This window comes from Gordionus sp. m RMFG-2023, chromosome 3 (genome assembly GCF_954871325.1).
Source record: "Gordionus sp. m RMFG-2023 chromosome 3, tfGorSpeb1-WG-v2, whole genome shotgun sequence".
Classification (NCBI taxonomy): domain Eukaryota; kingdom Metazoa; phylum Nematomorpha; class Gordioida; order Chordodea; family Parachordodidae; genus Gordionus; species Gordionus sp. m RMFG-2023.
The window spans coordinates 7496640-7557587 of record NC_088777.1 but is presented as its reverse complement, the minus strand read 5'-3'; the positions used below and the strand labels follow the sequence as shown (position 1 = coordinate 7557587).

At 26.7% G+C, this 60948-nt stretch overlaps 5 protein-coding genes across 7 annotated transcripts in view; 3 read left to right on the top strand and 2 right to left on the bottom strand.

Moving 5' to 3' along the window:
* Positions 1-2037: 2037 nt before the first annotated feature.
* Positions 2038-6911, top strand: LOC135925752 (dicarboxylate carrier SLC25A8-like). The gene is made up of 8 exons (XM_065461217.1): positions 2038-2098; positions 2178-2271; positions 2312-2450; positions 2497-2863; positions 2907-3149; positions 5780-5941; positions 6060-6180; positions 6515-6911. Exons 3-8 carry the CDS (start codon positions 2325-2327, stop codon positions 6618-6620), a joined length of 1125 nt encoding a protein of 374 aa, XP_065317289.1. The 5' UTR covers positions 2038-2098; positions 2178-2271; positions 2312-2324; the 3' UTR covers positions 6621-6911.
* Positions 6912-7156: 245 nt separating this feature from the next.
* LOC135925753 (protein NipSnap homolog 3B-like) lies at positions 7157-12037 on the bottom strand. The gene is made up of 6 exons (XM_065461218.1): positions 11960-12037; positions 11570-11912; positions 11142-11306; positions 10049-10216; positions 8888-8971; positions 7157-7523 (listed from the first exon to the last, which is right to left on the bottom strand). The coding sequence occupies exons 1-6, from the start codon at positions 11978-11980 to the stop codon at positions 7447-7449; spliced, it is 858 nt and encodes a 285-aa protein (XP_065317290.1). The 5' UTR covers positions 11981-12037; the 3' UTR covers positions 7157-7446.
* Positions 12038-23509: 11472 nt separating this feature from the next.
* Positions 23510-40787, top strand: LOC135927468 (DNA topoisomerase 3-beta-1-like). Of its 2 annotated transcripts, none has more exons than XM_065463460.1 (13): positions 23510-23752; positions 23944-24311; positions 24508-24596; positions 31533-31639; positions 32010-32164; positions 32652-32758; positions 33557-33888; positions 35129-35332; positions 36308-36458; positions 36578-36677; positions 37012-37063; positions 39639-39849; positions 40295-40787. In XM_065463460.1, exons 1-13 carry the CDS (start codon positions 23531-23533, stop codon positions 40582-40584), a joined length of 2388 nt encoding a protein of 795 aa, XP_065319532.1. In that variant the 5' UTR covers positions 23510-23530; the 3' UTR covers positions 40585-40787. The 2 variants fall into 2 exon arrangements, with proteins under 2 accessions (XP_065319532.1, XP_065319533.1); XM_065463461.1 differs by lacking the exon at positions 23510-23752 and having other exon boundaries at positions 23991-24180; positions 24228-24311; positions 40295-40782.
* A 7061-nt stretch (positions 40788-47848) lies between these two features.
* Positions 47849-48783, top strand: LOC135927645 (small ribosomal subunit protein uS15-like). Its single transcript, XM_065463771.1, has 6 exons — positions 47849-47936; positions 48063-48111; positions 48155-48233; positions 48275-48444; positions 48491-48591; positions 48634-48783. Exons 1-6 carry the CDS (start codon positions 47914-47916, stop codon positions 48665-48667), a joined length of 456 nt encoding a protein of 151 aa, XP_065319843.1. The 5' UTR covers positions 47849-47913; the 3' UTR covers positions 48668-48783.
* A 3098-nt stretch (positions 48784-51881) lies between these two features.
* Positions 51882-60948, bottom strand: part of LOC135927223 (bestrophin homolog 24-like) — a 21864-nt gene continuing 12797 nt past the window's right edge. Inside the window, exons 4-11 of one of the 2 annotated variants that reach the window (XM_065463177.1) lie at positions 60357-60523; positions 59385-59539; positions 59182-59259; positions 58599-58748; positions 58195-58275; positions 57409-57560; positions 56999-57124; positions 51882-53691 (exon numbers count right to left, since the gene is read on the bottom strand). In XM_065463177.1, the coding sequence (XP_065319249.1) occupies positions 51981-53691; positions 56999-57124; positions 57409-57560; positions 58195-58275; positions 58599-58748; positions 59182-59259; positions 59385-59539; positions 60357-60523 (2620 nt within the window). In that variant the 3' untranslated portion in view covers positions 51882-51980. The remainder of the gene's footprint in view (positions 53692-56998; positions 57125-57408; positions 57561-58194; positions 58276-58598; positions 58749-59181; positions 59260-59384; positions 59540-60356; positions 60524-60948) is intronic. The other variant, XM_065463178.1, reaches the window with a different exon arrangement.

Here is a 60948-nt window from a genome sequence, read left to right as displayed (position 1 = left end):
ATTTATGGGAATTTTTTTTTGTGACAAATATCTAAACAACATACATAAGAATTTTAAAAAAAAATTAAAGTAACTTGCCAATTTATTATGTTGACATCCTAATCATTATAAATTTATGTTTTAAAAAAAATCAAAATGTTCTGTTTTATAATAAAAATAAATTATAAAATTTGTTAACATTATTATCTCTAATGTCAATTTAGGATATGGTTTTATTTTAGTAATAGGGAAAATAATAGCAGATAGCTAAAATCAAAATGACTACAGTTGAGGTAATTACTATATTTTTAGCCGTTTAAGCTAATTTTTAGATGGCTAAACAAGAGTTTTTAGTCGAAATCTATATCTATTGCTTTGGAGGTTTTTCTTAAAAATGTTACAGCTCAAATTTGGAAAAATAAACTAAAATATAAATGAAAACGCTTTAATGTTAAAAATTTTTTCTCTGGTACGCTCCTGTGCCGAATTAGCCGACATTTAGCCATTACCCAACTATACTAAATGACCTTAAAATTAGAGAATTTTAAAGATATTATGTCGAAATATTATTTAATTATTTTTATTATTTGCTCTTTGTTCGAATGATATAAAGTTATTTTTATACACGGAAGGTTAATTCTTGGAAAGCGCCCTTCTTATAAATATGTAAATTTATAAAAATTAGCATTACTTTTCTACTAAAGACGTTGTTTAAATAATTTCTGACAGACCTGAGCGCATATACGAAGCCAGGATTTCGCTAAATGGGGGGAGGCATTATTAGGGAGGTGTTTTCCTCTATAAGTATATTTGTATGTATTTAGTCCACCTTCATATGTTGGATTTATATAAAAATAATTTTAAGTTTATTTTCTAAAAAATTTGAATTATAAATGGTTATTCAAATTCTTGTTTGTAGTGATAAATATATATTGGTTTTTTTTGAGGGGGGGGGGAGCGGTGTGTTAAGGAAATTTTTTATTAGCTTAAAATGATATATACGTAACGACAGGAAAAGTTCTATGACCGAGTGATTTATTGGGCTTCAAAATACGTTTAATCATATGAAATTTTGAATTTTAAATTATTATAATTTTTGTATGAAATTCAATTAAAACATTTTTTTTTGTATTAAAATTAAATCGAATTACGAATTTTTTCGAAATAATTTAATAATAGTTATAAAATCGTTAGTAATCGATTAAAATTTACCCAAACTATTTGTATTATGGTAACCTTGAAACATTTTTTTTATTTAAACAAAAAAAAATTAGAAGATATAAATTAATTAAGGTTAATTTAATTCCGTTAATTGATTCTGTTTCGGAATGCATTGTTTACCTTCAATTTTAACAAAAGGGGATCTAAAAAAAAAATGGAGAGCGAAAGTTTATATAGAACCATCCATTTTGAATTTAATTTTTTGTTTTACATATAAGATTATAAATTATATTTTAGCTAATCATATACAAATGCATGCACTTCCAAGTAAATCCGAATGAGGGAGGCCCACTCCCTTTAAAAAAATTGTGTAAAATAACGGGGCGAAAAATCTCTTGCGTTAAAACATAAACCCTATCACAAAATAGTGAATAAATAAAAGATACATTAAAAATCCGGTCGAAACCGAAATCCGGTCCATAACTGATATAATTTTAGAAATCCCGACCAGGCTTAAAAATAAGATAAGATCCAGTTACAGTAAAATTTTGATCAAATTTTATTTTTAAATTGAATATTATAAATTAAATTTAAATAATTCCTTATCAAATTTTTAAGAAAACCACCTTTTTTTCTTTGTATTATATAAGCAATTAAGAATATAATAGTTATTTTATTTATTTTTTTTTGGCCAAGCCTCCAAACGATAATACGAACTTAAATGTGATTGGATAGATAGACTTATATTTACATTTCAAAAATAAATAAAATTTTATTTTTAAGGAGAGGAAAGATCATCCTATTCTGATATAACGTAAATAAAATATAATGGTTATATACTGGGGAAAAATTAGTACATTATAATTTTATATTTATATTATATTCTATAATTTATAGATAAAGAGAATTTTTTTTATAAAGCATTAATGAAATGACAAAATAAAACTAGTTTATACAAGTATGTATTGTTATATAAATTACTTTTTTGTTGATCATATTTTTTTGTGAAATTGCTAATTATTTTCCTCGGATTTAAGGTGGTGTGGAAAAATTATAGACAAAAGATAAAGAAAAATCGAACCTAATTTGAATGATAATTCTAAAACATCTCTAAACAAGCAGCGACTTCAAGTAAATTTTTATTTTAATATAATATCTGAAATACATATAGTTAAACTATTCAAATGACTGTAAATTCAATATCAAGTGATAAAGAGACTATAGGTGTAAGATTTATAAGTGCAGGTATATCAGCCTGTGTTGCTGACTTTATCACCTTCCCTTTAGACACAGCCAAAGTTAGACTCCAGGTATGATGATTTTTTCATAACATAGCTTATTTATGATAAATGCAAGATACAAGGGGAAAATTCAAATATTCTATCAAACAAATTAACTAAACCAAATGTGATAAATTTAGATCAAATGCCAAAAAATGTTTCTGCTTGTATTACAAAATCAACATACCCTAATAAAACTAATTTAATAATAACCCGTGCCCTTTACAAAGACATTAATATTTCCATTCCTAACAATAATATCAATGTATCAACCAAAGTATATAATGGGCTTTATGGAACTATCAAAACTATTGTAAAGCAGGAAGGTTTTAAGGCTTTATATAATGGGCTTGTAGCTGGCCTACAAAGGCAAATGAGCTTTGCTTCTATTAGAATTGGAATGTATGAAACTGTTAGAACAAAATATGAATCCATCTTAACAAGTAATACTTATTTTTTTTAAAATTATACACTTATATTATTTAGATGTCACTAAATCAAAAACACTGCAAAAAGATCATAACATTAAGTTGCGTATAATGGCTGGAATAACTACGGGGGGCTTGGCAGTATTAATAGCTCAGCCAGCAGATGTTGTAAAAGTTAGATTACAAGCTCAAATACCACAACTCAATAAGGATCTCAAAAGTGGAGGAGTTAGATATAATGGAGCAATGCATGCTTACAAAACAATATACAGAACAGATGGTCTCAAAGGATTGTGGAAAGGTTATTTTTGGCATGAATTACTTAAATTTTTTTATAATTCTGATTAATTAAATATGACAATTTTAAAAGCTTAAAATTTTTTCAACACTTTATGACATCATCTCATGCCATATGGATTCATTTATATATCCCATGACCAGATTTTTTTTAAACTTTCTTTAATCAATTGTAAGTAAATGGAAGCCAAATTTTTTATAAAATATATATGGAAAATATTTTTTATTAGATAATTAGGGACTTTACTTAATTATTTAAGATATTTAGAATTTTTTTTTATTTTAGATGTACTGGCAAATCCAATTTTTGGAATTTCATTGTTTACTATTACTTTTTAGAAAACTGCAAGGTATAGATTTAGTCATTTGACTATCGTGTTTGAGGATTAGTAGTAAAATTAGTCAAAAATTTTATATCCAAATAGGTGATGGGTAGAATAAAAGGGGGTGGTATAATCCAATGCTAAACTGGTAAGGAAATATTTAAAGGAAAGAGTAATAGGTTTGGGAGATTAAGGTGAGGGTGGTAAAGTATGTGTGAGGTATGCAACTTGTCTGGGGTATAATGGCCTATAGAATAAAATAAAATATCGATAAGGATATAAATGTTAGGCAAAGAGGGGAATGGAAACGTTTAAAGTGAAGTGAATGAAGGTGAAATGAAAATAAGTTTGGCAGAGTTGTTTTGGATGGGGAGGGGGATAAGGAGATGGACCTAAGATATTATTATTTATAATGAAAAAGTTCAGGTAAAAGGGGAAAATACGAAGTTAGAATGGGTAAAACTTAAAGATCTGACTAAGTAGGGTTACAAAAACCAGAGAATTGATATAACGAAACAATTAATTTTTGAATATTTCAAAACCAAAAAATATTTTATAAAATATGAAAACAAAACATGTGTTCTTTGCTTTATCAGCCCTATATCTGAATATTGATTAAATTTGATATTTAAAACAGTAATTAATTTGTATTTAAAAAAAAAGCTAGTAAAGGCCTTTCCTTTTTTAAAATTTATCTTCTTTACTCATTAAGAATTTAGTTCTCTTAATCTTAGTTGATCATAACTGGCAAAACTCTCAAAACTCACTTTTTTCCTAGTCTTCATTACGTTGAATTTATAACAAAAGCGTTATGTTCGAGCATTGCATTTATTTAACGCTATCTAAATAATCAAAGCTGATTCTTCATAACGATAATGTTTAATAAAAATATATCTTCTGCTTTATAACAAATATTTGATAAAAATGGATTTTCTGCTTTTTTTTAAAAATTGTATATAAAAACTTGTAATATAATTTAGCTATTATTTTTATAATCTCATCGCAACATATTTTTTTTCTCTAATACACTCCATATTTATAAAATATACCTGTCTATTAGCTTTGATTTTGTAAATAACTCACTGCTTGAAGATAATGCGCTTACTATAAATTCGCCCTTAATATTTTGGATTTCTTTTTATATTTTTTTTAAAGTTAATATTTTTTATTATCATGTGATAAAAATTATAATTACTATTGGTAAGCAAATATTACCCCATAATAAACGTTGGACCAAAGGGGGATAGAACTTTATTTTATTACATAAGAAATAGTAGGGGTTAAGAATAATATGGTAGCCATAACTTAATTTCGATCAGTAGTAGATAGAGAAATTGTTAGGTTGAATCGATGTCAAAATGATATCATCTTTTTTTATATAGTAAAACAGACGATTTTTTAAAAAATATAATTAGATTTCATACCCTAACTCCATTTATATGGGTTGATATTTTTATTTTCGGCCATTTTTAAGTTTACCCCCCCCCCATCTCCAGATAATATAATTCAAGTTACATTGTATAATAACAAGCTTTTAAGATTGCGGAAATTTCTTTGGGGAATGATAGATTTACTATTAGACCTACTATATATAGTGATTTTATTTTGCTGGATTTTCAGTGATGATTTTAAAAAAAGGGGGATTTAAGTATGACAAAGAATCACATGTTATATAATTATTAGTGAATTTTTTTGGCCAAATTATGAATTCATTAATCTTTATTTTGTTATAATGTGAATATTTGCAAAGTTAAAATATAAAAAAAAATGATATACAACTCTACATATTTATCGGAAGAACCTTATTTTATTTAATTTTCTTATTTGGAAATAAATTTTGCGAACTCTCCGCGATACATGTCAAAATTTTGCTTTACCATCAATTCGGCTGCTTATAAATCGAATGAGAGCGAAGAACGATTTTTTCGCCAACACGTATTTATTAAACCAAAAATTTCCTTTTAAGGCCGCATTTGAATGGACAATTGAAAATTCATAATAAAAACCTGTGATTAGAATTTTAAAATTTCATCCATTTTTATTTTGATAATAAATTCTCCGTTTTTACGAATTTGAAGACATAATATATCATAGATATTTACATTTCTAAGTTTAAAGCTATTTATAAATCGTTCAAGAGGGGCGTATGGTAGGTCTACGAATCTACCTACATGTCATGCCCTAATATGCATTTACCTAAAACTCTTTAAAATTCTCATAATTAACATGGATATGTTATGCCAATCATCCGCTATTGTTTTTTCTTAATGAAAACCATACACACTATAACTTAACACAATAATTATAAAAGGAATACTGCCTAACATGACTAGAAATGCCGTTATAAACGCCTGCGAGTTGGTAGGGTACGACATATTCAAACAATACATCTTAAGAAATACTCGTCTAAGCGATAATTTTCCTTGTCATTTTTTGTCTGCTTTCGGGGCCGGCTTTATAACCACGCTCATAGGTAATAAATAGTACGTTTATTTTATTTTAATCATTATAAATATTATCGTAAAACTTTTTATTAAACCCATATATTTTTTATGAAATCGAATAAACTGACAAGATTTTTTTTTTAACAGCTTCCCCCATCGATGTGGTGAAAACCAGATTCATGAATTCTGCTTCTAACAACTACAAAGGTTCCCTACACTGCGCCTATCGTATGCTAACCAAAGAGGGCCCCGTATCCTTTTACAAAGGGTATAGTCAATAATAATGCTTTTTTTAAATTATTTATTAGTATCAAAGCTCGTTATTCTTATGAGATCCTAGATTTTGGGCAAATTGTCTGGATCTTCGATCCTTTTAAAAAAAGTGAGCACAAGAAATCCTTTTTACTATTGGTCGTTCCTTCGATCCTTTTAAGGGAACGGAATAATAAAATGATACTTTTTTAGAATTTAATATTTAAATTTCGTTCTTTTCGTTATTAATATAAAAAAGAACATTTTTTAAAAAAAAATCTTCCTCATCCTTTTTTTAACAAATATTTGACTTAAATTTTTATTTTTTAAACACCAAATTTATTTAAAAGATTTACCCCATCATTCATGAGACTTGCTTCTTGGAACATAGTCATGTTTGTTTGCTACGAGCAATTAAAACGCCAAATACTGTATTTGAAGCAATCAGTTCATTAAATGTTAATTAACACAAAATGTCGGATGAAAATTTAAAAAGATTTTTGGATCTTTTAATATAGAAATGGTTTTAAACCTCCAATTAGCATTTAGAAAAATATTATATTATAATGATATTTTAAATTTTATAAACTGGGTAGTCAATTACTTATTTATATATAATTTTTTTTAAAATTAGACAATGTTAATGTATTTATTATATTTAAAAAAAATTCAAACATACAATCAAGGCAAAGGAAGCCATCATTATAATTTTTATTTATATTATCTAATATATAATCTTGAAAGTTATATATTATAATTAAGATTAACCTAACAACATAACTTCAAAGAAAGATATTTTATCATAAAATTTAACAACAATAAATGATATCTATTTTTAGACTAATTTTATCCTCCTAAAGTTAGATAAGTTCAAATGGATATCTACTAGCAGATGTTTATTAAAACATATTTTATTTAAAATTTAATAAATGTTTTTATTAAATTTTGGTTTAAAACAAAACATAAATTACATTTTTTTTGTGGTATAATTATTTCCGAAAATTTTTCTAAATAAAAGTATAAATTTTTGCTATATTTATTTGGGCAGCAAAAAAATATTTTTTTGCCTAGATTAATGGAAATATGTATTAATATAATTTTGCCTAAATTCTTTTCCTAAATTCCCTAAAAAAAATAATAAAATATAATTTTGTCTAAATTTAAATAAAGTAATATAATTTTTTATTTTTTGAGTCCCAAAAAAGGGTCATAGTAATTAATGAGAAAATATTTGCTGTCCGATATATAATTTCTAGTAAAGAGGAGACGAAAGATTTTGCCACTATTTCAAGGGAGAAAATGGAGCAGGCTTCAATATTTGGCTGTTTCCCAACACCGCTATTTTCTCTATTTCGCTTCCTAAAAAAAAATATATTAAGATTTTAATAATTTTTGGGTCTAATTTTTTTAAAAAAAATAAAGTCATAGAGCCTTTTCAATAATCTGTTAAATTATTGGCACAGCTAAAAGAAAAGGTTTGAGTCCAAAATAGTGTTGTTAAACGACCCGCCCGATTTTTAAAAACGTCCCGATTCGAAAATTAGCCAAAATAATATTATGTAAGCCTGAAGATTTTACTCATAGGTGGCAGAAAGGTTTGGACCTCTATTTTCCAAATCCTGAGGCTTACATAATAAAGTCTAAAAGCTTAAATAATTAAAGGTGGGCTTACATGTTTTAAAAATTAATCGCTTAGATTTTCAGAAATCTCTTTATATGATTTATAACCATTTTATGTTTAAATAATTTAGCATATAGTTATGAGTATCAATAGTTACTTTACAAAAAGATGACCTTTTTATATTCTTTTCAGAACTTTTTTTAAAAAAATAGGACCTAAAAACATGATTTTATTTCACTGAATAAATTCTATTTTTCTAACCATTATTTTAATAAATATCTTATTTTTTACGTAGCCTAATGATGATATCGTCTAGTGTTGTTAAAATCTCGTTTTGAGCCGATTTTTAAAAACGGCTAACTAAATATTTTAGCAAAGAAAAATATAACCTAAACCTAGAGATTTCGCTAATAGATGTCTAAATCTTCGTGCCATTTATGGGCAAAATCTTTAGACTTGCGTAATATTTTTCTAGATAAGATATTGAGTTTACCGTTTTTAAAAATAGGTTCAAATCGAGCCGTTTAACAACACTAGGTTTGACTAAAAAAATGTTTAGCTAAACATGAAAAAAGATTTATGTATAAAAATACAAAAGATTTGAAATTATGGGTAAAAAAATATTTAAATATTTTATGCACGCTGAATACGTTTTCGTTTGGCAACAAAATCATAAATACTGCTTGGATATTATTTATAAAATGCTGATCAAATAATTTAAAAAAAATTTTATAGATGATAAATTTATCGAATATATGCTAAGTAATTTTTTTCAATATTTTTTTTTCATCCAGGTGTTTTCAAATATTTTTTTATCAATCTGAAGGAATTTTTTAATTGGAGATATATTTAAAATTAAGCAATTAGAATTGAATATGATTAAGGTTAGAGTTAGGGGTTGATATATTAAAAAATGGCTTTTAATAAAATTATATCATGTCTTTTTATTAATAATCTGTCAAATCAGACAAGTCATAAGATTATAAATAGACGAATAATATAAATCAGCTGCTATAACGATAATTTCCTTGAGTTGGACCATAGGTCAATTTATATAGGCTGGCTCATTTTATATTTTTAAAAAAAATATATTATAACTCACTTAAATTTTGCAATTCTTTATTCTCGCAAAATTTCTTATGCAAGGCTGCATCATCCAGATTTGAGCATCTCACGTATTGTATAACTAAATATATTATTTTTGTTACAAAAAAGAAATATTAATTATATTATTTTTTTCCTCCATAGTTTGAATCTAGAACATGGCAAAGTCTATGAAATTAGGACATAGAACTTCCTATTAAATATTTTTTTATAGGGACCCTTTTGTGCAAGTACTTTAAAATATCGTTGCCTGAGTATTAGAGTGTTCTAAATGCATATTTTTTAAATACTTTGCTATATTCTTATATATCTACAATAAAAATATTTAAATACGATTGAGAACAATCACCAATTTGCAATTATTACATTGTCATCTCCTTTTTAAAATATAGAAATACTTTTTTAAAAAAAATCCTCTCCTGAACAATTTTTAAAATATGAATATATAACACTGTAATAGTCAACCTACGACATGCCGTAGGAGTTTACTAGTAATTCTAGCGCGTTAATTTTTAAAATAGGACCTGCATTATGAGGGATTCGTAATCCGCCATGTATAAGAGTACCTAACCCTTGAATTTCAGACAATGCTGAATTTATTATTTATAAATTAAAGAAACAAAACAACAATTAAATAAATAAGAAATGCGCGATTTAAATTTTTTAAAATAGGGCTAAAAAAATCCCGGGGCTTTAAAAAGTAGTCCTAAAATTGATAAAAACTTATGATTTATATTGCACAAAATTTTTTGTGATACATTTTTTTTAGAGGATTTGCTTAAATTTTTCTTTTTATTACTTTAACTGAGCTTAACCAGAATTTAAAACTCGCCGTTTTAAAATTATCGGAAATAAGCTAGCTACTTTTTTAAAAAAAAATATTCGAAGTTAGAACTTTATTTAGTTCGGTCTGTTTTCTGACCAAATTAAGTTTGGGTCAAAATTCTCAACCTTAGGGGGGTTCTATATATATATATATAAAACGATTTTAAAATGTGTTTTATTTTTCAAAATAGCTCTTTTGTTAAAATTAATATAAGTAGAGTTAGAATATTATAATAATGAGATGATAGAATATTAATAACTATAGGGATGATACAAATTATAAATTAAAGTTGGAACTTCTATTTTCAATAATAATAAAAAGGTAAAATTTAACTTTGGTTCATTTTTCCGCTGTCGGCGATAAAGGTCCCTATGTGTTGAAAACTATCTATCTTGTCATCGGCTAATTCCTTGAAAATTCTATCTGCCAACTCTTTGAATTTACAGGCATTAGCTTCGTGAGGTTCTTTCAATACAAAGACATTTAACCTATAATGGACGTCTAAAAATTTTTTTAGTTTTTTTTTATACATTACATTTGTAAATTGAATAATAAATTGTAAAATTCACAATTTATTTCTAATATATTGATTTTGTGATCCGAGTTTTAAATAAAGAATCGAAATCTTACCTGTTTCATCCAGTGATACACTGAATTACCAATACCGTGAGTATTAGCCTCTAGGGTTAATCCTATTTTATTAAAATAAACAAGGTTCATACAGAAAATGAAACCGAAGAAATAAATTTTTTTGAAAAAGATCATATAATATTTCCTACCTGTCATTTAATCATGTTATGCGGAAAGTTTATTTTCCAAAATCAATAATAGACTATGTAAAGAATTATTTTAAATTGTTTCATATGTTTGCTCTATCTATTATGTTAAAATCCTGTGCCTGTGATATAATTATACTATAAATATAGCTGCAAATTTTTCTATAGTAAAAAAATCTATTTCTAATAAGAATTTGTCTAAGTATTTTTATTTAAATTTATTTTTTTCAAAATTTTTTGTGGCCATTTAGTAATTATATTTAAAATACACTTTATAATTATTTATAGTCTAATATATTTTTGTGAAAATTTGCCCAACCTAGATGAAGACACTATTTTCATTTAAATAAAATTAAAAGGTGGTGAGAGTGTAGTTTTGATTTCCTTTTTTTGCTGTTAATTTTGAATTGGTAGGAAGGGGTAGGGGATACAATTTTGGGGTGAGTAATGCCAGGCTTAGGAAGGGTGTAGGTACCTGGGCCCACTTAACCATTATACCTAGTTTCATTTTGAATATAAAAAAATAATAATGGTGGCAAGTTTTTATTTTTATAATTTTATTCTATATAAAGGGATAAAAATTAAAAAAACAACTATTTAAAAGAAAATGCATAATAAAAATATTAAAATAAAATGAAAAGTATTTAAACTTCCAGGCTGATTTGGAGGTGTATCATAGCATATTAGATCACTTAATTTTCTGAGAGAAATGTTCTTTTCCTTTTTCAATAAAGGTTTCATGACATTTAAAAACTTGAGCCATTGTTCATCCTTGGATAAAGAATCCCTCACCTGACTCCTTTGTTGGTAAGAATCTGTTTTTAAACAAATAATAAATTTATTACATTCATTTTATTTTATTTTTTTATCACATTTTCTTTCTCTAAAATAATTAAAATTTAAAATGAAAATGTGGACCCAGTTTAGAAAAATTAAATTTCAAAAATATTGTTTCTCAGATTTAAAAATTCAAATAAAACTATCATTGATTAATCATTATAAAGATAATGTGTAAACCATTATTGATATGTACAGTTTGTTTTCCCTCAAAATAAGATTATATATTAAATATTTTTACCATATTCCCAAAGGTGAATAACTCTATTTAATGTTCCAAATTCAGTAAACCAATAGCCAAGGAGTTTTGAGTATTTAACTCTGATAGGCATATTATCAGTTGTTATTTGAATAAACTTTTTCATATGTTGAGGCTCTACTTTATACATACGCATTTCATATAATTTTTCTAAGCTGGTATCTAAAGGCGATTTCACATTTGAACCTCCAAATGGCATTTTATAAAATAAAGCAGATGAAAATAACTTTAAATTATAATTATTGTGTTTAATAAATTGTTTTGATGTCTCAAAGTAGATTTTGTTTATTTGATTAGTGTTTAATTGGCATATTTTAGGCAAAATCTAATTATAAAATTATAAATTTTAAATAATAATTTATAATATATTACCTTAATAAGATGAAGAGTCATATAGGTCTATTTACAAGTGGCCTTGATACAGATGATTTGCACTTTAAACTAAATGAGTTTAATACATTATTTCGAAATAATGGAGTGATCAGCTGATTGTAAATTAATCATAGACATTACTTAACAAAAACTATTTCTGGGTAACTCTCTACCATTTAAAGGAGTTAGAGTCTATCGAAACTCATATTCATGTCAAACAATATACTATAATAATGCATTTATTGTAAATTTGAAAGTTTTAATTGAATTTATGTTCTAAAATATAAATCCTTTACGTCACAATATTTTTATAGTTAATTTATGAAGGGAACTATAATTATAAAGTAAAATATTTTTTAGAGGTGTAGGTATAGGTTTTTGAAAGGGTGGGTTTGTATCCAGTGAATATCCTGTCATGTATAGGCTGGTTCTGACTGAGTAATAAATTGCTCTTATATTACCATTAGATTTTTATTTTAAATTCCATTTCACATATTTCCAAAGGAAGAGATAACAATTAATATAAAAACATAATGAGTTAATTTAGAGTATTTATTTATTTTTACTCGTAATAGCAATCGGACTTGAATTAGCATTTTCTGAAAAGGAAGAAACACCTGCAAAGTTCCAAATTAAGAGTTTTTTGAAGGATAAAATATTGAAATTATATTATCTGGGCTAAGGGGAAGGGGGGGGGGTATGACGCAAAACTATTAAGGAAGTTAAAGAGAGCTAATATTTAATATTTTTTGAGTTTGGAGCCACTCTTCGATAATTTCGAATCCAGCCATAAACAATATCAGGCAAAATTAATATTATTCCACATTATAATACATACAAGATAGATACATTTAGCCTCAATTTAGCAAAGCAGTGACAACCACTTCAGGCACCGCTATTTAAAGTTTCCATAAAAATCATCTAACAGTGTTAATTTAAGAAAGGGCATACGGTTGTAAAAACACCTACAAAATCTATATTATTACTTTCCAATGTCCTCACTATATCATTCATGACGTCATGTAATTGGTACTTCATGTCATTGGTAAGTATTTATTTATTTTTTTGTAAAAGAACTTTTCTTTTTATCAAGCCTCATTTATAGTGTTATGTTATTTATATTCATATAAAGCCTCATTTACAAAGGATATGTTGCGATTTGTTGCTAAATTATATGCGATTTTGATAAAAAGGCATGATTTTTCTTAAATATTATAGAAAATAATTATCTCCATTTTAGATTTATCTTAAAAACATTTTATATCATTGAAAGACTATTGTTATAGATAAAATATTTTACTCGGAGAGTTATATAAATAGTAGGAAGTAATCTAAAACAAAACAAAACTGCACATATTTATGTTAATTATTAATAATGATGCCAGTTATTTTGAAGTATTTATTAAAATGAAAATATTTAATAATGCTATCTGGAAGGTGATATTAAATGTTAATGATGATTTAACATATAATATTTTTAGGTAATTCATAAAAATAATTAGAAAAATTATATTAATAAAACAAAGATTTTCATTTTTAATATAAATGAAAATTTTTATTAAATACCTGCTACAGATTATTTTCTTAGCCTCGCATTATTACTTAGGATTATTTAAATCAGCCCTCTTTTAAATATAGTTAAAAATATATGTATAGATGATAAAATAAGGTAAATACAATAATAATATATATTTTTTTAAATTAATATTTCAAGATATGTATACTATAATATAAATAATATTTTATATAATAAATAATGAATATATTTTATAATAAACAAAATATAAAATTATTTTCCATTCTTTTCTTTAGTAAAAAAAACCATATTTTATAGATAATATACAAATCAATTTTAAATTAATTTATATTTCATTGATAAAATATTTAAATTTCCAAACAGTATATATTAAACCACTGCACTGGATATTTATCCAATGCACTGGATATGCTCTCTAAAGGGTATTAATATTAGCACCTCTATTACTATAGAAAAGCACTTATTTCTACAGATTATATTTCAATAAAAATAATAATAAGTTCTATTTATTCTTTAATATTTCCTCCTTTATTCTTTTCCCTTTCACTGTTCCTTTTCTCCCCTTTTTCTTTACCTTTCAATTTTTATAGGGTTATTAAGATGCTGATTTGGGTCGATTTACAAAACTACCCTATTAATTTTTAGACAAAATAATATTATATAAGTCTCGAGATTTGGCAAAATATAGCTCCAACATTTCTGCCACAAATTCTTTAGTCTTACATATTATTTTGGCTAAAATCTTAATTGGTTAGTTTTTAAAAATCGACCCAAATCAGAATTTTTAACAATCCTACCTTCCCTTGCGCTTCCCTTTTCTTTTCCTTAATCATTTGCTTCCCCTTTTCTTTCTTTCTCTTCTTTTCTTTCCTCTTTCCTTACCTTTTTTCTTTCTCTTTCCCTTACCTTTCCATTTTCTTTCTCTTTACCTTTTCCTCTCCTTGCTCTTTTCTAGATTTTCTTTCCTTTCTCCTTTCCCATCTTATTTTCTTTTTCATTTTTCTTTTGCTTTCTCTTTTCGTTTATCTTTTTCTTTTTCTTTCCCTTTTTTTTCCTTTTCCTTTTTCTTTTCTTGCTCTTTCTTTTCATTGCCTCTTTTTTTCCTTTCCCTTTTTTTTCATTTTTCTTTCACTTTCCATTATCCATTATCCCGTTTCCTTTGCTTTTTTTCTCATCTCATTTCCTTTTTTTCCCTTTCCCCTCTTTTCATTTTATTCTTTCCCTTTTTCAATTCCATTACCTTGCTTTTTTCTTTCATTTTTTTTATCTTTACGTTTTTCTTTTCATTTTCTTTCGCTTTTCTTCTATCTTCACTTTTTCTTTCACTTTCCCCTTTTCTTTCACTTTCCATTTTCTTTTGCTTTTTGTTACATTTTCCTTCTCCTTTCTCTGTTTCTTTTCCTTTCTTTATTCCCTCTTCCTTTTTATTACTTTTCTCCTTCTTTCATCTTCCCCTTTTTCTTCCCTTCACAATTTTTTCTTTGCTGTGCCGCTTTACATTTCCCTTTATATTTTTCATCTCCTTTCCCCCTATCCTTCCCTTGTTTTTTTCTTTTCATTCCCTTCTTTCCATTTTTCTGTCACTTTTCTATCCATTTTTTTCCTTTTCCTTTCTTTTTTTCTTTAGTTTATAATGTTTGAAACTAAATATATTCAGGGTACATACCAAAATACCTTTCCTATGATTGTCTTATATATTAATCAGGGAATCATTGTAAAGAATAGTTGCTTGTCTTTTGGTATATTTAATTTTGGAAGTTTTATGTTATAATTTTTATTTAAAAAAATAAATGTCTGTTTTGTAGGAAACTTTTAATTTTAAATGATTATGATTGTGCAGTATATAGTTTCGTCGATGTTTACATTCCTTGACAATATTATTATTACAATATTATATTATTCTAGTATAATCATGAGGATCTGTAATCTTGCAATTTAAAATTATTTAGTAAAGGCGATTGGTTTTTGAATTGGAAAAATCGGATATGACCGGAAATTATTCCATCATACAGTGGCCACATAGTAAATCAGACAATTTTGACAGGAACTTTTGTGTATTGTATTTAATTTATATAAAAATCATATAGTAATTAATATAAATAAGAGTAGTTCACAGGTATACGGAATTAAATTTAAAGGTAATCTATACATGCTAGAATTCATTTTCGGTCAAACAATTACAAATTCCTCTTTATAAATTATATAAACTTGAGATATTCAGAATCCTCATGGATTCAGATCCTGTTATGACTTTCAGGTTATTTGGATAGTACCTTCAGTGTCCCGCTATATACCTACATTATTATTTATTATTTATTATTTGATTCATATTTTACGAATCCTATATTGGAATGGAATATGTAAAATAATATTATTCTTTCGAATATTAATGTTTTATTATTCGATCGAAATATTCAAAACTATTTAAAATTATTTGTACTATTTGTAGATATATTTAAATATTATAAATTATTGATGAATATTTTAAAATTATTTCTAAGTATTCAACATTACTCTTGTGGAACTTTATATTTTTTATAATTTATTTCCATATTCATTATTCATTAATTTCGTTTTAGCAAATATATTTTTTAAAAAAATTTAAATTTCGAATCTAATGTTAAACGAATCTAACTGAATAATTGTTTTAATATTCCTAAGAATATGTCATTTTGTAGTCCTTAGCACACGGCAAGACTGCTTTTATGATGTCCCTGTGGAACAGTATATTTGCATAATTATAACGATTTCCAATAAAATCGTAATTAATAGGATAATTTTTAATAATAATATATTAAAAGGCCTATATGTGCAAGCAAAGTAACTTTGAATAATATTATATCGTAGAATAGAATAATCTTTATATTATAATTGCAAAAAATAAATAATATAATTATTTCATTTTATGCTTTATTACCCAATTATATACTTTTATACACTTTTATACACTTTGTTAATAAATAAACCTTATAACATCAAAGAGTTTCAAATCATTGCAAGCTTGAAGTTGAATAATAGCAACAATACTTAAGGCTAAGACAAAAAATTTGGATTGACATCGTGACTAATCGGTTTTGAATGGCTCAACTAAATAATAAGGGAATTCATTATTATTATCTAAATCTATGAAATGGCGTAACTAGCCTTTACAATCTCAAGGGCTCTTCAAATTTTTCAGGGAGCTTGAGCCTAGTATCGCTACTGAATTCATGTTCTTTATTCAATTCACGAATTAAAAATAGAAATAATTCTTAACAAAAATAGTTTCAAGGATTAATTACAGAAATCTTCCGAACCACCCCATAATGGTATGATTTCAAAAATCCGGCCTTAAGAATCTTTAGAAAAATATTTTAAAAAATTTCTACCAAGCCGATTTTCAAAAAAATAAATTAAAATAATATCGATTAATCAATTGGAAAGTTGTTAAAAATATTTGGAGCGTTTAATAATTTATTTCTTGCTCATGTTTTTCAATTTCCTCTTCATACAAAAGTGGGAAATCCAAAATTATTCAAAATAAATAAAAAAAATTTCAAAATGTTGGGCCAAACAATTATCAAATATAATCAATAATCATCTGGGCTGGGCCATTTTTTTCAAAAAATAAATATCAAGGCTTGGGGCCTAAAAATTTGATCTTTGGTAAATTTAAAATAATTCTTTTGTTTGACGTAAATATTTAATTTAGTAACATAGGTTTTAGAAATATATTTCCTTAAATAAAGAATATAAGTTTACGTAATATAATTTTATTTCTATTCCGTTAGTGTCATTATCAATTGTCTAACGCGCGGAATCTCCTATTTATTTTTGGGGCTTAATTTTGAGGTTTAAGTCTTCCGTATTTTTAAGATTAACACAATTTTACAGGTTTACATTGAGGTTCTATCCAATTTTTTTTTAAAACTCAGAACTCGATCTTTAAACGGAATTAGTAAACCGATTTTTTACACTGAGATCGTAAAGATTTTAATTTATATACCGCTAATTGAATGGGTTAAATTAAATTCATTAGCTTCCATAATGAATAAACATAATGAAACAAGGTTACTATTAAATGTGCCCACAAAATTTTGAATTTCACATTTCAGAGTATGCATAACTTAATATACAAATCTTTGTATAAATTCCTATCATAAGTCTTCTTTCTAATTCCTAAAAAAATTTTTTTTATCATAAGGCTTATTTAAAGTTAAAACTTTGTGGTTTTTTTTCTATGACTCAAAATATTCGTTTGAGAATTAGATTATTCAGTCTCCACTTTTTGTATTACAATAGAGCAATTTAAAATAAGGTTTCTGTATTTCTAATATGATAATATATGATCTTTATTGGCTATAATTTAACTCGCTTTTTTTATTTTATAAATGTTCCGGATTTTTTGTAAATTGAATAGTATAATGAAAAAAAAATTGATTTATCTAAAGAGACCATTTTGTACAAAAAGTGAATATGGAATAATCTAATTGTCAGATGATATTTTGAATAATCTAGCTAGCGTGTCAATTGAAAATGTCATAAAAAAAATAAAAAATTAGACTTAAAGCTCAATAATAGTTTGACGATAAATTAAAATAAAGGGCTATATTTTGTTATTTTATGTTACATATGTTTTATTTTATTAGCTTCTTCTTTCTACCTGTTTTTTTTATAAAAAAGGCACTTTATATGAGGAAAATAATCAATTTTAATTTAATTTATTTCATTTATAAACTTTTTTTTCCTTAGAAATTTTAAGCAAATAAAATAAATCAAAAGAATATTACAACACCGAGACTATGAGCCTTTCGTATAAAGCCGTATCATTAAATGCCTCCTTGCAGTTTCTATCATAAACGAAAACTTGATTCAGGTTCTATAAAGGTATATCGTTCGTTTAATCTTGCTTAAAATAAATTGTGTATTATACGACGTAGTTTTTTTTTATAATATAAAAATAATTTTAAATGTCATTAATCATAATGATTCATATTTTGGTATTATTAATAATAATAATTTAATCATTTCAGAAATCGTTTATCAAAAATGGATGAATTGAAAAAATGTATAGAGGGGAAATTGATCAGCATTGAGTTCGAATCCATGGATATACTGTCAATCAATCCAGAACATATCAGTATACAAGCCTATATAATGGTGTTAAATAAGAACACAAAAACGTTGTGCGATATATGCTTGCTAATGTTCAACTTGTACAAAGCCCTAAATCTTAAATACCAAACATTCTGTTACGCTTTGCAAAACACGATTACCAGTTTTAAAACTACGATTGTAAACTCTAAAGAAATTATTTTGTCTGAAGAAAGTGATGATATCGTGAGACCCCGAACCCCTACTTTTAATAAAGCCAAATTTTCAACGACGATGAGTATCAGCAATACAAGTAGCTCACCCCCTGCTATCGTGTATAATAAACCCACCAATATGATTTCTAGGGATAGCTTGTTACTTGAAGACTTTAATCACTTGATGAATAAGGTTAAAAATTCTCAAAATAACATGCATGAACATGTGGGAAATCTCTTAGTGGGCGCTAATAAAACCCTAAAACATATAAATGATAGCTCAGAATTACGGAATGAAAACATGAGAGAAGCTGAAATAACTATAGATGAATATAGAATATCAAGTAACAAAAATAATTCGCCAAAGCAAGTTGATCCTAATAAAAATATTATAAATAGTTTAAAAGAAAAACTGGCAAAAAGGAAAGAAGATCTCAAAATTAGTCGAAAGAAGATAATATTTCTAAAATTGAGTTATCTAAATATTCTATTGGAATTAGAGGAAGAAGAAAGATTTCGCTTATTATATGCGCAAAAATACAAAAAGAAATTCAATACAACAAATAACTTTGATATGCTCAAAACATATGATATGAAAAGCAGTCTTCCAGAACCTTACGACGACATATTTAACCAAGATTGGCTCGAAAGGCTCAAAATTTCTCAAAAAAATCCTATAGCATTAGACCCGGCTCTGATCGCGACACATTTTAAACAAGAGATAGAAAAACTGACACAATTTTTGAAAGGTCTTGTCACAAAAAAAGAATGCATTAATTTGAAAGATGAAGATTTTCCTCTTAAATCCATTTGTCAAGTAATAGCCGATCGAAGGCGTAAAAAATTTGAAATGTTTGAGTTCATTCTTAAAAATGATACTTCTTCGAGCTCTTCTTACAATTGAATATGTATTTTCATTCATATTGTAATAAAAAACTCAGCTATGAGGTTGCATTATAACAGCAATATTACAATAATGATTCTTATATGTTATTATCTAATGCTAAAGATTATGAATGTTGTTCAAACAATATTTGAAAAAAATGTTAATAAACTTTAAAGGCCTTCATGGTGACTTTTTTGAGTTATTTATCTCTGTTTATCTCTAATTATAGCTTTTGCAGTAATCAAGTTGCTTTAAATTTTACTTATCAAAATTTATATTAAAATGGAGACTTATACTTTACAGGTCAAAGCGATTTTGTCAATTTACCAACATGAACGGAAAAATATGGTTGAATAGATCTTTTTTTTAAAAGCTAATTATAACTATTTATTTTCAACATATCTTCAGAATTACTTTATTTTTAGATTAGATTAAATTTTATTGAGGGTTTTACATATATTATTTTTAATTTTATTGCCTTCAAAATCCTTATCTAGCGAGATTAAATTTTTAGATCAAAAATTGCAAAAAAAATTAAAATGTCCATAAAATATAATTTTTTTATTGTGCATGTAAATTTTTTTTTTGAGATATTATAAAATTGATATCTTGAAAAATAATATGATTGAAAAATATCTTCTAAATAATTTATGCATATTTAGAAGTACTAAATATAAACTTTGCTGGCATATTTTATCAAAATAACGGTAATTTTAATTAATCCGTTATTCTTTGACGGTGTATCTGCAAGTTATTTTATAACAATATAATAAAGATAAATGGAAATATATAATATTTATTGCGCCTTTAAAATAATAAAAAAATTTTAAAGGTATAAAAAGATATATTCTATCAGCCTTAAAAGATTTGGGCTTTAGCCTTTTTGGACTTTTCATTTTTCTTTTTGCTCAATTATTAGAACCAGTTTGACCCATTATTTAATAAGAATGATCGAATAATATATATATGTTATCCAAATTCTAACGCTTTTGAATATAGGGCTGCATTAATATCTGAGCTTGGGTCGTCTTAATTATTCATGTCAGACTTGCTCCAGAAAACTCCATATGCAAAATCACTATAAAATTTTAAAAATGTTTGTTGTAAATGATATTAATAAATTCTAAATTTATTCTTAAGTTTTTTTTATCAAAATCAATAAAATAAAATCGTGTAAAAAAATTTAATCAATAAAAGTTTGAATTACTTTGTTTAAATTTAATATCAGATTTTCATACGAAATTAAAATAATAGCGCAGCATCCTAAACTGTGGCCACCAAATGGAAAGAACTCCTGTTCATATGAGAGTTGGCAGATATTTTTTTTTAAACATAAATGTGAAATCTTTTCCTCGAGATCCCATCTCTCCCTTCCTAAGTTTCCCTTTAACATCATCATCGATTCTAAACATTTCCCACATAATCCTGATGCTAATTTTAAAATAACTCTTTAACTACTCTGTTAGGCCTAAAGGGACTTTAATAAAGTTTATCTCTAACTCCTCTTTTCCCCCTGATATAGAATTTTCTTTACATCCCATAATTATTGCAGATTTTATCCCCAGTCTTTAATGCACCCATCTATTAATTGATTACTAAACATAGATTAGGAAGTACACTGAACCTTGCTTAAAGTAATAAGAAAGTAAATATTACCCTTTCTGGATTTTATCTTGGAGAAATGTTTTATTTGCCTGTATCAATGACGAAGCGTCATGTTAACTACTAGGGAAACAATTGAAATCAATTAAAATTTATATAGAAATGCAAATTCTTTTTTTAATTTTGCGTAAAAGTTTGATTGATATTTTGCAAATCGAATCTAGCATATTTTAGATTCGATTTGTTAAATATAGTTGAATCACAGAGTGCAAATGTGCTTTGACTCTTAATGTAGTTTAACTTCCTTAAAAATTATTCATATATTAAAATCCTTTATCATTCCAATCACATTTTTACTTTGGGAATAATAGGCATAAACATCATTATGGATAATTATTAGCAACCAGTAAGTCGCTCATATTTTTATATTTCTCGATAGAAAATTTACGTATATAAGATTTGATTTCCAATTTTTAAGAACTATATGGTTCGACTAATAAAAATGGAAAATGATTTCAATTGCTTCTATACATAAATAGTATATTTTTAAAACATTTCTCAAAGATATAATCTGAAAAGGATTAATATTTTCTTTCTTATTACTTTAAGAAAGGTTCGATGTACTTCCTAATATATGTTTAGTAATTAACTAAAAGATGGGCACATAAAAGACTAGGATAAAATTTGTATTAATTTTGGGATGTAAAGAAAATTCTATATAAAGCGTGATTAGATATAAACTTTATTAAAGTTCTTTAGGCTTAAACAGACTAGTTTAATAGTTATTTTAAAATTATCATCAGGATCATTAATCGTAAATACGAAGCGGGTTAAATGTTTTGGATCGATGACGATGTTAAAGGGAAACTTAGGAAGAGAGAGTGGGATCTCAAGGAAAAGATTTCACATTTTATATTTTACGTAAAATTCACAATACATTCGCATGATTTCCTCATGATTTATTAAAAAAAATAAGCAATTTTGAATTATGTGTATATTTTTTATGTAATAATAATATTAATTTTTTTAAAGTAGTAAAAAAGAATATTAATTTTTTAAACATAGTTAAAATAATAATATTTTTTTAAGATAATAAAAATAATATTAATTCTTTTAAGGTAATAAAGTAATAACGTCATATAAATTATTTAATGTAGTATGAATAGAAATAATTTTTCGAACGTAGCCATATGTTTATATTAATTTTATTTAGGAAATATTTAAGAAAAAGGGAATCTAAAAAGGTTAGGGACGCGGGCGGATTTAATTCCTACCTTAATTGGATTACATAAACAGCCATCGCCACTCCGCTGAGTTAGGGTGAATTTAATTCCTACCTTAATTAAATAAAAGAAAACGGCCTTCGCTGCACCGCTGGTTTAAGGCCTAAATCAATTCAGTTAAACAAACAAAAAAGAACGGCATTCACCGCTCCGCCGGGTTAGGGTGGATTTACGTCTTCATTAAATGAAAAGGGTAAAATACAAAGGGCATTCGCCGCGCGGCTGGGTTAGAGTGGATTTAAGTCTCAAATGAATTCAATATGACAAGAAATAGAATATCATACGCCGCATCGCTGGGTTAGAGCAGATTTAAGTCCTAAGTTAATTTTAATTAGACTCACAAAACATCAAACAAAAACGAACGGCATACACCTCACCGCTGGGTTCGAGTGGATTTAAGTCCTCTATTTATTATGACAAAAAAAAGAATGGCGAACGCAGCATCGCTGGGTTAGAGCGAATTCAGTCCTAAGTTAATTAATTTAGACAAAAAGAAAAAGAACGTACAGTACTATGATATACACACAAAAAAACAAAAAAAAACAGAGTTTCTTTAGTTTACAAAACCCCTCCTCGCTTAAACTCTGCTAAGCTGGAAAGGGTCCAAACGAACTTGCGGGTTCTTCCTGATCTTGATAGGTTCCTGGTTAGCAAGTGGGTAGGATAATTCTGGAATGAGTGGTTGATGTGTTATTGTTGTTGTATGTTTGTCCAACTGAGCAGTTGATTTGGTAATGCCCTAGATATCCACAATTGTTACAGGTGGGATATATATTACATTAAAAATTTCGGTGTGGGGATGTCTTTAAAAAGGTCTTAAGGACTTTGGAGAGGTATTTTTCAATTTATCATGTCAATATATAGTGATCTAAATGAACTCTGATCTCCACATGCCTTGACAAAAGGAATTGATGCTGTCAGTGATTGGCGTATTGACTTTTTCTATATCTTTGAATAATCCATGCAATAATTTTGATGAAGACAGTCTTGATGGTAGCAGAAAAGCCTTCACTGGCTAAAACCATTGCAGGGATATTGTCTAACAATAATATGAGGGAAGTTAAAGTTACAGGGAAATCTTTATACATTTGGAATGGCAGATTTAAGTCTGAACAAGTCATTTTCAAAATGACATCGGTATTTGGTCATGTTTTCTCAATCGATTTTGATATGGAATTCAATAAAAGAATTGATCCGGTATGAATTATTTAGTATGCAATTATTTCTTTGTTCAACTTCTAATAATCAATTTAAAATATTTTATTTGTAAGTTTTTTCTCTCTCTCATAGTATGGGTATTCTGGCTCATAATATGTTTGGATTTATATGATTTTTAAGGCAAGAGTAAAAAAACTATAAATAATTATTATATATATATATATTAATAGTCAGCACTATTTGGGGCAAAGATTATCCGGAAGGATGCAATGTCAAAGATGAGATTACCTGCATTTCTTAAGAGCCTTGCTGAAAATGAAGGAAAAGGATTAGATTATTTGGTACTATGGCTTGATTGTGATAAAGAAGGAGAAAACATTTGCTTTGAAATATTGGACATAGTTAAAAGATTTTTTAATGATAAAACTCGAATTAATTACTTTGATTTCACTGGACGTGGAGGAAATGTAAATAATTTTAATAGGAACAAATCAGTTTATAGGGCTCGATTTAGTTCTCTATCCCCTGGAGAAATACAATATGCTTTCGAAAATTTGACAGATCCAAATTATCTGGAATCAAGAAGTGTTGATGCAAGGTTTATATATTTATTTATATCTAAAAAAATTTATTATCTTATATACATAATAGGAAATTTGAACATGATATTTTAGTTATAAAAATATTTATTATGTTAAAACAAATGTAATCTTAATTATTTTAATATCCTTTTAAAATACCACTTGCAGAAATCAAAATAGTTTTGACTGAATCATTTAAAAAAAATATATTAGGCAGGAATTAGATTTGAGAATTGGTTGTGCATTCACACGTCTGCAAACAGCTCATATGGCAAAAACAATGAATACCAAAGAAAAAATTGGTAAATATATTTGCTTCACATCTACTTAATCAGAATTTAAAAAAAACTTTTCTGAAGTCTTTTGCATTATAATCACAAAAGATTTACTTAGTGTTGTTAAATGGTTCTAATTAAGCTAATTTTTAAAAATGGCTAACTCATTATTTTATCCAGAAAATATTACACAAGCCTGTAAATTTTTCTCATAGATGAAAAAAGGTTTGGACATCCCATAATTTAATCTTGAGGCTTATACTATATTTGGTTGGCTAAGATATTAACATTAGCCATTTTAAAAATCAACTCACATTGAGCTGTTACAATAGATTTCCTTATAAAAGATTTTTTACAAAATAGATATATGAAGTTTTATGTAAAATTTGAACAAATATCCTATTTAAGCATTCCCTCTTTTTTTCTTAAGAAATCAAAATTCGTTGGAGATTTTATTATTTTGATAAATATTTCAAACTCTGGATAATATGATTTCCTTATAAAATGACTATTCAGGTCAGTTAAAATTAGAGTTTAGAACCAGAATTTAGACCTCTCTTTAACATTTATGGGAAACCGGTTCTAACAAAAGTGCCAGTAATTTATATATATTTAAAAAAAAATTACATAATTGATTTTAGGGTTTTTTTTTATTTATTGGTTAAATTTTTTTGATTGACATATCAAATAAAAACTGGAAACCATCAGAACTACAAGTTAAGAACTGTAGCTGGAACTAGTGTTGTTAGGTGGCTCAATTTGAGCCAATTTTTAAATATGGCTAACTCAATACTTTAACCCTTGCCTAGTCTCAGATTTTGCTAATAGCCATCTATATGCAAAATCTTCAGACTTGCGTAAAATTTCTTGATGAAATTTGGAGTTAGCCATTTTAAAAATTGTTTCAATATAGCTGTTTAACAACACTAAATTTAATGCATTTACAATTTTAGAAAATAGAATGGAACCCCTTTATAGTTCAAACTCTGCTTAAAACTACAGGAATTTAGTGTTTTTTATGACAATAATATATTAGGGATTTTGAATTTTATTACACTAGGCGATTATAAAAATCATATAATTAAATCTTAAACAAACTATATGGGTGTATTTGTTCATAATTGTTGAATAATATAATTTTAGTTTTACAAATTGTAACCTTTATTTTAGTCGTAACGTATATTTTAATTTTATTTTAAGATTATATTTTCATTTTAGTTTTATTTTAAGTTAACCTTTTTATATTTTTTCAAATATTACTTCTGTAAAAAGATATATATATATATATATGTTTTGAAAAAGAGTAATAAAACAGATAATAAAAAAATATTTTTCACTTTCTCTACATGTTGCCTCGGTGTGAGGTTGGCAAAAATGACTCGCCACCATGCAATTTTTTTTCTTCTCTTCCATATATTTTTATGATGAGATGTTATATGTAAAAATACTAATAATAAAAATAAAAAAAGAAACAAATAAATTCTATATAAGAAGGGAAAAAAAGGTAAAAATTATTTTCACATTTTCACAATGTTTTCCTTCAAATTGATTAATATACCTTTCGATGTATCAATTTATGATATACTTTATGAATTTACTTATGATTGTGATATACAATATTCAAAAGAACCCAATAGTGATGATGTTATCTTTGAATTTTTTAGTCTCAAGGAGATGATTAGATATTTTGAACAACTTAACGGAAAATTTTATGTTTATAATGATTTGGAGTTCTTTAAGAATCCAGAAGTGGAATATAACATTAGGAGAATATAATTTTAGGTTGGGCATCTCTTTTTAAATGTAACTTGACGCTTGCTTTGTTGATTGGCCCGTTAGTCAATTTAGATTCACACTCTTTAATCAATTATTTTATTTCATCTTCGTAATTAGTGTCAATATTTGCTATGAATTTATTTAAAATATTTTTGAAAGCGTTGATCCATGTACGTCCCAATTTTTGATTCAACGACTACCTCTTGTAAATATTTTGAGATACCTTCATAAGTCACTTTAACTTGTGTAATGCCGATGATCTTGATTAAATTTCCGTCGTAAGCGGTAAGTTGTAACTCGGATTTCTTAACATCTCTAATACCAAGTTTTTTAGCCAGACCATGAGGTATAATAGTATGTTTGGAGCCTGTGTCGACTTGCATACTTGTAACAATATCGTTCACTTTTAAAGTAGTCATAAATGCATTATCTTTATCACTAAGCATGTCCCCAGATAAGTTGTTAACATTAAAATCGTTATCATCTTTGTTCTTTGTAGAGTCGACTTTCTCTTCAATAATTTCTTAAATATTCATATTGTAATCATTGTTGTTGTATTGTATTTGCTTTCTAATGTTGTTTGTCGCTACCACTATATTTATTTGAATTGTTGTTATATTGTATTTTCTTTCTCTGACTGTTGTCGCTACCTCTATAATTATTTGAATTGTTGCTATAAGATTGGTAATTGTTACAATTTCCGTCACCGTATTGGGTCTGTTATTTTTGATTATTATCATGCCATGTATTATTTCTACCATAATTAGATTGATTAATATTGTTGTAGCGATAGTTGTTGTAGTTATAGTTATTATAATTATCTTGGTATCTAGAATTATTATTACCGTAATTCCTATCATAGTATCTGTCACAATTGAGAGTTGTCAGATTGAGAAACAGAACCTAATCAAATAGAAATAAAAAATATATACTAAAATCTGATTGATAATCTTTATTAAATAAATAACTATAATCAAATACAAAGTGACACACATAATCAAAATAAAAGAAAAATAAAATTAATATAAGAAAAATAAAAATAAAAAATTAAAAAGTAAAAATTAAAATTTTAGTTAACAAAAATAATCATCAATTCACAAATTCGGGGTTTATATATGTTAACAGATTAAATATTCACAAAAAAAAAATTAATATTCAAAAAAATTTTATATGCAAAATTAAAATTAACAATAATATTCTCAGTACATTCAAGTTCGTTAACAATAATTTTAATATTCGTCTCACATTTTAATATTCAAATCATAAAATAAAAAATTCTTTTTATTCAAAAAACTTCATAACTTTAACAGTATCTAAAATTATTATTATTGTCGTAATTCCTATTTTTATTCCTATTATAATTATTATCTCTATTATCATAAATATTCTAAAATTATTATCAGGTCTAAAATAATTATTATTGTCATTTCTATTTCTATTGTTAAGGTTTTTATCTTTATCAGACTTTTTATCGTTATTCATATAACTTATATTATCATTATCTGGTTTATCATTAATACTATCTAATCTAGTTCCTAACTCCACCATTTCATTTAAGGTTAAATTAATATTTTTACAAAATTTATTATATTTTATTTTGCCATTTAAAGTAGACCTACGTAATTTTTCTTTTAATCTATTGTCGTCCGAAAAGTTACATTTTTTATGCAGCTTTGATACTCTTATGTACCATTGCATGAAATTCTCACTCGCATTCTGCTGTAATAAGTTGAATTTGTTTATTAAAATATTTTTATCTTGTACAGGTAAAAGGTAAGCTAATTTCTTAATCACTATCTTAAGATCTAATATATCGGCATCTGAGCAAATTGATTTAATATTATCAAACACATCATCAGATAAATTATTAAGTAAAGTATTTATTTTAATGGAGTTTGGTAATGTGTTGGTCGAAAAATAACACACCCTATCTAAATAAATCTCAGTAAGTGGTCCAATAAGTTTTGGAAATTTATAAAATATGAAATCTGGTTTAGTGTCCATTTATGTTAACTTTTATAACATTTCATATAAGCATTTAAAATAAAAATGATACGTTTATTTTTATAAATATACACCGGAGTTGAATAAACTCCAAATCATTATAAACATAAAATTTTCCGTTAAGTTGTTCAAAATATCTAATCATCTCCTTGAGACTAAAAAATTCAAAGATAACATCATCACTATTGGATTCTCTTGAATATTGTATATCACAATCATAAGTAAATTCATAAAGTATATCATAAATTGATACATCCAAAGGTATATTAATCAACTTGATTGTAAACATTGTGAAAATGTGAAAATAATTTTTACCTTTTTTTTCCTTCTTATATAGAATTTTTTTTTTTTTTAAAAATATTATTATTAATATTTTTACATATAACATCTCACCATAAAAATATAAGAAAGAGAAAAAAAATTGCATGGTGGCGAGTCTTTTTTGCCAACCTCACACCTAGGCAACATGTAGAGAAAGTGAAAAATATATTTTTATTATCTGTTTTATTACTCTTTTTCATCACATACATATATCTATTTACAAAAGTAATATTTGAATAAATATAAAAAGGTTAACTTAAAATAAAACTAAGATAAAACTAAAATGAACATATAATCTTAAAATAAAACTAAAATATACGTTATGACTAAAATAAAGGTTACAATTTGTAAAACTAAAATTTTATTATTCAACATTCTCCTTCTTCTAAAGAAGCCTTCACATAAGTTTAATTGTGCTGTCATAGTTAGTTTTCACTTTCTCTACAAAAATATTTCCATCTTTGCAATCTGAGTGTAAGTTTGCATGCATGCATGCAATCTGGAAAATTACATTAGGGGCACTATTATATGTCAAACCGATCATGATTCTTCTGTCCCCTTGGGATTTTGGGGAAAATTTTATATACCAAACTAAGGTACACATTAGAGACCTTCATGGGCCGGGCTGGCCCACAGCCCGGCCCATTAAATTTTTAAATTCAAATTTAGCTTATTTTAAGGATATTTAATAGGACAAATATAACAAATCATTCTGATTTTATTATTGTTATTTATCAAATTTCCTATACACCTTGGGAGAGTATATATTTTTTAAATCGGAAATTGGTATAATTTTACTTAACTTAACACAACGGCCTGGGCACGAAACAGCCAAAATCAGGGAATATTCCCAAAAATGTTTTCAAAGATGGCAAAACTTCGAGGATTACTAGAGCTACCAGTAATTTATTCTTTATAAATCTTTTTAGCTATATAATATTTTTAGCTTCATCCTCATTATTGGATATGTCTTCATGGGAGGATGATACAATACTTCATAATGAGAGGGATGCTGATGAGATTAATTTATATATGGATATTCAGCTAAATGAAGAGGATATCAACTATGATGACTGCATCCTAGATTGGTGGAAAAAGCATGAATAAATCTTGCCAAAATTGGCAAGATTAGCCAAAAAAAGTCATGCAATTCCAGCATCTAATGTTTCCAGTGAACATAATTTCAGTACTATTGGAAGGGTTATTGAAGAAAGAAGAACAAATTTAAATAACGAAAATGTAGATAATATATTATTTTTAAATGATAATTTGGAAATATCAATTAAAATTTTGTTTATATCATTTATTAATATTTTATATATATATTATTACTAAATAAAATATTATATTTCTATTAGTATTACTTCAGCATAAGTTAAGTATACATAAAATAATTTTATGGGCTTAGGAAATTTTTTAAATATTATAGTGGGCTTGGGAATTTTTTTAAATATTAAAAACGGGCCGGGCCTGGGCTTAAAATTTTTTTTACGATGGGCCTGGCCCGGGCTTGGTCATTAAATCTAGGCCCATGAAGCATTGTTCAAAATTTTAGCATTCTAGCTTATTTTTTGTAGATATCAAATATGAAAAAATAAACTATATGCTTATCAATTGTTATTCAATTAAAGATTTGTTTTAATAGATTTAATATCTAAAATATTTATAAAAAAAAATGAGCTTCTCTGATTTTTATAAAATTTAAAAAAATACCATTAAGACCAATCTGTATTAAAATAAAATTGGAATGATAAATTTTTGCTTTAAGTGCGAAAATTGGTAAAAATACCTTAAAAAAGTAAGAGTTTTTTTTCAAAATAGATAGCATATCTTATTAATTGTTCTAATATTATTCAAAATGCACTTATATGATAATCTATTTATATAATTACAACATATATTTATGCATAATTTTTTATAAAAAATTGTGAATTTGGGTTAGTTTAAAAATATTTTCGTGTAATGGTATATATATAGATAGATGTAATTTGCTCTTTTTAAATATTTTCTTACCAATAAAAATTAAAATATTGCATAAAACATATGATGTTGAATCTCAATTATAATATGAATATCTTGTAAAAAAATGGTTAAATATATTAAAATGATAATTATTAATCATAAAACAAGAATTCCATTGTAAATTTATATTAATTTCAGGAAAAAAACAAAGCTTAATAAATTAATATAAATTGACAATGAAATTCGATGAATAATTATTTTATATTATCTTTTTACCATGAAAACAGTAAATCGGCACTCCAATTTTTACATAAAGGCTTAGGATCTTTTTAGTGATATTTGTTTTAAATTTGAAAAAATCGAAAAAAAAACGAATTTATTTTTTACAATGATTTTAAAATTCAGAACGAGGTTAAAGGGACCACCACATTAAAAATAATTTTAAAAATATACTCTAGCGACTTTATTTTGATATTATAATTATTTATGTATAATTCAATATTTTTTAGTGTATCTTTAATGGAATGCTCATCAATTAGCCTATGATATAGGCCATTTTTCATATCTTGACCCTTTATACTCCCAAAAAATATAAGGATTCGGGTGCAAAAATGTGAAAACTGCATTAGTTATACGTGTGCCTTAGTTTATATATAAAAAATTACCCAAATTCCAAGGGGGCCCACGAAAATCATGCCCTTTTGATTGATTTTATATAAAATGATCCATTATTTTCTTCAAGATGTGATATATGAGCCATTTTTTGAGATTTCTTCCTCGTAGTTATTTTTTTTAAAAAAAATATTTGGGACACAACACACCTGCCTAGAATATAGTGTGGTCGAAAATAAAATTGATTTTATACATCTATGTTTTCAATTAATGAATTACATAATTTAGTTGTATCCTTTGGACCCTGCCAAACACCCACCCTAGGATTTTGCGTTGCCAGGGATGATTTTATCAAAAAGTTTCAAAGCCAAACATATTGGGGAATCGATGTTAGGGTAAAAAAAAGAATAATAATATTTACTTATATATATATATGTATATATTTATGCACACATAAACGAATTACTTCACTGAAACAGGTGTGATCTAGCTTATTCGAGTGTTTTGACAATTTTCTTGCTATTTCAGAATTGATTCTTCCATTTATCTTAAAAATGAAAAAAAAATGCAACTCCGTTTACTTTGTTTAAAGGGATATGCAAATGCTTTAAAATACGTTATCATCTTATTATTTTCTGATTTGCTCATTTTACCCCAAACTGTTATCTAAAATTTGAGTATTCTTTTTTTTATATATATGCAATTTATGTTTATCCAAATATTACTGATACATACTATTTACAAATTACGTATACATATTTAAAGGTTTCGTTAGACAATCAAGCTACCGGTAATAGCTATTATTCGAACTTCAACCGCGACCAAGATACGTTGAAACTGTATTGGGACAGGGGCCGAATTTTTGACAAAGAGGCCATTAACGCCTTCTGCCTATTAGTCAGAGGAGATATTAACCAGGGGTAAAAAAAACAATATAAATTTTTTTACTAAAAATCAAATGACTATTTTCTTTTAAAAAATAAATAAATAAGTGACCTCCTACTTGACAATAATTAATTTTACATTGTTTAAAAGGGTCATTTTATAACCAATTTTATCTCCCCCTCTCCCTCATTTTGCGTTATTTGAAGTACTATTAAATCATAATTCTAGGTTTTAACATTTTAAGATTTCCCATCTTCTAACCCTGAGATATTTAATGCTAACGTTAAGTTAAACCTAGATAAAAACAATTCTAATAGGATACATTGGTTTATAGAATATTCTGATGAGTTTTTTAAAAAAATATAGAATAGGATTATTTTAAGGAATAACTATTGTAGATACACTGGTCATAGAGGTTTTTCATTGTATTATATTAAGTTACATTGAGGAGTTATAATAAATAACATAGGTTTAAAAAAAGATAATATTCAATTTAAAAAAAAATTAATGCTATGGAATTAGACCGCCCAGAGCACTCGTGAAGTCAATGACGGCCAATATAAAGCAATGCTATCCTCCGCTCCCTTTAAACACGGTTCAATTATTGAGAATAGCTAGTTCAGCCTTTGGTAATGATAACAATACATTATATTTTTATGTGACATAATTGTTTGGTTTAAATAAATATGTTCTACAACATCTCGATAATGTGATGAGTTTCCCTAATAAATTTGGCAATATATATATTAAAAATAAACATTGGCTTTTAATGATGATTGAAACAATAACTTATATCTGTATTACTTTAAAAACTATAAGTTCCATTTTTTTATATGCAACTTTGTATCGTGACTTGTAATTACTACAAATCTTTTAATATTAAGTGAGTTATATATCACGAACTGGGGCATATGTACATCGATCAATCCAGTCCATATATGCTCTAATATTTTTTAGTTGGGCAAAATCAGCTGATTCGGCACACTCTACTGGCCAGTGCCTAAGAAAATTTCCTAAGCATTGAGGTTCAGATTTAATGTATTCCTGCCTTCTTTAAGGTTGAGCTATGTTTTCAACAAAAAAGATCAGAGACTGAGATAGTTGTCGGCAAAACTTAGGTCCGCCAGCAATTTCCCCAACTCTCATGATAATTAATTGTGAAGATAAAAAAAAATAAACGCGAAGGGTAATTATAATTTAAAATGCATTTTCTCCTGGGCGATATAAAATATTCTCCTGTGAAATTCAAAAAAATTCTGAGCCTTACAATTTTTATTCTGAGTGAAATAGTATATGTCATTTCAATATTTTATTTTGATTTGGCTTCATAATATGGAAGTTAAACAAATTTTAAGCGCTTTGTTAATTGGACTTCCCCATTATTGTATAAGCATAATGTTCTATACACTTTACTCACATTTGTACAGGTCATAGTCCGCACCACACTATGGATTTGGCAGAAAAGCTTTACACCTCCGGTTATATTAGTTATCCTAGGACCGAAACGTCCGCTTATTCGGCTGGATTTGATTTTCAATCTATCCTGAACGCTGCTAGATCCGTTCCACATCTGAGCCCTGCCGTCAATAAAATAATGGCCCAGGGTGGCCCAAACCAACAAAACAGGTTTGGGGGTAAGGACGTCGGCGACCACCCGCCCATAACCCCCACTCCACAAATATTGTATTCTAATTCCTTTGATAGGGATGATGGGAAAAAGCAGATTTACGACTACATATTCACCCATTTTTTGGCTACAGTTAATTCATTTATTATTTATTAAATTAAAACGTATTCCTTCCTTCATAATGAAAAAATTGAAAATACGCATATATCATGGAAACCGCCAGAAATGGCAAATATTTTAGGCCCAGTCTTATTATTTTGAAAATTTTGCCATTTTTCTAAATAATTTTGGTTGCATGGCCCTGGCCCACCCCTAAAAATTTTTGTACATATTGTCCGGCCTGACCAAAAAATTTATTTGCCAGACCCATCCCGTTATAGTTTTTTTTTTTAAAATTTGCCCGACTTAGCTCGACTCGTGTATTTTTTTATAATTTACTCAGCCAGGCCTGTAAAAAATTTACCAAGGTTTTTTTATTATTATAAGGCCTAGTTTAGGTTTTTTTTTTAAAAAAAAATGATTTCTTTTTCAAGTCTGTCCCTTGCCCTATTCGAGCTTTGGTATGGATCAACAGATCTCTTATAAATTATATTATATATAATATAAACTTAAATTTTGTAAGGCTATGTCATAAACCTGGTGGTTTAAAAATTCACAAAAATGAAAAAAACTTTGAGATATCGTATGTTAAAATTTCGAAATTTTATAGAATTATGTTTATTTGTTTTTAGTTTTTAATTAAAATTAGCCTATTTCTTCTTTCGTTAAAGTTTCGAAAGTTTACGAAATATATTTTTGATATTTAGGACACCCTAAAGAAAAAAAAGTTTTATATAAATTTTATTCGCATTTTTTTTTATAAAGGCTTCTTCAGGGAAATATTAATGTTCTAAAATTCAGATACGAATACTTGTATCTAAGATACAAGTTACTTATTTGGTAGCTTCTTATAATCTTGTAATTTTTATAAATCTAAATATACTATTTCATAAGAGTACAAAACTATTAATAGAAAAGATATTATTACGTGAGACAAAATATATAATAGGAAACAATATTTTGATAGATCAGACTAGCATAAACGTCCATTAATATTTGTAAAAAGGGGTTGTTTTTTTAAACTTGGTCTAATTTGTAAAAGTTTTTTGCTCGACTCTATCCGTAAAAAAAATCCATAAAAGTTTCTTTAAAAAACACGAAATTCCTGGCCGGTATTTTTATCTAAATTTTGAAATAAGAATTTAACATGTTATCACCTTAATTTGAAAGAAAATATATCCAACTCCGATTAAATTCATAAAATTAAAAGGCTTAAAAATATTCTTATAATTATTATTATCATCTAAAAAAAATATAATTTTTTTTTTCCTAGTTGATGGGAAATGCTAAGTACCTCGAATACGTTACCACTTTCGAAATAAACGGTGAAATTTTTAAAAGCGAACACAGGGAATTATTGGAAGCCGGATTCATGGAGATTATGCCATGGAAATTGGGGGAGAACGGTCTCACTAATAAATCCGTTAACCATCAACGGACCGAATTCAAGGAGGGAATGATTTACCCCGTCATTAAAGTATTATATTATATATTATATTTTTTTAAAACATTTAATTAACCTTTCTCCCATCTTTTTCTATCTTCTTATAATTCGGGCTTATTTTCCATAGAAGGTCTTGCGTTTATAATCTGGAAGGGGAGGGGCATCTCAAAGATGCTCGCTGGCCGAGAAGAGTTCTATCTAGGGTTTTTAAAAAGCCCGATTCGGATTCATTCTTAAAAATGACCCGATTAAGATTGTAGCCAAAATAATATTATGTGAGCCTCGAGATTTAGCAAATGGAGGTCCAAATCCTTCGGCCATCTATGAGCGAAAACTTCAGGCTTACTAACATTATTTTGGGTAAAATCTTAACAGGTCGTCTTTTTTAAAATCGACCTGAATCGGCATTTTTAATAAACCTTGTCATAACCCAATGTTGCCCGGTTTAACTTTTCCGTTCGCTTTTAATATTTTATTTGATGCTGATCATTTTATATCTATAGGCTACGCCATTTTTAATTCGCATGTCATCGTGAAAGCCTGAACCTGAAGATTATTATTTATTTTTTTTAAAAAATGATAGTTTTTAGGCAAGTGAACAACATTTAATTTAATTTATTTTAAAGTTGGACTCTTTGAAGGGTAAATTATGGAGATGGATCCGATCATTGTTAATTCTCAGGAATTTATTCTTCCATTTGGGAAAAATGCTTCCCTTACAAAATACTATTAGAATGCAATATTTGTGGATTGGGGGGTTATGGGTGGGTCGATCGCCTGCATCCTCATTTCTCATGCCTTGTTAGCTGGTTCGGGATATCCTATTTCACAAAATAGAGGCACATTAAAACGTTTTTTTTATACTGAATAGCGGGGTACGTTTCAAAAACTATGACGGTGTGCGTACCATATACGATAAAATATCTTGAACTGGACACTCCAGACGGACATACAACCTTTTTTATTATGTTTATTACTATATAAACCTTTTTTTGTTCAAAAATAAAGGTAGAAACAACAGAATATCAAACCAAACCTCCCAACTTGCTCACCGAATCGGAACTTATCAAGCTGATGGAAACACACGGGATTGGCACAGATGCTAGTATTCCAGTCCATATCAAAAAAATAATTGACAGGAACTACGTTAAGATAGTGGGTAATGTAAAATTATTACAATAATTTAAACATAATTAGTAAGTAATCATTAATGGCCATGAGATGTATAACCTAAGGAAATGTGTGTATATATATATTTTTTTAAACTAAAAACTACAGGTAACACTGCTAATCGGAAAAACTTCAAATCATCTTTTCAAAACAATGATTTTGACAATGACCAAGAAGGAAATACTAATAGCGGCGGAGGAAAAGCTAGGTTACCCTATATTTTTTTATTAAAAAACTACTAAGTTCTGAATATTAGAGTACGCTTCCGTTTCGTGAAAATATTAAAAGCACAGATCCAGGGTCTTAATCCAGATCCGGGGTCTTAATCTTCTTTTTCTCTCTTTCCTTTCGTTTTTTTACTCTTTCCTTTCTTTTTCTTTTTACTCTTTCCAAACTTTTTTTTCTCTTTCCTTTCTTTTTTTTCTCTTTCTCCTTTTTTTTTCCTCTTTCCTTTCTTTTTTTTCCATTCGTCAAATATATTGTCATTGTTTAAAATTAAATGTTACGTATTATTAAAAATGAATATCGTTATTTCATATCAGGTATCTAATGCCAACTCAACTCGGAATAGCTTTGGTGCATGGATACGAAATGGTATAAAATATAATTTATTTTTTTTGAAAAAAATAAATATCGCCATTATCTTACTTTTTAACGCTAACGTTACATTTATATTAATCACATTGACCTCCATATTTCCTCTTTTAGGCTGGATTCATTCATATTTAGATCCGATAGGATATCGATCATCTGTTAATCGTGTCGAATTGGATCCAACTATGAATCCAGCCTTATAAGGGGGTAAGTTATAAGAGTTGTGAAAAATTACTTTTCAAACATGTCTAGATATCGAAGCCAATACACTACTTTGAAAGAAATCTATATACCGATGCACTCATAAAAATATTTAGATACGAGTGTATACAATAAAATCCGTGTAAAAGTGTGCATAATATAAAAATTGGAAATGGTAAAATTAACTGAAAAATTGTTCAATTCCATCTGCAACTAGTGTTGTTAAAACGCTTGATTTGGGTCGATTTTTCAAAACTTTCCGATTAAGATTTTAGCTAACATAATATTATGTGAGCATCGAGATATGGTAAATATATGTCCAAGCATTTCAGCTGTGTGCAAAATCTTTACATAATGGTATTTTTTCGTTTTTTAAAATCGACTCGAATGGGTTTTAACAATACTATCTGCAACCAAAATTTATTATTAAATGATTCACACAAGTTTGAGTAATGTTTTGAGGTTTTTTGGGGGAAAAAACAATTTAACACTTTCTTTATTTGATTTGGATCTAACCTTCTGGCTCTTTGTTTTTACCAATATAGCCCAATTTTTTTTTCTTAATATTAATTTATAAGTAATATAACATTGAATATAGATACCTTTTTTTAAAAAAATATCACTAGTTGTGGTCAAGATACGATAAACATGTTAATTTTATTATAGTATTGTTCATTTTATTTATTAATTGACCAATAAAATTAATTAATTTAAACTTTTGACTAAGAAAATTCAATAGTTTAAACTTCTTACCAAGAAAATTTATTAGTTTAAACTTATGAACAAGAAAATTCAATAGTTTAAACTTTTGACCAAGAAAATTCAATTTAAACTTCTGATCAAGGAAATTTTATAGTTTAAACTTCTGACCAATAAAATTTAATAGTTTAAAGTTCTGACCAAGAAAATTCAATAGTTTATTCTTTTGACTAATAAAGTTCAATAATTTAAACTTTTGACCAAGGAAATTCAATAGTTTAACTTTCTTGTATACCGATTATTTCTTCTTCATTTGTAGTATTATTTATGAATTCCATTGTGCAAAATGGTGACGTTAAAGAACCTGGTTCGGGCCAGTGGCGTAGCTCTCGGAGGGGGCGGTGTTTCGGGTTTGGACCCCCCCCCCCCCCTGAGCAAATTTTTCCTTTAGATTATACGTTCAAAAGACTCAAAAGTGACTTTATATCATATAAATTCCATATATATTTATATTTTTCTGGTTTTGATGTTTGTGGAAGGATAATATATTACCATTGGAATTATTCTGGATAGTATTACAGAGTCATTGAGAATAATCTACTACTTCTGATTATTATAAAGAAATTATTTTTTTACCAATATTAAAAACAATTATTACTCACTTTAAATTAAAATTTGAAGGGCATAGCAAATATTTTAATTTTCTTTTGCCATCTCAGAACAATTAATTATTAACGATAATTTAATATTCATTAAAAAAATTTGTATTTTTTATGAATCCGACATTATCGGAGGATACGAACAGCTAAAATCAGATACTGAAGCTTGGTATTTTGATCTAAGCACCATTATCCTTACAGAGCATCCCAGCAAATCTGTTGAGGCATTACAATTAATATATTTAAGGAAACTCTAAACGTAAGAACAAATATCAAAATACTTTTAATATTAGCAACGCTTCCCGTAACTACTTGCACCAATGAGCGGTTATTTTCTACATTCACTCGACTTAAAAGTTATTTAAGGGCAACCTCTGGCCAGGCGAGGACCAATGGATTGGCTCTTCTGAATATATATAGAGATCATAATCCTACCCCAAGGTTTTAAAAGCTTGTATATTAGACATTTTGCCTCAATAGAATATATGAAAATTTTTAATATAAATTGCCTTAACAAAAATAAAAATTCAGAAAGGTTTAAAATAATGGACCTTACTCTTATGCATTTAGAAAGATTATAAAAAGATTGACGATTTAAATGTCGAATATAATGTCCTAAAATTTCTAATTTTTTTTCGGGAAATGCTTATACATTGTGATTTACAAATCATAAGCAATAATTTTATATAAAATTAATCATAAATAAAAACTATCTACATCTTCTATACTTATTAAAAAGGCATTTCAATGAATAAAGCAGGTCTTTGAACCGAACCTGAGTTATAAGGGTTGAACTCAGATCCATTACCCCAAATTTATAAAAAACGAATTCAGTTTGGGTTGATAGAAATTATTTAAATCAATATTTGCTATATTCTTTGCTTTAATATAGATTTTGATAAATCCATTTTCCCGTTTTCGGTTATAATTTTGCCTTTAACTCTTATTTGAACCTAACATGGCTGAAGTATTACTAGAGTTTGAAGTCCTGCTTAAGATGTTTTATTTAAAAATAGATAGACGCAGAGCTGGTACTACCTACTATGCGAGCCGCGATGGAAAAGCAACTGAACTTGATTGCCAATGGTGGAGCCCTCTACGATAACGTAGTGTCTCACACACTTAACAATTACGTGAGCAAGTACAGATTTTTTGAAAGCAATCTCGGCTTAATATCCACCAGGAACATAGGATCGCTAACATCCAATTCACCCTCTAATGAAAACGGTAAATAGTAATATTTAAACAAAAAAACGGCTATTAGATCAAGGGAATTTTTGAATAAATAAATTCGGCTAATTGAAATGAAATAAATGTAATTATACATTTATTATGAATTTTTATAAAGTATACTATATACTTTCGTCTCATCTTATATTATTACCATAAACTTCTTTACACACATAATAAGCAATATCTCTATCAATCATAAAATCATTATGATCCGACCTGTGAGGCCTTAAAAAGTGTAAATTGTCTAGAATATTTTTTTAATTGTCTATACCTCGAGTAAATGATTTGTACCAATAATGACAGGAATTGGAAAATTTTTTTAGTTTCGAAATCTAAATATATGTTTATAGTTTATCCAAAAAAATTTTTTAAGAGATTTGCCAGTTCTTATAATTATAAGAAACACATTTTTATGCATTTGAATTTTTTTTATTAAAAGGTCGGGGTCGTTCCAATTCAGGCAACCGTTCCGGATTTGGGCGCTCATCTTCTACAGGTTTTAGATCGAGGAATTCATCTGGTGGAAGTTTCAAAGGTGGAAGAGGCGGTAGGGGTGGTGGTAGAGGAAAGGTACGAGGGCGGCGAGGGGGTGGGAAACAAAGCGGCGCAAAGGAAGTCACCATCACGGCTAGGTACAATATCGCTCCACCACCTGTAGTGACCGGAAGTAACGGATACGTTTCTGCACCAATTTACAACACTGAACGTCTAAAACGCTTCTTGGAATGAATGATTAGTTAAATAGATATCCTAGAATAAAATCATTAAATATTAATGGATTAGGGATTTGTTTATTTGTTAATACCGTTATTTATATAGTACTACCATATTGTATTGTATATATTTTAATTTTAATTATAGCAAAATTATTTTTTGTTACCATATTTATAGAATATAGATTTTGCTATTATTGAGTGTACAGATGATTGTTACTTTTACATGATTTAACATTTAAAATTTGTGCGAATGTAATAATTTGTTGTGTACGATTACGACAAGATGGATAAAATGCAGTTAGATTTAATTTAGGTTGTAAAATATTGGGAAATTGGAAAAAGCAAAATACATATGTTATGAATCCAGACAAATCTCAAATATAATTAATTTTGTATTTATTTTTTTTAAATAGTAATTTTATCATTTCATTATAATAAAAATTTACATAATTCTCTGAAATGAGAAAATATTATCTTAAATTTTATGACGCTAAAAAATCCACTTGATTCATAGATTAGAGCTCTGTATGCAAATCACTAATTAAAATTTTTCCTTTGAATCAATCGATTGTTTATATTCAATTCAACTATTGTTTAACCTCTTTTTCTAAGGAAAATTGATGTTAACCGAATGGGAATGGATCAAAAATCCCATTATAAATGATAAAATATTTCAAAATAAGGTGCATTTTTTTTGTAAATATCTCGAGTTTATTTTTTATACGTATGCAGAGGTTTATTGGGGTACTACGATTTCTTTTGAATAAATTCTTTATTTATATTATATTTAAAAATCAAATTTAATACCACCTATATCTATGCATCTATAGAAATTATAGAGGTCTTATACCAGTTTTGGATCTTTTAAAAGTATATCTAAAATAAAAATGGAATTTCTAAATGGCGCGATATCTGTAAATATTTGCTTCTATAAAACGTCTAGATGAGAGGGGGTAAGAGCAATTTGCCTTCAATATTTTTTGAAGACCAAAGGGGAGTAGGGTAAAGTAAAAATATACACTATTTGTAGATTAAAGAAAATAACTGATAAAAAAATTAAATTTGTAAATAAATATAAATTACTCATTCATTTATTGATAATATATTAGTACAGTTTTCAAATTATACAAGCTCCTGACTAATATTTAGAGTACGGTTAGTAACAACTAGTTGAATATCGCTAACTAATGATTGATCATATGTTATTCCTACCTTAAAAATAATCATGATGCCTGAAAGAGTTTGATTAGAATTGTTTTGAAAACTGGCTTATTATAATATTTTGTTAATAAATAAGGTGTACTAGCGTTATTTGGGGGGGGGGGATTTAGAGCATCGAGCCGTGTGGACAAAAGCTCATCGTGTTGAGAAATATGAAACACCTTTATATTCTGGTTGCACTTCATATGGTTTTTTTTAAGTTTTCACATCACGATCAAGGGTTTAGAAATAAACTAAAAAATTATTGAGGTGAATATTTATTTAAATTGCACTTATATGTTTTTAGTTAAGATTACTAATATTTTTTAGCATTAATTTAAGGAAAAAGAGTGGTAACATTTTATATTCTTTATAATTTTAATTTAGGCTAATATTGATAAAAAATATTCTTCAAGTTATATTTATTGAATAAAAAATAAAATAAATTTTCTGTCTCTATATATATATATCATGTGCCGTTTGACTAGAAAACTGTTAAATATATGACATTTTAGCAATTTTAACAGTATATACTGATAGATATATTAAGATCATAATAGCTCACACGTTAAAAAAATAATACTCTGACTTAAACAATTTTATTTTTATCCCTACTGTCACTCTTTTTATTAGTGGCGCATCTAACACTCCGTGCATCATGGAGGAATTTGATTGACAGACCCATGTAACAATTTTTCCCAAAATATTGAAACCATTAAAGAAATTATCGAATTAGATGCATTGTAGAATTTACCATATAGCTATAGACTACAATATTATTTTTTTTTAAAAGTGAAAAGATATTTTCAAACTACCACAAAGTCTCTCATGTTGTAATTTTAAATTGAAAATTTTTAAGATCATATTTTTTAAATTATTTTATTAAATATTATATAAAATATAATATAATACCCATACGTAGTTAGTATCAATCTAGACTTAAAATAATTAATAATTTTTAAAAAATTTACGAATAAACTACTATTATCACGCTGTGAAAATAACTCCTTTTATTTTTACTTTTTAAAACATAAAAATAAGAATATTTATATAAAAAAAAAATGAATTTTAAAAAAGAAGAAGAAGAAAATGATGAATTCAAAAAAAAAATGAATTGAAATATTTCAATTTTGCTTCCCTTTTTTGGGAAAGCGAATAATAATTTTAAAAAATAATTAAAAATTAACAAGTTAAAAAATTACAAACCACCTAATCATGCCGAAAATTCAAATTATAAACTAAAAAATACATTTTTTAAAAATTATAATAATCATAATTATAATGACTTTACAATAATCAACTTTTCTAAATCTAAAAATAAAAGGTTAACGCGATTAAACTATAACATAAAATTATAAAAATAAAAATGATTCACCAAACGCAATACATAATGACTTTACGTAAAATCAAATTTAACAAATCAAAATCCCAATTATGACACTGTACTTGATAAATATTTGAAAAATAAATCAGTAATTAGATTTTGTAGCTTAAGGATTCGCTTTTGACTTTCTTCCTAAGTTAGTTTACTAAGTAAAAAAATTAATTTATTTATACTTATTATTTTATCGGATACGTCTTTATTTTGTGAATAATATTTTGGTTTGAGGATATGAAAACTCGAATCTATTTTAACGGATGCATTATTTTTGACATTATGCTGGCCGTAAAATAAAGTTAACAAAGTTACATAATTTTCTTTTTAAGATTATTTGAGAATTTGAAGGTTACAATAGGATATTTGGTAAAATATAAATAAAATTTATAGTAGATTTTATATAATTGGCGGTAAGATTAGTAGAAATTTTATAAAATAGAAAAAAAAACAGTTGGTTGATATTTTGATAAAATTTAATGTAAACAGAATTGCCATTTAATCATTTTTGGCATGAGTGATTTTAACAATTTTAAATTTAGCAGCATGAAACATTTAAAAATTTCCTTTTTAAAAATTGACCACAAGCCAATAATTTTGGCTTAAGCAATCCTGTGCGCATATGTACTCTTCAAATATATAATGAAAAATGGACAATTTTAGTTATTCTCTAAACATGGTTTAGCTAAATGATAATTTTTATATTTTCTCAAATTTCACTACAAATAATTTTATTTCAATTTTTCACTTTATTTCAAAATCTAATAAATTCCAACAGTATAATCATAAAATTCAATATCAAATAATTCAAATTCCAATTTATAAATATTCAACTCATTTTATAAAATCACCGACTGAATCTATTATTACTTTTACAATAAAAACATATTATTAAAAAGAATAATAATCTGATTGACATCTCTTGAAAATAAATAAACATTTTTATTTTTCTCTTTAATTCAACATTTGCAACACGCCCACCCTTCAAACGCCCAGATACCATATAATTATCGTTCTTTAAGGACATTATTATTTCCTCGTCATCTATCGAATCTTATCTTTGAACATCATCGACTTTTAACTCTTGAATTGTCTCCTTTCGACATGCGGATTATAATAATTAATATATTTTGTATGTTTTATAATACATATAAATTTGGATTCAACAATCCTTTACAATTATTTTCTTTTTCTTAATGTTCCATTATAAAACAAATAATTGACCACAAACAAAATAAAAGAATACGAATAGGGATAAAAAAAATAATTTATAATTATCACTATTAAAACTACATAAATTGATTTTCGTTATATCCATTAAGAAAATAATATGAACCACAAAAAAAAATATTAAGACATGTCATATAGCAAAAATACAAAACTACAATATATATATATAATGCCACCACAATCATATTTTTTATGTTACAAAAAAAAATATGAAGATGTGCCGATAGATAACAAAAATGTTAATTTATAATTATAACTATTAAAACTATAAACAATATCATCACATCACATTCATCTTTTTTTTAAAAACTTTTTTATTTTACATAATTCTTCACTAGGTCAAAGTTTAAAATCTTTTATTGTCCACCGACTTTTATTTAAAAGTTTCTTTTTTTCTTTACCACATAATATTAAAAAATTTTAATTTTACATTGTTTCACAACAATGTCTCTTTAAATTAAAAATAAATACATTTTTTTAAAAAATTAATCTACAAAAAGTTTGTATTTCATTGAACTTTCCATTACCATGCCACATGTTATTATTCACATGAATTTATTAAAGTCAATGTTTTTATTTTATTGATAAAAATTTAATTCTTAAATTAAAATATTCTTCTCTATTGTTTAAGATAAATAATACTTTTCTTCCCAGATGTTATTTTTATTAAAACTTTTATTACAATATATTATCACTTTTAATTATGCTTTACTCAATTTTATATTGACACGAAAACACCAACACTGATTAATTTCTTTTTCAATAATCAAAATTTTTCATAAAACTATATATATTAAAATATTTATTATTCTCTAAATATGATTTTTCTATTTTTATATGATTCTCTTTCAAATCATATAGTCACTGTGACCCACTCACACTTTGGATACAATGTATGGCAATGTGTCCCATTTCTTCACATTTGAAACACATTCTATTATGGTCTGTATTATAAGTTTTAATTTCATCCACATTTATAATCTGAGGATTTTGTATACTTCGAACCACTGGATTTATCACTACCAATGTTCGTTGCGGAAATCCATTTTTGAAATTGGCTTCTTTCACCATGCAATTTCTTTTTATATGTCCTACAAAACCACATCTATGACACACTATTTTTTTCACTTGGTTTTGTAGTCACATTCTCATTAGTTTTTCGGTTTCTTGAATAACAATTTTTACCAATATGTCCTTTTCTTCCACAAAGTTCACAACTTTCAATCACATTATTACATTTGATTTTTAAGTTGGAAACTTCTCTAGACAAATTTTTCATATTTTCTCTCATTTCTCTAATTTCACGTAAAATTAGAGATTCCTCTGTACTTTGTCTCAAAGTATTATTAGTGTTATTTGTACTATTATTTTTCAAAATTTCTGCTGGTTTCTCGATTAAAACCTCAGAAATTTGCTTTTTAAATTCAATCACAATTGAATTTAATTTTTTATTTATATCCTCCGATATGTCAATATTTTGAGGAAAATTAAATACGTCACCCGTATCTAATATTTTCTCATATTTTTCTTCAACATTTTTTTTACCATTTAAATTTTTTAATTCTAACAAAATTAAATGTAAACTATTTTTGATATCTTCAGAAATGTCTGGAGATTTCACCAAAACTTTAGTAATTAAATTTTCAGTATTTGTATTTTTTATATGATTTTCTCTATTTTTAAGAGATCTTCTTTTTATTTTCCTTATTACTTGTTTCATTATAATTAAGATTACATAAAACACAAAAAAATTAATGCAGTAATGACATTATTGGTCACATCCACTTTATTAAAGTTTGAATTAAAAATTTTATTAAATTACTCTTAAAATTTGACATTTTATTAATATTATGCTTATTATAATTATCATTAAAATAAAAAGCCATTTTTTCATTAATTACCCAAAATTTTATCTTATATATTTCTAATTTGAATCCAAAAAATCTTACTATTGCGTTGTGTAATTTATAATACAAAAAAAAATTTCTTACCTTTATATATCCGGAATCCACTATTATTTTGAGGAACCCGGTCCTGGAAAATTTTTTTCTTGATTAATAACGTCTGCAATTTATTTTTATAAAACACTCTTGTTTTATTTTTTTCCTCTAAATATTTCAATTTTTATAATTTTCTCTAACTTATTTTTTCCCTAATAAGTGTTCACGAATCCTGGTCGTTCGGTACCATTTTTATATTTAAGAAATTTCACTACAAATAATTTTAATAAAATTCTCTTTATTTCAAAATCTAATAAATTACAACAGTATAATCATAAAATTCAATATCAAATAATTCAAATTCCAATTTATAAATATTCAACTCATTTTATAAAATCACCGACTGAATCAATTATTACTTTTACAATAAAAACTTATTATTAAAAAGAATAATAATCTGATTGACATCTCTTAAAAATAAATAAACATTTTTATTTTTCTCTTTAATTCAACATTTGCAACAATAATGAACTGTTAAAATTTTTCAGTCAGTATACCATAATTGTCATAATAAAATATATATCATTGGATAAAAAACGTTTTTTCTTTTTAATATATTTTTATAACGATTTGACTAAATTTGATCCGTTTTTATGTCGAGAGGGGAAATTTAGTAGTAAACCAGTGGTATTTTTAAAAAAATTAATGCCATAAATAGGTTTATAGAAACATTTCTATATTCCAAACTATTTCTTTAGACTCTATTTTGCTGAGAATTAACCCCTTCACTAGGAGAGTGTAGAAGGGAAGAGGGGCACATTGGACGTAGGCCACTATAAAATTTAAAAGGCTCCTGAAATTTTATTTTTTTTAAAAAAATAACTAATAAGGTAATTTTAAAAATGTATTCATAAAAAAGGTCGTTTTTAAAAATATATATTAAAAAATATAATTTTTTCTTAGAGTTCAGAAAGTTAGTGATGCCACTAAGAAAGAGATGCAAATTATTTGAACTAATTTTATAAAAATAGATATGAGATAGGGCCTAAACATAGTACCAATTTAGAATTTTGATATTCGATGGTAAATTTTTCATTTCATGCCAAGGAATTCAGATTAATCCGAAAATCTAATGTAGAAATTTCATAATTTTATTAAAAACAATATTTAAAGCGAAGAATATATATAAAATAAGAGAATTGCCTTTATCAAAGGGTATATTATTATATTTATTTTTTTAATATTAATATAAGGTACTATAAATAACCCCTTGAAAAAGGAAGTAACCTAGAAGAGTATTAAAGAAATTAGAGAATAAATTTATTTATGATTGGAAATATTAGGGAATAGTTCTTCAGTTTGCCTTAGACTCGTTTTATATTTTTTTAAATAGTCATTTTTATATAAAATAATACGCTTATCTATGATAATTTGTTTTATCATTGTTATATAATCAATTAATGTTACTAGCAAATATATTATGTTGATTACATAATATAAGATTTTTATAAATATAATATTTAAAATTAAAATAAGAATATAAAATATTATAAGCTGATTTGTATTTTCAACCAAATATCCTTATAATTTTAGCAACATGGGTCGTATGTATGGCAAAGGGTAAAAAAAATAATATTTTTTTGAAATGATGATTAATTTCATTGATAATTATGATATTCAATATTAGCTCTAACTGAAATTTATATAATACATATGTATGAAATTATAAATTTATTATATTTATAGTAAAGGTATATCGCAATCGGCATTACCTTACAGAAGATGTATTCCAACTGTAATTTATACGAAATATATTTATATATTATTTTTTTTATCAGTGGTTAAAGCTTACTGTAGAAGAAGTTAAAGAACATATATTTAAATATGCTAAAAAGGGTTTGACTCCATCTCAAATTGGTAAATATTTATTAATTCACAAAAAATGATTAAAATATAAGGTATAAAATTACGAGACCAGCACGGAGTTGCTCAAGTTAAAAATTTAACAGGAAACAAAATTTTAAGAACACTTAAGGCGTGTGGGCTTGCTCCAGCTATTCCTGAAGACTTGCACAATTTGATAAAAAAGGCAGTTGCAATGAGAAAACATCTAGAAAAAAACAGAAAGGTTTATTTATTATGTTTAAGCAAATTTATTAATTTTTTTAAAATAGGATAAAGATTGTAAATTCCGTTTAATTTTAGTAGAAAGTCGAATTCATAGGCTGGCCAGATATTACAAAAGAAAAAGCATACTTCCTCCAAATTGGAAATAGTAAATAAATTTTATTTGTTATATATCATGTATTTATTTTAGTGATTCATCAACTGCTTCTGCTTTAGTGGCATAAAAATATTATTATATATATGTATGCAAAATTAATTTATATTTTAGTTTGATAAAATAAATATATATATGGACATGAAGTTTTGATTTTGATTCACAAAATTTTATAAATAGCTAAATATGGTGGATTAAATTTTTGAAAAGTTATATATCACAATATCAATAACTTTTATATGTATTGAAATATAAATTATTCAATACAAAAAAAATGTTATTGAATATGTTTGTGTTTTATCAGCACTTCTTAAAGATATGCCTTAACATTGTATTGGGCCTGAACTCTTGAAACCAAATTTTTAAGAGGATATATTCATTTTTATTCATTATTTTGATTTTGAATCCTTATAAAAAAATTATTCATTTGAATTTATTATGCTTAGCTAAAAAATACAATTTTAATAAAAATTTTAATTTATGCCAAAATATTTTAAAAATAAAAACCTTAAATATTAAATAGAAATATTATCAGATATGTTTTATTTAGTGTAAAAAAATTTCATATCAGTAAAGGAATTCATTTTAAAAATGTATTAAAATTATTGAAAACAATGTAATTATGTTCCATGATAACTTGATTTTTGTTATAATGAATTATAAGTTTACTTTTCTAATGGACTTGCTTTAGTTTTTGTGATTTATTTTATTTTAAATATTATTAATAGCTTAAGCAGACATGATAAAATATCAAATTTTTATCTTTCATGATGAAAATATTTTAAAAATTGAATCTATTCTTAATTTTAATATGTGTAACCCATATGTAAAATCACTTTCCTCAATACCATTAGGCAGCTGAATGTTTATAATTGACAAAATGAATTAGATCTACCACTATTAGATCCCTTTTTCTAATTCCTTCAGGTGCAGTTAACAAACACATTGATCATGTTAAAAAATCATTTTCCCTATCATATTTTTTTGAGTAAATTTTCCCTCCAAAGATTATATGAGAAATGTTACTTTTCCTGACTTAAATGTTGATTTTAATTGATCCGCATTTGGTAATTATGGCAAGCAATGTACTATCAAGTGAAATGAACCAGTTAAAGTGGTAAGTATGGTGTAGGATATCAAATGGATTTGGTCGTAAGATGAAGGTTAGGGAAATCTGTAAATTTTTCTTGTGAAATTATTAATATGTTTGATGAGACATTATGACACTTGCACAGGCATAATGAAGCGAATTTTATGAAGTATATGAAAAATGTAATTTTTTGGAATAACATGCCTTTAAAGGGTGGGCATGTTATATATAATTTTATATAATAAGAATGTCAATAAATATATAAATGCAGATTTGTAGATTATATATTTAATATATGATATGCATGGTAAGACAAAGATTGTCAATCAATATAGAGATCTTTTGTTGTGTAAAAGTTATATGATTAGAATATGATGTGTACAAGTTTAATTTATTTTATTAGGTATATAATTAATTAATCTTAGTTGTTATCTTAGATATATATAAAAAAAATATATAGAAATTGGAGATATTGTAAACAACATTTTGGTTCCTCATAAATAAAATTGCCAAGTCCTATAGCTGAAAAAACGACTTTTATATTTTAAATAGGGCTTTTAAATGATTTTTTTTTAAGCAATCATTTATTTTTTATTCTATTTATATAGCAATCAAACAAAATTTATATAACTTGCAAATCATTCATACTATTTTTATTCCATATTTTTCATTTACTGACATTTTTTATTATATAATTTGGTCTTTTCTCAAAGAATTTAAATTATAATGTGTGCATATAATTGCTCTTATAATATCCACTGATATCTACTCACTCATTCATTTACTTTCGATTAAACAAAAGAAGCTTGAGTTGATATATCAAAAATAAAACATGCTATAATTAGCAATTCATTTGTTGTTCAAGGATTGGAATATCATAAATATTTGGTGGCTAGGTGAAGAAATTTTGAATATTCTTTAATACTCATTTTTATTTGTATTAAATGAATTATGGCTGCAAAATTGGTCGAACAACTATAAATAATTTTAATTAAAAACCTTTTTATTTTTCAAAGGAATATAGACTTAAATCTGACCACGTTTGGAATTTTTTATTTAACATTTTAATTCATCTCTAAGTTCTGACCAAACATCAAAATATTCGATGCAATTTATATGCATTTAATAAATTATTTTCCATTGCCTCCTAAGGATTATTTGTCCATTTTTAATATTTGTTTTAAATATTGATTTTATTTATGGGAAAAAAATTCCTATAATACCGTACATATTTCTAGACGTTTCAAAAGAGAACATGTTCTCTTAAAAGAACGTCTGGTAAACCCAATGGGTAAACCTACATATACATAATTTACATTAGAATTTTATGGAAACTAGAAAAATATCAGTTTTATTTACAAAAATTAATTTGAATTTTTAACGATGCTTCATAATCCATATTAATCGTCTGTATTGGTGACATGTTCTCTTAAAAGAACGTCTGGTAAACCTACATATATATAATTTACATTAGAATTTTATGGAAACTAGAAATAATATCAGTTTTATTTACAAAAATTAATTAGTATTTTTAACGATTTCTATTGATTGGTTTTTTAAAAAAAAGACATTTCTAATATATATTTTATCCCGCTTTTTTTAATATTATACTACTGGTCTAACCTATTTTTGCAAAACAATAAAAGGCAATTGCCATATTAAGATTTTCATTATTATTTTTTAACTTGGTCTAAATGTTTGTTTTATTTTCACTAATAAAATCATCCATATTGACTTCTGTCATCCATTTTATTTTTAGATCTAAATTGATTATGGTTAAATCTCCCATCGTGAATCTATCCCTCTCATCCATTGTCGACAAGGTAATGTCATATTCGCATATGGATCCTTTCCAGACCAATCCTACTAGTCTTGTTAAACGACTCGATTTGCGCCTATTTTTAAAAACGTTTAATTCAGTATTTTATCCAGAAAATTATTATGCAAAACCTGAAGATTTTGGTCATAGTTCGCACAAAGGTTTGGACATCTATTAGCGAAATCTCGAGACCTTAATGAGTTAGCCTTGTTTATAAATCGACTCAAATCAAGCTGTTTAACAACACTACATATACGACATATGCATTCATTTATGAACACATTTTATAAGTTACTTTACATACCAAAATAAAAGTACCATAGAAATTTTATAAATAAAATTATTTGTAGATTATTTACACACTCTTAAAATGAATCGATTTGAAAAATATAATACAATAATTATCAAAACATGTAAAAAGGTATTTATGTGTAGTATAGAATACAGTAGATATGTGACGTATCTAGAATTCACCTAAATATTTGTTATTTCTATCATTGTATAGGAATTATTATCTTTATTCTTCGACTCCACTGCAACATTTTCCTTATCAATTTTGCCATCAGGAATTTTTGCCTCTAATGTTGCTTCTAATTCATAGTCTTCCAAATAAGCCATGTTATATTGTTCAACTTTCAATTCCTTCACAGGGTTTAGTTGAGATTCAGAGATGTTACTATTGTTAAGTAATTCTTTGATATTTCTTTTCGTACTGACTCCTTTTATTTTCTTATAACTATTGCCAACTTTAATCGCAACTTCGGCACAATGGTGAGGCAATAATTCTTTTTCGTAGATTACTTCAGAAGCAGAGTTATTATTACAACCTTCGTCCTCTTCCAGAAGCCTTTCATTATGGGGTAGCGACATCTGCCGCTTGTATATACTTTTTTTGGGGCTCGCATGATAAGGAAATACACTTCTTTGGTTGGAGGAAGCTTGGAACACGGTTAAAGCACTAAGTGGTGGGTCTTTGTCAGGGAGTGTTGACTTTTTAATTGATTTGCTCAAGTTCTTCGATGTTAAGAACTGATAGGAAGAATAATAATTATTTAAATGCGAAACACCATCTTTTCTCACGCGATTATTATTTAATATGTCATTAGGATTATCTGGGTTATCGAAATTATCATTGTAGGTGCTATCGAATAGCAGTTGGGAATCTTTATTGCGAGTCATCGTAGAAGGAAATATCCATGATTTGATTTCGGAAGTTAAGGAAGCTCTCGAAATTTCTGGAACCCATTTATTCGTGGTATAGTCTTTAGAACCTATAAATGGATGATAATCATAATCCAATTTCTTACTATTACTCGATTTTTTTTTTCTTCTCTTCTTGGAGCTTAAATTGAAGGACTTTCTCTTTGAATGTCGAATCAAGGAGTTATCCATGACGAATTGATTAGTTTCTCGTGACGCTTTAGAAGAAGACGATTTGATTTTAAGACGAGAAGACAGTTTTCTCAGTATATTTTTGCTGGGAGGATTTGTTATTAATCTTTGCTTGCCTACCTTAATGGCCGAAGGCGGGGCACTAAAACTTCCATTCAATACGGGCTTTTTGATGTAAGGAGTATCGTTATTGGTAAAATCTTCTGCCACATAACCTGCGGAAGCTCTTAGCATTCTCTCTCGCATTTTTTTGCTGTGAAATTTGGCCAGGTTGGATATATTACCTTTGACAGTTAGGTCGTTCTCTTCCGTAAATGTGCTATTGTTATCTCCACCAGCTCCACCCCCGGCCGATATTTTCTTTTTCCTACCGCCTCCAAGAATGATTAAATTCCCGTTGGATATATTATTCAAATCGCTGTTCAAGCGTTTAGTGGGATTTGTGAAATCGTTTTCTGGAATTGTATCGGTATTATTATTATTAATCTTGGTTTCGACATCTAATTTACCATTAACTAAAATAACAGGCTTTTTTAAGATGTTCTGATCATTGTGTAAATGGTTGCTAAAATTAAACATCATTTTACCATTTCTAGTAGATGTATCGTCATCCTTGATTTTAGTCACCTCGAACCTTTGTTCTTTGATAGGCTTCAACCCATTTTGAGAAAAATGATTAGAGATGGATGACCTGGAAGAAGGATATTGACTGAAAAATGGATTTAAATTCGTATTCATCTTAATTTTATGCTGGTTATCCAGGATTTCGCTTTTGATAGACTGGTTAGATTTCCTATATATATTTTTTTTAAATGTTCAGTATAAAATTTAAAAAGGGATTAATATATTTTTTTATTAAAATATTGATTTAACTTAATTTTATCCTTATTAAACCAAGTAAAGTGTATACTTTTATTCAAATATATAGCGTTAGCCGAGTATTATATACCCACTTTTTCTGTAAAGTGCATTTTTTTTCACGATGAATCAATTCTTCAGTAACGATAAAAATGTTATAATTTAACTCCTTTATTTATTATTACACTGTTAGCTCCTATTTAAAATCCAGAACGACCGAGCCCTTATGGCTGTAATAACCCTTACAATTTTTAAAATTGTAACTCAACCTTTATATAAAATCGAAAGGAGCGAACCGAACCTATATAATTTTTTTGAACCTAAAACCGTTAATATTTATTGTAGTTTTACACTATATATTTGACAAGTAACAATTTCCCTGTGGGATTTATATTATCTTTATAACGATAATTTTTAAAAAAAAATTCCTTAGCTGATCTAAAACCTTCACATTTATTTTTATTCATTTTGGACTAAGGCCATAACAAGCGTTTTAGCTTTTGGGAAATTGAGCGTTTGGTAGTTATATTGGTGGGGGGAAATTGATTCTATAAATATATAGTTATAAATTATTAATTTTAAATTTATCAGAGACCCGCAAGCTCGGCCGACCGGATAGAAGGGCCGGGCCGGGTTTTATTTAATTTTTTGAAATATACCCGAACTAGGCCTAAAAACATTTTTTTTTAAATACCCGGGCTTGGCAGAATATTTTAAATAGCCAATATTATCTATATAAATTAAAAATAATATAATATATTTAAATAAAATACGGGCCTAGTCTAATAGGAAGGTTTAAAAAAAATCAGAGCCGGGCCTTGCAAATGGTTCAGGTTTATGAAATATATTATATGTAACACCTGTTACCTTAAAATATGGAAGTGATAATGCATCTAGAAGGCAGACGATAAAATATTTTAATGTCAAATGCTCGCAATATCCAAATTTTTTGAAATATTATTTTTCAACGCTCGATTTTTGATTTTCTCTCTTTTAATCTTGTGCACTCAAAAGCTAGAATGCTCTGGTATGGCCTTAGATTTAGATAAATGAGAGTTTTAAATTAAAATTTAGAAAATAATTATAAGTAAAACATTTATGAGAATGCATCACAATTCAATAATCTCTATCCTCCCATAAGCTTACGAGACTGGGACCCTCTGGGAATCCCATATGAGTAAGGCACTCTGATAAAAAGCTATGCCAATTTTTTAATATTAAACAGCTGTTTAGTCTAGTTTCTAATAAGTTTCTCTCATTACATTCTTCTAGATGTGCATCAATGGGAGAGTCAATAGTAGTAAAAGTCTGCGGTACACCTCTAACGGCCTTTACCTGCCCTATCCGAGACCAGGCCCATAGATGGGTCCCGTTTATACGGGGTTTTAGTCCAGGATTGACCACTACAGTGTTAAGCATAGTTAATTTATTTCTCATTTCTTTTCTAGGAGAGTTTTTATTCATCCATTTGCCCTATGAAATTCAAAAGTCATATGCAACATCTATATCCTTTTAATTAATATACTCCAAAGCAGGAGATCTTGTCTCCTCCCCCCCCCCCTTCCTCCCATCTCCCAAAAAAAGCTTTCTAATAAGACAAAAAAACTTTCATATATATGAATTCTTGGCTAATAAACATGGAATAGATATATCCTCCCCATAAGTCTCTCGGATGCATCTCTATGAAAAGGATATTAGCGTTTATTCAGAATAAATCATACATAATAATTAGTTTACAATATATAATATGATATTTTGCTATAAAATAAAATTATTAGGCCAAGCGTAACCAAAAGATTTTTTCAAAAACGAAAAGACCGGGTTTTGAACCGGTTTTTATTATCCGTGGTCCCAATTATTGTTATAACGGTCTTTAGTCAGGACCGGTTTATTAGTATCGGTCCGGGGCAAAGATCAGATCGCGACCTTCACTAATTACTAGGTATTTATTTATACATAATTAATAAATATGGAAATCCATACAAATTTCAGTTAACGGTAAGGTAGAATAAAAAAATGAATGGTTTAAATTGCGGTATCAATCAATAGAAGCTAAAAAATTTATAGATATTGTTATATCTGATTTATAATTATATAGATGACATTGAAATTGTTCGAAATGTAATTTCTTTGCACTAGAATTAAATTTATAAAAAGGCGATCAAAGATAATTTTTTTTATACATGTATTTTTATAAACCAAGTAAAATAAAAATAGAGTTGAGTTACTCAAAAATTGTGCTAGATACATAGTCACTAAGTCTAATGCAACACAAAACACTTCCATTTTATAACTAGCGGTATTATTAATTGGTTATCAGAAATTGTCACGATTCAACTAATGATTTTCTCCGACATTGTATGTTTATCTCTTGGTAACATTGAAAAATACTTGTATTTTATCTATAATCCAATGTATTTCTTAGTTATTTCTATAGATCTGTCTTTAAAACCTGGGGAAGGGAAATTACTGTTACCTTCTGGGTGTATATATCAAATAAATTCAGATGATGAAACCGAAAAATTCTTACTTTTACAAAATTTTTCTGGATATGATTTAGATCTCCAAAGTAATAATTGAATGATATGTTTCCTAAAATTGACTCCTATGATCGGGTTGAAAGAGTCACAAAAGATACTTTCATTGATGGCCTATTGGGGAGAGAAGAAAATGTGAATATCCTGAGTTATTTCAACTAGCATAGTCTCAGTAGCCCAAGTCTCAGCTGAAAGAGTTTTCGGGGCTAAAATTTATTTCGCCCTCACAGAGTACCATTATAAATTGTAGATTTTTGGTAAACATTAATATCACGCATACGTTATAATCATATTTACGAATAAATCAAATTATAATATTTTGTTATGGTAGTGTATATTGTACATCTTCTTAATAAAATCAATTTACGTTTTTGCATATATTTTTTCGACATTTTTTATTTAAGAAAAATTTTGATATAAAATAATTTAAAAATTTAAAACCTCAAAAAAAAAATCTTTTATGATCTTCCTACAATTAGAATCTTTAAATTATTTTTATTCACGCACTTTATTCTTTGTAATATAACGGATAACCGCTTCGAATTTCAGTTTAAAATACAAAAAATAATTTTTAAAAATGATCTATGAAATTTTCTTTTAAATATGGGTACTTTCTTCCCTTCCCTTACTTCCTTCCTTCCATCCTTCTTTCGATATTGAACACTATAAAATTCAGCCGAAGATATAGTAATATATTTTTTAGACCTGCTCCTGGCAAATGATTTGGATGATAAGCGATGGAGCGCATCTTGAAAACTATTGAGGGGGTTCAGATTTTTCAAATTTTCCTGGCTTAACCAATCGATCTCGTTTACGTCATCTCTCGTTAAACTATTTTATATATTGTTTTTTTTAAATTAAAAATTTTTTTTATCGGAGCTTACCTTATTATTTTTTTACTGATCCGCGAATTTTTTTTATTCCACCAATCAAATTTTAAAATCAAAGTCCAATCTAACCGAGTACAAGAGGATGACGGTCCGAGTCGGACTACCCGAGTTCAATTGGATCGGTGGCCGCATGACTCCATTTTTTTCTTCTATATGTTATAAACTCTTTAAAAATTTCTTAACTTTCCATATTTTGAATGATAAATTTAAATCAAATTGTTTTACTGAATATCAGCGGTGGATCCCATCCAAGAATTTCTCTTGTAAAATTTGGAGGCCTCCGTATAAGGCAATTCAGGTTCTGGGTCATCCCAATACACATCCTTTTCCAAATCAGGAAAAGTGCTATGCAATTCGTCAACTGCCAGCATGGAGATCTTTTATGTTCATTTTTTTTTGTTATTATATCATATACATGGGGACTCCGGTATCTTTCAATTTTTAATCAATTTCCGATTTTTAAATTTTAAAAATTCTGATGTGACCGGAAATGTGTTCCAGTACATCTGTAAATTTCGGACAACTTTACTTAGAACTTTTGAACTAATTCATTTTTATATAGATTTTTTATATACATTAAAAATTACACCAAATTTAATGGCAAAAATTTCTAAAATTCATGTTGGAATATATTTCCGGTCAAATCACACTAAAAATTGCACCCAACAAAGGATTGAGAATTTTTCGAATCCCCATGGATTCCATTTTCCAATACAAACATATATTTTGTTTTTAATATAAAAATTACGCCTTTTTTCGAATCTCGCAAGTAGTGTTGTTATGGCTCTTTTTGAGCCGATTTTTAAAACGGATTACTCAATATTTTAGTTAGAAAAAATATTGACCAGACCTCGGGATTATGCCATGATATTTTCCTTGATAAAAAATTGAATTAACTGTTCTCTAAAATCATCTCGAATCGAGCCGTTTAACATCAGTACTTATACTTTTTTGGGCACTCTATACGATATATACAAATAAGCATTGTATTTTAAATTGAGATTTTCTTACTTGAAAATTTCTATCTATAATCCAATTGATTTCGAAATCATCTTCGTCTTCTCCGAAGGGATTCATTAATTGTTCCGCTACCTTGTCGAAATACATTATAAAATTTTATTATTACGAGAGATAGGAGAGATAGAAATTAATGTAAGAGTCGGAGTTCAGAGACCAATCAGGTTATTTTAGTCCACCATTACTTTTCCACTGCTACATTATGGTTTATTTGTTATATAGTATTTTTAATTATAAATTTGATTAATATTTTATTCTTGCTATCAATTATATATTTCTCATGATATACTATTTATTAGGTTTAAAAAAACACTAATCAAATTTAAGGTAGCATAAATTATATAATTTTTTTAAAGTGACAAATAAAATTTATTCTAGAATTAAAATTCTTCTTTTACCTTCAACCATCCCATGTAAAATAGAAACTGAAGAAAGGTAAAAACTGGGAAATATATGTCGAACCGATTGGTATAACGTTTAGTTGGATCCAGAATTTGACGTCCCATCAGATTAGCTATGAAATACATGTAATTAGCCAAACTCACTACCTGTAAAACAAATTTAAATTTATGGCAATGTATATATATGTAATTAAACCGGGATTAAAGAAATAAAGATAAAAGCGAAAATGGAAAATAAATGAGAATAAAACCGTAGTCATCATTAAAGATTTATCAAAATATGTACCCGTATGCCTTATTAATTTACGGCTCGTTTTGAGCCGGATTTTAAAAACGGCTAACTCAATATTTCATCCAGAATACTAATACGGAAGCCTAAAGATTTTGTTTGTAGAAGGAAGAAAGGTTTTGACATCTATTAGCGAAATCTCGAGGCTTAGGCAATATTTTTCTGGCTAAAATATTGAGTTAGCCATTTTTAAAAATTGGCTCAAAATGAGCCGTTTAACAACACTACTCCATTATAGAAAATTACGATTATGCAACTATAAAATAATATATAGAGTGTTATTATAAAAACCTGAGTGTAGACTAAAGGAACACTGATCCAATCGTAGGCATAAAGGGCAGCACATTTATTCCTGAACTCTGCTAACTGCTAGCAAAAAAAAATGAAATTTGAATTAATTTTGGCAAAAAAATAATATTAATCTTTTAAACTTTCTTCCTTTCTAACATTTTTTTCCCCTCTTCTCTCCTAATATATACAATTTGTAAATCTACCATGAGAAGAACCCTGAGACTAAAATCGTTGATCAACCTTTTTTCGTTGTAAGAGCCAACTACTAAATTAGAAAACCATATGCATGGAAGCCACCATTTTGAATGAGGAGTGGCTAAATTTTCGAAAATCTTCAGTTCTTTGTAAGTCATGAACCCTGAAGATTAATTATCATATACAATATATAATGCAAATTGTTTAAAGACTAAAAAAATCTTTTATAACTAGATTGATTAAAATCTAATAAATTTTATTTAGATAATTAAAAATGAGTCTTAAAATTGCCTTCAAAGAAATTTAAACTTCAATTTGGGCTGAATAAAGGAGAAGTATGTCTCTAGGGAATATAACAACTAAATGTTCTCGAAATTACTTATCAAAAGCATTTTTAAAATAAAAATAGTTTATTAATTCTTGTTCTTAATTCTGAAGAGAACATTTTATTTAAAAAAAAAGAAGTAGAGGAGACCAGGGTCGCAAGGAGCTTAAAAACCAGATATGCTTAGAAAATTTAAATTTAATCATGTAATAGCATTGTATATAATATGTATACTTAAGGCGGAAAATATTTTATACCCCTCGGTTATTTAAAATTTTTTATGATAAAATATTTTTAGGTAAAGATCTAAATGTCTTTAGAATTTTTAGAATGTGCGCTGCTTTTAGGCTCCGTTAATGAAATTAAATAAAGTATGTCATAGGTATGGGCTTTGTTTGTCAACAGTCAAGTTCACTCTTTGACAGTGACCAATGTGTTGCAATCTATATATTTATGTGGTTGGATTTATGTCACATCTCTTTCTTCCTCAAAAAATGTTGTGCAATTCTCGGGAACCTAGCTCAAAATAATTCTCTTGTAATTTATTTGTTAAAATTTTTATCAATTACATATATTTAAATTAAAACATATTAAGTGTTAAAAATATGTATATAATACTCTCCCAAGTTTAAGTGATATAAAGGCTTTTAATTACCAGCTTCAACAACGCTTTCCATATCAGGGAACCGCCTCTTAACAGGTGCACTGATGGAGCGGAAAATTAGAACGGACGTCAAATTAAGGTACCTCATAAGGGTTCTTCGGATTAACCTACTTTTCTCATCTTTACCCTGGATCAAGGAATTCACCATTATCATCGTTCTTTCAGAAAAAAAATATAAATAAATTATATTTAATTTTCAAATCTATAATCCACAGTTAAATAATAATTAATCTTGGCACTTCTATAATATATATTAAATTGACATTCAAAATAGGTTTGAAGTGGTAGGTAGATTAAAAAACCATTTAATGGTGTTAACTTAAAATAACACCTTTTGTAATTAAATTCAGATTATTTTAAGGATTATTATAAAAATATATAAATGGTAGATATCATGAGCCAAGTCAAGACGGGAAATTTATAGTGTAATAGTAAGATAATGGAGATAAGAAAGAATAAGAAAAAAAAGTTGAATAATTGAACTAAAATATAAATAAAACTTTAATGGTTTAGAAAACTACATATTTCATGAATATTGAAATTTAAAATTCAAGCATCAACTAACCTCATATCTATTCATCTC

Coding starts and splice junctions, on each gene's coding strand:
- LOC135925752 (XM_065461217.1), top strand. CDS start 2,325: ATGACTGTAAATTCAATATCAAGTGATAAAGAGACTATAGGTGTAAGA. Junction 5,942..6,059: donor CTTTATAACCACGCTCATAG/GTAATAAATAGT, acceptor TTTTTTTAACAG/CTTCCCCCATCGATGTGGTG. Junction 6,181..6,514: donor CCCGTATCCTTTTACAAAGG/GTATAGTCAATA, acceptor TTTATTTAAAAG/ATTTACCCCATCATTCATGA.
- LOC135925753 (XM_065461218.1), bottom strand. CDS start 11,980: ATGACTCTTCATCTTATTAAG. Junction 11,913..11,959: donor TGACTCTTCATCTTATTAAG/GTAATATATTAT, acceptor TTTTATAATTAG/ATTTTGCCTAAAATATGCCA. Junction 7,524..8,887: donor TAAAGAATTGCAAAATTTAA/GTGAGTTATAAT, acceptor ATTTTTTTTTAG/GAAGCGAAATAGAGAAAATA.
- LOC135927468 (XM_065463460.1), top strand. CDS start 23,531: ATGAAGACAGTCTTGATGGTAGCAGAAAAGCCTTCACTGGCTAAAACC. Junction 23,753..23,943: donor TCAATAAAAGAATTGATCCG/GTATGAATTATT, acceptor ATATATTAATAG/TCAGCACTATTTGGGGCAAA. Junction 36,678..37,011: donor AGCGGCGGAGGAAAAGCTAG/GTTACCCTATAT, acceptor ATTTCATATCAG/GTATCTAATGCCAACTCAAC.
- LOC135927645 (XM_065463771.1), top strand. CDS start 47,914: ATGGGTCGTATGTATGGCAAAGG. Junction 48,234..48,274: donor TTTGACTCCATCTCAAATTG/GTAAATATTTAT, acceptor TTAAAATATAAG/GTATAAAATTACGAGACCAG. Junction 48,445..48,490: donor ATCTAGAAAAAAACAGAAAG/GTTTATTTATTA, acceptor TTTTTAAAATAG/GATAAAGATTGTAAATTCCG.